The following is a 71,904-nucleotide window of genomic DNA, read 5'->3' as shown; positions in this document are numbered from 1 at the left end:
GCATAGTTTTCCCTGGAGAAGTAGGAACTGGAATGGAAGCCAAAAACGGGGCTTTCCCTCTCACCAAAAAGGAAAATTGGAATGCTGCCGCTACTTCCTCTGCCATAATAATATGCAAGAATTGTTTTTATCCAAAGCTGGAAAAGGAGAATGATTCCAAATTGGCCAGCGATGCTGTGATTTCCGCTGTGCTTCAAGAATTTGACAAGAACCTTCTCCCTCGGATAGGTTATCCATCAGGAATTGCAAGAGCACTGCTGAAGCACAAAACACTTGTAAAAGGCACAGTGTCAAACATAGTCACTTTCAACATCACGTGGCTGGCAGCCAAAGTAATAGTGATGCCCAACGCTGTGAATGTGGAAAAAGCTTTGGGAGCAGCCATAACTCAAAACCCTGTGCCCCTTTTAACAGTTGTGCTAATTTTTCTAGCCTACCTTGTTTTGGCCCTCTGGGCCATGACAAAAGACAAGGCTGACAAGGACACAGAGGACAAGAACCCCATTCTGCCAGACAAGGAGCCTTTTGATAAAGTGCACTTTGCGGTCACGTTGTACACAGGCAGTCGCTTAGGAGCCGGAACCACCGCAGATGTTTTTCTTCAACTCGTTGGCCAGGATGGCACAAGTGACGCCTTTTGCTTACGACACCCACATCTTCCGTCATTCCATCAGGGAAGCACCGATACATTTTTGCTAACTGCAGAGAAAGATCTGGGAGACATTTGTGCCTTAAGGGTCTGGCACAACAACAACGGGCCTTCTCCAAGCTGGTTCCTGAGCAGAGCAAAAGTTGAAAACGTGGACACCAACAAGACCTGGTTCTTTATTTGCCGCAAGTGGCTTGCGCTCAACAAGGATGACGGCTTACTCCAAAGGACATTCCTTGCCATGAGCCCCAAAGCACGTCTCGGCAGAATTGACTATTTTTTGATTAATCTTGAAGCAAAGCTGAGAGATGGTCACCTCTGGTTCTCAGTTTTTGCTCATCCTGGCACCGGCACTTTCAGCAGGCTCCAAAGGTTAACGTGCTGTTTGGCAATGTTACTACTGAACCTGCTTGTTAATTTTATGTTCTTTAGGGCTGACAAAAAGGAAGAATCCCCACTACCTGTGAGCGTTATGAGATCAATAGCATTAGCAGCCGAAAGGGCTTTGATTACGATACCTGTGCAGATGCTCCTCATTTCCTCATTTAGGTATTCCCAGAAGGAACGTTTTAATGCATTAGAAGGGGACAACATTCAGAGACAGAAGACACCACAAAGCGCTGTCCCCTTCTTCTTTCGCAAGAGACCAGCATTAGTTTTTTGCCGGGGAAGTGTCTGCCTCTCCTGGACATTAATTACAGTTGTAACGGGGCTGTCTTCATTTTTTATTGTCTTCTATGGCTTGTCTTATGGGCAAGAGACCTCACATCAGTGGCTTTTAGCATCTTCAGTCTCCTTTGCGAAGAACATCTTCTTTTTCCAACCACTAAAAATCCTGTTTTTCTCAGCCCTGAGTACACTCCTTCACAAATATTGTCAAAGTATTCCGTGGCCAACTCAGGAAAATTATTCTGACTTTAAGCCAGATAAAGCAATGGAGACGGAAGAGGAGGTGAGAGAGATGCACCGTAAACTTGTTCAAATCTTTCCCTTCACTTACATTGCACGTGAACGCCACACCAGACGCCGAGAAAGGAAAGATTATATTAAGAATAGTTCCAGTATCATCCACTTAGGGTTGAAGTCAATATTATTACTTTTTGCTTTTTTAAAGGTCATAAGGCTTAAGAAGGGAGCAGCTATTGGGAAATTCAACTTATTTCATCCCATCAATTTCAGCCTCAGAGGAGACATCACTGACATTTGGGGCTCAGGGACAGAAAAATAAATGGGAAAAAGTGGTTTATCTGGTCATATGAGCAACGCGGGATATTGTATTTAGCACTCTGTGCTTTGTACTTTTCAAATAAATGCTCATCATTGTTTAACTTAATTAGTCATTCTTGCCTGAATTGATTAGTAAATTTTAAGGAGTTCTTAACACTCAGCCACTTGCTTTGGACTCTGTTCTGGTTTTCTCCCAAATTTTGGCCTTGTATCTACCTCAGTGGTACTTTCCCGTCATGGCAGCTGATACCTCTTTTACATAGACAATGACTGAAGAACAAGGCTATGAGGGGTAATCTGGCCTCTGGCAAAGAGGCCATGAGCGGATCTATGCTAAGCTAACCTAAGAGAGAGCTAAAAAAGGTGAGTGCTCTGAAAATGCTGATAAAACCTTTGCTCCTCAAAGCATAAGCAATAAAAGACGAGAGGATGATTTATTGTGCTTTGACCCGGCACAGTTAAATTAGGAGTTCTTAACACTAACAGCACATTTACATTTGTATGTGTGTTTTTACTTTTGCAAGGCATCCATGTCAGCCTCTCCAATAGTATCAAGAGTGTAAAATGGCCTTTCCATAGAATGCTGCTTGCCCAAGAAAGCTCTAAGGGCACGTTAATGGAGGGATTTCTTTTACCCTCCAAGGCACAAAAGGCCATTACTGGAGTATCCCCGAACGCAAACAAACGTTTGATTCCGGTAACACTCTAACATCCTCTCTTACCTGGCAGTTCACAAAACCAAGCGCAAGTCAGTCAAGCCCAATGGCTTAACTGCTGCCATTCGGAGCAGCCACGGCTGCAGTGCAACTGCTCATCTTCCCCAGCACTATCCTTGTCTTAAACTTGCTTCTGCACCACACTCTTAGTCCAAAATAAAGCTGCCCAGCCTCCTTCTCCAAGGAAGCCCCTGCTCTGAGAGGGGAAATACAGAGACTCGCAGAAAAAAAGAAAAAAGCATAAAAGGAGAGCACACAGCAACATACCCTTACCTAGTGAAGGAGTGAACTCTCCAACGAGGATCAACCAGCACAGGAGAAAGAAGTGCAAAACCTGATTTCTTGTCCCGCTGCTCTTTTCCTGGGAAAAACAAAGTGCAAAGCCATTGATAAGTGGGACACCAGCACAATATCTTTTTAAAGATATCTCTTATCTATTTATTAAAAATTTGGAAAAAAAAAAAAAAAGGACACATATATAGTCACAAGCCTTTTTGCAAGGCTTACTGGCCTTGAGTCCTCGGTTCTGGGCTTAAGTGGCATTGCTGTTGCTTTTCTTTGTGGCTCCTTCCAGAGAGGCAGTGACAGGATGCAGGCAGCAGCTCACGGAGGGAGTCTCTTCCCCAGTTGCTTTGTGGCGCAGGGAGGATATTTTGGTTTCTTCGGGGAGCGGGGGAAGCATTTCTGGGCAGAGGTGGTAGGAGCTCATCAAAGGGCATGCTGCCAGTTTGAAAGCTCAGAGCTGGACTACAATTAGTATCTGTAACCCATCTCTGTCTCTTCTTTTTGGAAAGAGACAATAGGATTCTTATATTGCAGATCCAACCAGCCCTGCCCACGGGGATCAATCTGCAGTACCTGAGTTGGGATAGAAGGCATCGTTTTCCCTTCTTTTGTGATTCCAATGAAAAGGTACCCTAGGAGGGGGGACACTGTTTAAGTGAAAACTTCACTGGGGTTAGATGGTAAAATGTGACAAGAATTCCCTTGGTTTTTGTTTGTTTGTTTGTTTGTTTGTTTTGGGTGCACGTGCTAGAGATCTAGCATGACTTCCAAAGAGCTTCTGAAAAAATGTGCCAAACTCTTGTGGACTACACCTGCCTCTTTATAGCATCGCTCACCATGCCAAGACGCAAATTCAGGACTCCAAAGTCCACTGTTAGAATTGCCATAATGATCAAGTACTCGGGCTGAGAAGATGCCCTGGCTGCATGAACTGTAAGAAAGCCATACAAGACCAGTCCTGTCATGGCTGTCAAGGGATAAGCTTTGGCCTGGAAAGCTGGAGAAAAGGGAATCTCTCCATTCTCTAGAGTTCCATTGGGGCAGTGACTAATACGATGCAGTTCCAAAAGCCCTTTGTTAAAAGGGATGCAGGCGCCTTCCTATCCCTCTGTCATCAGGAGGTTTCTCATGCGCTTGCCAGGCTACTTCCCAAGAACTGACGGGCTAAATTGCCCAGCGGATGCCAAATTGCATGTTTCTCTAGCAAACCGAAAGCATTTCCTCTCTTTGCTGCTCTTTCTTGCATTACTCTCTTTCTCAAAACATGAGAGTGGCCCAAATTGTGGAGGCGACAGATTGTCCACTCTCAGCTCTGAAGGAGCTGACTTTGTATACAGACCCGCTATGCTTCAGCTAGCTGCACAGGCATGAAAACGTCAGCTCTCTTCACCCTTGAGCGGCAATCAAGCCAACAGGAACAAGGGCTCCAAACATTTCCCTCATATTTTACCTTTGTTCATAAATCTGTGCTCATCCCTTTGCTTGACAGACAAGAAAAGTGAAATGTGTGCCTTGCTGTCCACCAAGACCTACCTTCATGATACTGAATAAGAGAGTGATGCCCACTGTGCTTCTGACACTCTGCTAGCTCTCCATTTTACAGAGGAAACCAAGCTTTTGCCACAGGGAGACAACAGAGCTAAATAGAAAAGTCTGGGGCTCTGCTTCTGTGGCCTCTAGTCTGCGTGGTATTATACTGGTCCTTGGGAGCAGCTAAACAGTTTCTCAGTTGTAAATAACTTATTCTATTCAAGGAGCTATGAAAAATGTTAAGAAAGGAATGTCTGATCCTATGATGTAGCAGGAACACACCATTTGCTTGCCCAGGGCTGCTGCTGGCACCAGCCATGGTGCATACAGTTGAGCGGAATTCAGGAGCAACTGTCTAGAGGTCATCTTGACCCTTTGCTACATCCCAATAATCTCAGGTCGTACCACGACCGCCCAGCGCTGCCACCCGTGCTTCCTACAATCTCCACACTTTCCAACAGCACAAAAGGTGCCAGCACAACAGCACATGCCATACATGCCCGCTTTGTACGCAGCGACAGCAAAAAGATTCACACTGATCAAACCAACTCCCGCCCCTTTCCCCAAATGGCCTGTCACTCACCCATTGGCAAACACATCCAGTGCACATACATGGAGCTTCTCCAGCTCACTCAGTGCCTGTGATTTTGCCAGCATCATCATTCTTCTCACTGCACTGTCCAGCTCTCTTTTGAGCCACACTGAACTTCCAGCGCCAAGCAGCTCCAATCCATTAGTGATGGCAAGCGCCATTGCTGCAGAAACCAGCGCATTAGAGCTTGCCAAGTAGAGCATTTACCTCTACATAAATTCCTGAAAGGGGCTTGTTTTGCCTGCTTCTTTGTTTGCTTGTTTGTTTGTTTCAAATGGGAACTGTCTTGTAGGTGAAAGCAGTCCCAGGCTTTAAGACATCATCCAGCAGTATCCAGGTGAAGAGGTAAAGGTAACACTTGGTAAAACTTGCATCTGCTGCTTTTAACTTGGAGAGACAGCCCTCACCATCTCCTAGGGTCTCCTTATTGCTCCAGGTTGCACCCTGTAACAGAGAAAGACAACTGCTAGAAAACAGACGATACTGAACTTCTTTGCATTCACACAAGCAAGGCAAATTCAAAAGTAAGCAAGCCAAAGGAGGAAAAGAGAAACTTGATTTTCAGGGAAGAGTTAACTTAGTAGGATGATGGAGATCCTGGCTTCCTTAAGGCATGAGTTTATGTAGTTTATGTCTAGTGGGGGATTTTCCAGTGTCGAGTAGCAAGAGCTGACTGGCTGGAGCTTTGCCCTGCAGATGGAGTATTTAGCATAGCTCTCTGAAAGAAGGCTATTTATTTATTTATTTATTGCTCTCTACTCACACCTTGCCTTAGTGGCCATGTGGCAGCTGGCTTCTGAGGTTTCCCCTTCTCGTCTCAGCCAGCCACTTCTTCTCGCAAGCCTTGCATGAAGGTCACATGTGTGAGGCCACAAGCTTCTGGTTCCATTTGGCTGAAACATGCACGCACACATGCACGGGCCTTGCTGAAGCCTTCTTTCCTGAACAACCTGAAGTAAAAAAGCCCTGTCTCAAGCACTCACAAGCTGTATTTCTTGAGAGACGCTTGCAGAAGACAGAGACACTGCCCAGACACTTTAGCCAGCTCTGGCCAAGGCCAAAGACTGGCCCTTTGCCCCTGTTTTAAGACAAGAGTTTACCAACAGGATCTGGTGCTTCTTTACCCAGAGCCGTGTCCCTTGTGGAGCCTCTGCTGGCTCTCAGGACCCTCTGCTTCTTCCAGGTCACTCTTTGCACACCTGCTATTGCTCAAGGGACTTTTCCAGAGCTCTGGAGCTCACCAACCTCTCATACTCCCCAAAGATTCCCCAGAACGTTGTTAAGCCTCCTGACCTACCTAACCTTTTCTTGTGGATGAGCGCGTGTCATGCTGACACCTCCTTGCACCTCTTGGTATTTCCTGAAGAAGCCCCTCATTAATAGAACTTTTTCCCAAATACAAATATTCTCTGGGTTGATTCCTAGCTTTTTTTGCTTGCTCGTTTTCGGCTTTGGTTTTTGTGTCTGTTTAACTGGTAACATGACAGCAAACTCTGAGTCACCGCAGAGGACGCTCCCGCTCAAAGTCGCAGCTCTCGCCGACTAATTCTCACTAACACGGACTCTCTCTGGCAGTGTTAAATGTGGAAAATGCCACAGGCTTGCGGTAGGAACTGCCAAGAAGGAAAGAAGGAGATACGTGTACAGGTACCTAAGAACATAAGCAGCAGAGTGGGAAGGGGAGAAGATGCTGCAGCAGGCACCATGGCTGCAAAGTGAGCGCTGACAAGGAGCAGAGCACCAGGGCCCAGGAGCCTCTGCGGAGCAAGCAGCAAGCGCGGGCAGAGCTGGACCCAGAGCAGGAGGCAGCGCAGAGCTCGCCCCAAAGGCACCCGGCCTGGGAGAGGCCTGTGAGGGGCTGGCAGGGGCCACCCGCGTGAGGGCCGCTCGCAGCCGCCACACAACACGGGCCGCCCTCGCGCCAGCGCCCGTTCTGCGGAGGGCAGCGGGCAGGGGCTCCGCGGCACTCGCAGCACATGGCCACAGCAGCCTCGGCTCGCATCGGCCTCCCTGTGAGGACCCGCTTAGCGGGAGGAGGACAAGCAGGGAGGAAGCACAAACCGCACAGGGTGCTAAAGGCCCCTGCCCGCCGTGCAGCGGCCCTCAGCCTGCAGTCCCTCAGGGGCACCATGACCCTGCTTTGCCAACTCCATCCGCCCAAGAGCGGCCCCACAGCACCTCCGCAGCATCCCCAACACCTCCCACCCCATGAAGGGAGAGCCCCTGGAGGTCGCCGGTGGCCAGCCAGGGTCAGGGCCACCTGGGACGTGGGCAGAGCTGCAGCTTCGGGCAAGCAGGTTTCAGGGGGTGGTTTGTTCCAGAGCGGGGGGCAATAGAAGGAGCCGGGCGGCCCCCCCCACGCCTCAGAGGGGATGGGAAGCCCCATTGTTGGGTGTCGTCGCCAGGGGCCACCTGCTTCCTTGATGCCCTCGGGACCCAAGGTGCCCAGCGCAGGGCAAGCGGCCCTGAGGGCACCTCTGGAGCCCAGCGCGCCTGCTTCGTGCAGCAGCAGCACCAATGGCTCTCGGGCCACGGCTCTCCCTCGGCCAAGCGGTGGCGGCGCCAGCGCTGGCCCTTCTGCTCCTCTGGCTTCCCGGCGGCTGCCCTCCAGCCTTGCGGGATGCTGCTCCCCTTCTGCAACCCTCGTCCCTCCTCGTCGTCTCCCTGAGCCCTCACAGACACGTCTCACAGAGACCGGGCATGGAGCACGGCATCTCCTGCTTATGGAGTAAGCCCATGAATCAGGGTTACCAGCCAGCCCCTGGAGCACAACTGCAGCCACAGCCCCCACTGCATTGCTCCTGCTACATCAACCCTGCCTGGGGGAAGAATACACCTTGCTGGTCTGGGCAGTTTGTGCTGCAGGCAACCCTCCTGCCTGGAAGAACGCCACCAGCCACAGCCTCCAGCTTCATTACAATGCAGTGCTCATCAGCTTCATGCTCTGCTCCTGGAGGCCTTCATCACAACTTGAGCATTGAGATGTGCGGGCAGGATATACGACTGCCAGGATTTGGGCCACACATTCACCCGACCCACGGCGGGGAGGCAGTAGAGCTGGGCTGGTGTGCACGCCTCCAGAGTGCAAAGTGGCAATACCCTTTTAGCAGCCACGGAAGCAACTCATCTGCCCTTCTTCCCAGCAACGATCATGAAGAGGCACTACCACCGTCTGCTTACCCAGGAGTCGAGGTGCAACCCACATGTGCAACCCACTCCAACTACGGTTCGACTGTACGCTACAGGCACCATGTGCTCCGTTTAGCTTCAGTCAGCATTGAGCAGATGCCGCACATCAGCTACAAGTGTTCTCTCAAAGTCAAGCTTAACTTACAGCGTGGTCTCAGGATCAGCTCCAAGCTCCTTAGTGTTCCTCACCAGCCCCTTCGCCTCTCCTCGAGTCTTCAGCCTCTTGCACTTAGGGCACTGGCCTACAGGCTGCAGGACACACAGGGTAGAGGAGGTTGCTTCAGTTCCTACAATTTTTTGACTTTCCAGAGCAACTTCTGTGCTGTACCTGCTCTTCCACAGCTTGGTGAGATGCTAGTGGCGAGCATAGTTTTCCCTGGAGAAGTAGGAACTGGAATGGAAGCCAAAAACAGGGCTTTCCCTCTCACCAAAAAGGAAAATTGGAATGCTGCCGCTACTTCCTCTGCCATAATAATATGCAAGAATTGTTTTTATCCAAAGCTGGAAAAGGAGAATGATTCCAAATTGGCCAGCGATGCTGTGATTTCCGCTGTGCTTCAAGAATTTGACAAGAACCTTCTCCCTCGGATAGGTTATCCATCAGGAATTGCAAGAGCACTGCTGGAGCACAAAACACTTGTAAAAGGCACAGTGTCAAACATAGTCACTTTCAACATCACGTGGCTGGCAGCCAAAGTAATAGTGATGCCCAACGCTGTGAATGTGGAAAAAGCTTTGGGAGCAGCCATAACTCAAAACCCTGTGCCCCTTTTAACAGTTGTGCTAATTTTTCTAGCCTACCTTGTTTTGGCCCTCTGGGCCATGACAAAAGACAAGGCTGACAAGGACACCGAGGACAAGAACCCCATTCTGCCAGACAAGGAGCCTTTTGATAAAGTGCACTTTGCGGTCACGTTGTACACAGGCAGTCGCTTAGGAGCTGGAACCACCGCAGATGTTTTTCTTCAACTCGTTGGCCAGGATGGCACAAGTGACGCCTTTTGCTTACGACACCCACATCTTCCGTCATTCCATCAGGGAAGCACCGATACATTTTTGCTAACTGCGGAGAAAGATTTGGGAGATATTTGTGCCTTAAGGGTCTGGCACAACAACAACGGGCCTTCTCCAAGCTGGTTCCTGAGCAGAGCAAAAGTTGAAAACGTGGACACCAACAAGACCTGGTTCTTTATTTGCCGCAAGTGGCTTGCGCTCAACAAGGATGACGGCTTACTCCAAAGGACATTCCTTGCCATGAGCCCCAAAGCACGTCTCGGCAGAATTGACTATTTTTTGATTAATCTTGAAGCAAAGCTGAGAGATGGTCACCTCTGGTTCTCAGTTTTTGCTCATCCTGGCACCGGCACTTTCAGCAGGCTCCAAAGGTTAACGTGCTGTTTGGCAATGTTACTACTGAACCTGCTTGTTAATTTTATGTTCTTTAGGGCTGACAAAAAGGAAGAATCCCCACTACCTGTGAGCGTTATGAGATCAATAGCATTAGCAGCCGAAAGGGCTTTGATTACGATACCTGTGCAGATGCTCCTCATTTCCTCATTTAGGTATTCCCAGAAGGAACGTTTTAATGCATTAGAAGGGGACAACATTCAGAGACAGAAGACACCACAAAGCGCTGTCCCCTTCTTCTTTCGCAAGAGACCAGCATTAGTTTTTTGCCGGGGATGTGTCTGCCTCTCCTGGACATTAATTACAGTTGTAACGGGGCTGTCTTCACTTTTTATTGTCTTCTATGGCTTGTCTTATGGGCAAGAGACCTCACATCAGTGGCTTTTAGCATCTTCAGTCTCCTTTGCGAAGAACATCTTCTTTTTCCAACCGCTAAAAATCCTATTTTTCTCAGCCCTGAGTACACTCCTTCACAAATATTGTCAAAGTATTCCGTGGCCAACTCAGGAAAATTATTCTGACTTTAAGCCAGATAAAGCAATGGGGACGGAAGAGGAGGTGAGAGAGATGCACCGTAAACTTGTTCAAATTTTTCCCTTCACTTACATTGCACGTGACCGCCACACCAGATGCCGAGAAAGGAAAGATTATATTAAGAATAGTTCCAGTATCATCCACTTAGGGTTGAAGTCAATATTATTACTTTTTGCTTTTTTAAAGGTCATAAGGTTTAAGAAGGGAGCAGCTATTGGGAAATTCAACTTATTTCATCCCATCAATTTCAGCCTCAGAGGAGACATCACTGACATTTGGGGATCAGGGACAGAAAAATAAATGGGAAAAAGTGGTTTATCTGGTCATATGAGCAACGCGGGATATTGTATTTAGCACTCTGTGCTTTGTACTTTTCAAATAAATGCTCATCATTGTTTAACTTAATTAGTCATTCTTGCCTGAATTGATTAGTAAATTTTAAGGAGTTCTTAACACTCAGCCACTTGCTTTGGACTCTGTTCTGGTTTTCTCCCAAATTTTGGCCTTGTATCTACCTCAGTGGTACTTTCCCGTCATGGCAGCTGATACCTCTTTTACATAGACAATGACTGGAGAACAAGGCTATGAGGGGTAATCTGGCCTCTGGCAAAGAGGCCATGAGCGGATCTATGCTAAGCTAAACTAAGAGAGAGCTAAAAAAGGTGAGTGCTCTGAAAATGCTGATAAAACCTTTGCTCCTCAAAGCATAAGCAATAAAAGACGAGAGGATGATTTATTGTGCTTTGACCCGGCACAGTTAAATTAGGAGTTCTTAACACTAACAGCACATTTACATTTGTATGTGTGTGAAACTCATACAGTTTTTACTTTTGCAAGGCATCCATGTCAGCCTCTCCAATAGAATAAAGAGTGTAAAATGGCCTTTCCATAGAATGCTGCTTGCCCAAGAAAGCTCTAAGGGCACGTTAATGGAGGGATTTCTTTTACCCTCCAAGGCACAAAAGGCCATTACTGGAGTATCCCCAAACGCAAACAAACGTTTGATTCCGGTAATACTCTAACATCCTCTCTTACCTGGCAGCTCACGAAACCAAGCACAAGACAGTCAAGCCCAATGGCTTAACTGCTGCCATTCGGAGCAGCCACAGCTGCAGTGCAACTGCTCATCTTCCCCAGCACTATCCTTGTCTTAAACTTGCTTCTGCGCCACACTCTTAGTCCAAAATAAAGCTGCACAGCCTCCTTCTCCAAGGAAGCCCCTGCTCCCAGAGGGGAAATACAGAGACTCGCAAAAAAAAAGAAAAAAGCATAAAAGGAGAGCACACAGCAACACACCCTTACCTAGTGAAGGAGTGAACTCTCCAATGAGGATCAACCAGCACAGGAGAAAAGTGCAAAACCTGATTTCTTGTCCTGCTGCTCTTTTCCTGGGAAAAACAAAGTGCAAAGCCATTGATAAGTGGGACACCAGCACAATATCTTTTTAAAGATATCTCTTATCTATTTATTAAAAATTTGGAAAAAAAAAAAAAAGGACACATATAGTCACAAGCCTTTTTGCAAGGCTTACTGGCCTTGAGTCCTCGGTTCTGGGCTTAAGTGGCATTGCTGTTGCTTTTCTTTCTGGCTCCTTCCAGAGAGGCAGTGACAGGATGCAGGCAGCAGCTCACGGAGGGAGTCTCTTCCCCAGTTGCTTTGTGGCGCAGGGAGGATATTTTGGTTTCTTCGGGGACCGGGGGAAGCATTTCTGGGCAGAGGTCGTAGGAGCTCATCAAAGGGCATGCTGCCAGTTTGAAAGCTCAGGGCTGGACTACAATTAGTATCTGTAACCCCATCTCTGACTCTTCTTTTTGAAAGAGACAGTAGGATTCTTATATTGCAGATCCAACCAGCCCTGCCCACTGGGATCAATCTGCAGTACCTGACTTGGGATAGAAGGCATCCTTTTCCCTTCTTTTGTGATTCCAATGAAAAGGTACCCTAGGAGGGGGGACACTGTTTAAGTGAAAACTTCACTGGGGTTAGATGGTAAAATGTGACAAGAATTCCCTTGGGTTTTTTTTTGTTTGTTTGTTTGTTTTGGGTGCACCTGCTAGAGATCTAGCATGACTTCCAAAGAGCTTCTGAAAAAATGTGCCAAACTCTTGTGGACTTCACCTGCCTCTTCATAGCATCGCTCGCCATGCCAAGACGCAAATGCAGGACTCCAAAGTCCACTGTTAGAATTGCCATAATGATCAAGTACTTGGGCTGAGAAAATGCCCTGGCTGCATGAACTGTAAGAAAGCCATACAAGACCAGTCCTGTCATGGCTGTCAAGGGATAAGCTTTGGCCTGGAAAGCTGGAGAAAAGGGAATCTCTCCATTCTCTAGAGTTCCATTTGGGCAGTGACTAATACGATGCAGTTCCAAAAGCCCTTTGTTAAAAGGGATGCAGGCGCCTTCCTATCCCTCTATCATCAGGAGGTTTCTCATGTGTCGCAGTTGCTGCGCTCCTCCATGCTGGCTGTGCTGCAGGTCTTCTCCTGCGCTTCCTTGCGCTGCAGCTTCTGACCTCGGCCAGAACCCCCAGTGCCACGTCCACCAGCTCTGCCTCGGTCATGCAACAGATGGTTGCTGCCCTGCCGGCCCCTGCCCCTGGCCAGCCCCTGCCTCTGCCGCTGGTACCGCCGGGCTGCCGTGGGGGGAGGCCCGGCCGGTGCTGCAGGCTGTTCTGCCGCTGCCATCCGGGCAGGCCGCAGCTGCCGGCTGCCTGCCGCCATCTTATGTACCCGCCCCGAGAGAGGGGGCGGTCTGCGCAGGGCTCCGGGCATGCGCTCCGCCCCGCAGAGGTCATGGCCGCCTGCGGGGGCGCCAGCCCCCGAGCCCACCGGCAGACCAGCCACAATCCCCGACAATTCCCCCTTTTTTTTTTTTATTTGTGTTGCAATTCTTTCTTCACTTCCACTCGGCCAACTGTTGCGCAGGTGTAGTAAGTGAAGTCTTCCTTGTCAGGTGAAGTCTTCCTTGTCAGGTGTTCCACACCTTCGAGAGGTGTCAATCCCATTCCACACCTTCGAGAGGTGCCAGTCCACACCTTCGAGAGGTGCCAATCCCATACCACACCTTCAAGAGGTGTCAGTCCACACCTTTGAGAGGTGCCAATCCCATACCACACCTTCAAGAGGTGCCAGTCCACACCTTCGAGAGGTGCCAATCCCATTCTACCACACCTTCGAGAGGTGTCAATCCCATACCACACCTTCAAATGGTGCCAGTCCCATATCACACCTTCAAGAGGTGCCAGTCCCACACCTTAACAAGGAGTCGAATCACAAGTCCGGATAGCTGCTTCCCTGCTGCTCTCAGGTTCCACCAGGCTCCGCTACCACTACCAGTCGTCAGGTGGTCCGCTTCTTGTTATCACGTCGGGTTCTTGTTATCACGTCGGGGTCACCATTTGTCGCAGTTGCTGCGCTCCTCCATGCTGGCTGTGCTGCAGGTCTTCTCCTGCGCTTCCTTGCGCTGCAGCTTCTGACCTCGGCCAGAACCCCCAGTGCCACGTCCACCAGCTCTGCCTCGGTCATGCAACAGATGGTTGCTGCCCTGCCGGCCCCTGCCCCTGGCCAGCCCCTGCCTCTGCCGCTGGTACCGCCGGGCTGCCGTGGGGGGAGGCCCGGCCGGTGCTGCAGGCTGTTCTGCTGCTGCCATCCGGGCAGGCCGCAGCCGCCGGCTGCCTGCCGCCATCTTATGTACCCGCCCCGAGAGAGGGGGCGGTCTGCGCAGGGCTCCGGGCATGCGCTCCGCCCCGCAGAGGTCATGGCCGCCTGCGGGGGCGCCAGCCCCCGAGCCCACCGGCAGACCAGCCACAATCCCCGACACTCATGCGCTTGCCAGGCTACTTCCCAAGAACTGACGGGCTAAATTGCCCAGCGGATGACAAATTGCATGTTTCTCTAACAAACCGAAAGCATTTCCTCTCTTGGCTGCTCTTTCTTGCATTACTCTCTTTCTCAAAACATGAGAGTGGCCCAAATTGTGGAGGCGACAGATTGTCCACTCTCAGCTCTGAAGGAGCTGACTTTGTATACAGACCCGCTATGCTTCATCTAGCTGCACAGGCATGAAAATGTCAGCTCTCTTCACCCTCGAGCAGCAATCAAGCCAACAGGAACAAGGGCTCCAAACATTTCCCTCATATTTTACCTTTGTTCATAAATCTGTGCTCATCCGTTTGCTTGACAGACAAGAAAAGTGAAATGTGTGCCTTGCTGTCCACCAAGACCTACCTTCATGATACTGAACAAGAGAGTGATGCCCATTGTGCTTCTGACACTCTGCTAGCTCTCCATTTTACAGAGGAAACCAAGCTTTTGCCACAGGGAGGCAACAGAGCTAAATAGAAAAGTCTGGGGCTCTGCTTCTGTGGCCTCTAGTCTGTGTGGTATTATACTGGTCCTTGGGAGCAGCTAAACACTTTCTCAGTTGTAAATAACTTACTCTGTTCAAGGAGCTATGAAAAATGTTAAGAAAGGAATGTCTGATCCTATGATGTAGCAGGAACACACCATTTGCTTGCCCAGGGCTGCTGCTGGCACCAGCCATGGTGCATACAGTTGAGCGGAATTCAGGAGCAACTGTCTAGAGGTCATCTTGACCCTTTGCTACATCCCAATAATCTCAGGTCGTAACACAACCGCCCTGCGCTGCCACCCGTGCTTCCTACAATCTCCACACTTTCCAACAGCACAAAAGGTGCCAGCACAACAGCACATGCCATACATGCCCACTTTGTACGCAGCGACAGCAAAAAGATTCGTGCTGATCAAACCAACTGCCGTCCCTTTCCCCAAATGGCCTGTCACTCACCCATTGGCAAACACATCCAGTGCACATACATGGAGCTTATCCCGCTCACTCAGTGCCTGTGATTTTGCCAGCATCATTATTCTTCTCACTGCACTGTCCAGCTCTCTGTTGAGCCACACTGAACTTCCAGCGCCAAGCAGCTCCAATCCATTAGCGATGGCAAGTGCCATTGCTGCAGAAACCAGTGCATTAGAGCTTGCCAAGTAGAGCATTTACCTCTACATAAATTCCTGAAAGGGGCTTGTTTTGCCTGCTTCTTCGTTTGCTTTTTTGTTTGTTTCAAATGGGAACTGTCTTGTAGGTGAAAGCAGTCCCAGGCTTTAAGACATCATCCAGCAGTATCCAGCTGAAGAAGTAAAGGTTACACTTGGCAAAACTTGCATCTGCTGCTTTTAACTTGGAGAGACAGCCCTCACCATCTCCTAGGGTCTCCTTGTTGCTCCAGGTTGCACCCTGTAACAGAGAAAGACAACTGCTAGAAAACAGATGATACTGAACTTCTTTGCATTCACACAAGCAAGGCAAATTCAAAAGTAAGCAAGCCAAAGGAGGAAAAGAGAAACTTTATTTTCAGGGAAGAGTTAACTTAGTAGGATGATGGAGATCCTGGCTTCTTTAAGGCATGAGTTTATGTAATTTATGTCTAGTGGGGGATTTTCCAGTGTCGAGTAGGAAGAGCTGACTGGCTGGAGCTTTGCCCTGCAGATGGAGTATTTAGCATAGCTCTCTGAAAGAAGGCTATTTATTTATTTATTTATTGCTCTCTACTCACGCCTTGCCTTAGTGGCCATGTGGCAGCTGGCTTCTGAGGTATCCCCTTCTCGTCTCAGCCAGCCACTTTTTCTCACAAGCCTTGCATGAAGGTCACAAGTGTGAGGCCACAAGCTTCTGGTTCCATTTGGCTGAAACATGCACGCACACATGCACGGGCCTTGCTGAAGCCTTCTTTCCTGAACAACCTGAAGTAAAAAAGCCCTGTCTCAAGCACTCACAAGCTGTATTTCTTGAGAGACGCTTGCAGAAGACAGAGACCCTGCCCAGACACTTTAGCCAGCTCTGGCCAAGGCCAAAGACTGGCCCTTTGCCCCTGCTTTAAGACAAGAGTTTACTAACAGGATCTGGTGCTTCTTTACCCAGAGCCGTGTCCCTTGTGGAGCCTCTGCTGGCTCTCAGGACCCTCTGCTTCTTCCAGGTCACTCTTTGCACACCTGCTATTGCTCAAGGGACTTTTCCAGAGCTCTGGAGCTCACCAACCTCTCATACTCCCCAAAGATTCCCCAGAACGTTGTTAAGCCTCCTGACCTACCTAACCTTTTCTTGTGGATGAGCGCGTGTCATGCTGACACCTCCTTGCACCTCTTGGTATTTCCTGAAGAAGGCCCTCATTAATAGAACTTTTTCCCAAATACAAATATTCTCTGCGTTGATTCCTAGCTTTTTTTGCTTGCTCGTTTTCGGCTTTGGTTTTTGTGTCTGTTTAACTGGTAACATGACAGCAAACACTGAGTCACCGCAGAGGACGCTCCCGCTCCAAGTCGCGGCTCTCGCCGACTAATTCTCACTAACACGGACTCTCTCTGGCAGTGTTAAATGTGGAAAATGCCACGGGCTTGCGGTAGGAACTGCCAAGAAGGAAAGAAGGAGATACGTGTACAGGTACCTAAGAACATAAGCAGCAGAGTGGGAAGGGGAGAAGATGCTGCAGCAGGCACCATGGCTGCAAAGTGAGCGCTGACAAGGAGCAGAGCACCTGGGCCCAGGAGCCTCTGCGGAGCAAGTAGCGAGCGCGGGCAGAGCTGGACCCAGAGCAGGAGGCAGCGCAGAGCTCGCCCCAAAGGCACCCGGCCTGGGAGAGGCCTGTGAGGGGCTGGCAGGGGCCACCCGCGTGAGGGCCGCTCGCAGCCGCCACACAACACGGGCCGCCCTCGCGCCAGCGCCCGTTCTGCGGAGGGCAGCGGGCAGGGGCTCCGCGGCACTCGCAGCACATGGCCACAGCAGCCTCGGCTCGCATCGGCCTCCCTGTGAGGACCCGCTTACCGGGAGGAGGACAGGCAGGGAGGAAGCACAAACCGCACAGGGTGCTAAAGGCCCCTGCCCGCCGTGCAGCGGCCCTCAGCCTGCAGTCCCTCAGGGGCACCATGACCCTGCTTTGCCAACTCCATCCGCCCAAGAGCGGCCCCACAGCACCTCCGCAGCATCCCCAACGCCTCCCGCCCCATGAAGGGGGAGCCCCTGGGGGCAGCCAGTGGCCAGCCAGGGTCAGGGCCACCTGGGACGTGGGCAGAGCTGCAGCTTTGGGTAAGCAGGTTTCAGGGGGTGGTTTATTCCAGAGCAGGGGGCAATAGAGCAGCCGGGCGGCCCCCCCCACGCCTCAGAGGGGATGGGAAGCCCCATTGTTGGGTGTCGTCGCCAGGGGCCACCTGCTTCCTTGATGCCCTCGGGACCCAAGGTGCCCAGCGCAGGACAAGCGGCCCTGAGGGCACCTCTGGAGCCCAGCGCGCCTGCTTCGTGCAGCAGCAGCACCAATGGCTCTCGGGCCACGGCTCTCCCTCGGCCAAGCGGTGGCGGCGCCAGCGCTGGCCCTTCTGCTCCTCTGGCTTCCCGGCGGCTGCCCTCCAGCCTTGCGGGATGCTGCTCCCCTTCTGCAACCCTCGTCCCTCCTCGTCGTCTCCCTGAGCCCTCACAGACACGTCTCACAGAGACCGGGCATGGAGCACGGCATCTCCTGCTTATGGAGTAAGCCCATGAATCAGGGTTACCAGCCAGCCCCTGGAGCACAACTGCAGCCACAGCCCCCACTGCATTGCTCCTGCTACATCAACCCTGCCTGGGTGAAGAATACACCTTGCTGGTCTGGGCAGCTTGTGCTGCAGGCAACCCTCCTGCCTGGAAGAACGCCACCAGCCACAGCCTCCAGTTTCATTACAATGCAGTGCTCATCAGCTTCATGCTCTGCTCCTGGAGGCCTTCATCACAACTTGAGCATTGAGATGTGCGGGCAGGATATACGACTGCCAGGATTTGGCCCACACATTCACCCGACCCACGGCGGGGAGGCAGTAGAGCTTGGCTGGTGTGCACGCCTCCAGAGTGCAAAGTGGCAATACCCTTTTAGCAGCCACGGAAGCAACTCATCTGCCCTTCTTCCCAGCAACGATCATGAAGAGGCACTACCACCGTCTGCTTACCCAGGAGTCGAGATGCAACCCACATGTGCAACCCACTCCAACTACGGTTCGACTGTACGCTACAGGCACCATGTGCTCCGTTTAGCTTCAGTCAGCATTGAGCAGATGCGGCACATCAGCTACAAGTGTTCTCTCAAAGTCAAGCTTAACTTACAGCGTGGTCTCAGGATCAGCTCCAAGCTCCTTAGTGTTCCTCACCAGCCCCTTCGCCTCTCCTCGAGTCTTCAGCCTCTTGCACTTAGGGCACTGGCCTACAGGCTGCAGGACACACAGGGTAGAGGAGGTTGCTTCAGTTCCTACAATTTTTTGACTTTCCAGAGCAACTTCTGTGCTGTACCTGCTCTTCCACAGCTTGGTGAGATGCTAGTGGCGAGCATAGTTTTCCCTGGAGAAGTAGGAACTGGAACGGAAGCCAAAAACAGGGCTTTCCCTCTCACCAAAAAGGAAAATTGGAATGCTGCCGCTACTTCCTCTGCCATAATAATATGCAAGAATTGTTTTTATCCAAAGCTGGAAAAGGAGAATGATTCCAAATTGGCCAGCGATGCTGTGATTTCCACTGTGCTTCAAGAATTTGACAAGAACCTTCTCCCTCGGATAGGTTATCCATCAGGAATTGCAAGAGCACTGCTGGAGCACAAAACACTTGTAAAAGGCACAGTGTCAAACATAGTCACTTTCAACATCACGTGGCTGGCAGCCAAAGTAATAGTGATGCCCAACGCTGTGAATGTGGAAAAAGCTTTGGGAGCAGCCATAACTCAAAACCCTGTGCCCCTTTTAACAGTTGTGCTAATTTTTCTAGCCTACCTTGTTTTGGCCCTCTGGGCCATGACAAAAGACAAGGCTGACAAGGACACCGAGGACAAGAACCCCATTCTGCCAGACAAGGAGCCTTTTGATAAAGTGCACTTTGCGGTCACGTTGTACACAGGCAGTCGCTTAGGAGCTGGAACCACCGCAGATGTTTTTCTTCAACTCGTTGGCCAGGATGGCACAAGTGACGCCTTTTGCTTACGACACCCACATCTTCTGTCATTCCATCAGGGAAGCACCGATACATTTTTGCTAACTGCAGAGAAAGATTTGGGAGATATTTGTGCCTTAAGGGTCTGGCACAACAACAACGGGCCTTCTCCAAGCTGGTTCCTGAGCAGAGCAAAAGTTGAAAACGTGGACACCAACAAGACCTGGTTCTTTATTTGCCGCAAGTGGCTTGCGCTCAACAAGGATGACGGCTTACTCCAAAGGACATTCCTTGCCATGAGCCCAAAAGCACGTCTCGGCAGAATTGACTATTTTTTGATTAATCTTGAAGCAAAGCTGAGAGATGGTCACCTCTGGTTCTCAGTTTTTGCTCATCCTGGCACCGGCACTTTCAGCAGGCTCCAAAGGTTAACGTGCTGTTTGGCAATGTTACTACTGAACCTGCTTGTTAATTTTATGTTCTTTAGGGCTGACAAAAAGGAAGAATCCCCACTACCTGTGAGCGTTATGAGATCAATAGCATTAGCAGCCGAAAGGGCTTTGATTACGATACCTGTGCAGATGCCCATCGTTTCCTCATTTAGGTATTCCCAGAAGGAACGTTTTAATGCATTAGAAGGGGACAACATTCAGAGACAGAAGACTCCACAAAGCGCTGTCCCCTTGTTCTTTCGCAAGAGACCAGCATTAGTTTTTTGCCAGGGATGTGTCTGCCTCTCCTGGACATTAATTACAGTTGTAACGGGGCTGTCTTCATTTTTTATTGTCTTCTATGGCTTGTCTTATGGGCAAGAGACCTCACATCAGTGGCTTTTAGCATCTTCAGTCTCCTTTGCAAAGAACATCTTCTTTTTCCAACCACTAAAAATCCTGTTTTTCTCTGCCCTGAGTACACTCCTTCACAAATATTGTCAAAGTATTCCGTGGCCAACTCAGGAAAATTATTCTGACTTTAAGCCAGATAAAGCAATGGGGACGGAAGACGAGGTGAGAGAGATGCACCGTAAACTTGTTCAAATCTTTCCCTTCACTTACATTGCACGTGAACGCCACACCAGACGCCGAGAAAGGAAAGATTATCTTAAGAATAGTTCCAGTATCATCCACTTAGGGTTGAAGTCAATATTATTACTTTTTGCTTTTTTAAAGGTCATAAGGTTTAAGAAGGGAGCAGCTATTGGGAAATTCAACTTATTTCATCCCATCAATTTCAGCCTCAGAGGAGACATCACTGACATTTGGGGATCAGGGACAGAAAAATAAATGGGAAAAAGTGGTTTATCTGGTCATATGAGCAACGTGGGATATTGTATTTAGCACTCTGTGCTTTGTACTTTTCAAATAAATGCTCATCATTGTTTAACTTAATTAGTCATTCTTGCCTGAATTGATTAGTAAATTTTAAGGAGTTCTTAACACTCAGCCACTTGCTTTGGACTCTGTTCTGGTTTTCTCCCAAATTTTGGCCTTGTATCTACCTCAGTGGTACTTTCCCGTCATGGCAGCTGATACCTCTTTTACATAGACAATGACTGGAGAACAAGGCTATGAGGGGTAATCTGGCCTCTGGCAAAGAGGCCATGAGCGGATCTATGCTAAGCTAAACTAAGAGAGAGCTAAAAAAGGTGAGTGCTCTGAAAATGCTGATAAAACCTTTGCTCCTCAAAGCATAAGCAATAAAAGACGAGAGGATGATTTATTGTGCTTTGACCCGGCACAGTTAAATTAGGAGTTCTTAACACTAACAGCACATTTACATTTGTATGTGTGTGAAACTCATACACTTTTTACTTTTGCAAGGCATCCATGTCAGCCTCCCCAATAGTATAAAGAGTGTAAAATGGCCTTTCCATAGAATGCTGCTTGCCCAAGAAAGCTCTAAGGGCACGTTAATGGAGGGATTTCTTTTACCCTCCAAGGCACAAAAGGCCATTACTGGAGTATCCCCGAACACAAACGAACGTTTGATTCCGGTAACACTCTAACATCCTCTCTTACCTGGCAGCTCACGAAACCAAGCGCAAGCCAGTCAAGCCCAATGGCTTAACTGCTGCCATTCGGAGCAGCCACGGCTGCAGTGCAACTGCTCATCTTCCCCAGCACTATCCTTGTCTTAAACTTGCTTCTGCACCACACTCTTAGTCCAAAATAAAGCTGCCCAGCCTCCTTCTCCAAGGAAGCCCCTGCTCCCAGAGGGGAAATACAGAGACTCGCAGAAAAAAAGAAAAAAGCATAAAAGCAGAGCACACAGCAACATACCCTTACCTAGTGAAGGAGTGAACTCTCCAACGAGGATCAACCAGCACAGGAGAAAGAAGTGCAAAACCTGATTTCTTGTCCCGCTGCTCTTTTCCTGGGAAAAACAAAGCGCAAAGCCATTGATAAGTGGGACACCAGCACAATATCTTTTTAAAGATATCTCTTATCTATTTATTAAAAATTTGGAAAAAAAAAAAAAAAAAAAAAAAAAAGGACACATATATAGTCACAAGCCTTTTTGCAAGGCTTACTGGCCTTGAGTCCTCGGTTCTGGGCTTAAGTGGCATTGCTGTTGCTTTTCTTTCTGGCTCCTTCCAGAGAGGCAGTGACAGGATGCAGGCAGCAGCTCACGGAGGGAGTCTCTTCCCCAGTTGCTTTGTGGCGCAGGGAGGATATTTTGGTTTCTTCGGGGAGCGGGGGAAGCATTTCTGGGCAGAGGTGGTAGGAGCTCATCAAAGGGCATGCTGCCAGTTTGAAAGCTCAGAGTTGGACTACAATTAGTATCTGTAACCCATCTCTGTCTCTTCTTTTTGGAAAGAGACAATAGGATTCTTATATTGCAGATCCAACCAGCCCTGCCCACGGGGATCAATCTGCAGTACCTGAGTTGGGATAGAAGGCATCGTTTTCCCTTCTTTTGTGATTCCAATGAAAAGGTACCCTAGGAGGGGGGACACTGTTTAAGTGAAAACTTCACTGGGGTTAGATGGTAAAATGTGACAAGAATTCCCTTGGTTTTTGTTTGTTTGTTTGTTTGTTTGTTTTGGGTGCACGTGCTAGAGATCTAGCATGACTTCCAAAGAGCTTCTGAAAAAATGTGCCAAACTCTTGTGGACTTCACCTGCCTCTTTATAGCATCGCTCGCCATGCCAAGACGCAAATTCAGGACTCCAAAGTCCACTGTTAGAATTGCCATAATGATCAAGTACTTGGGCTGAGAAGATGCCCTGGCTGCATGAATTGTAAGAAAGCCATACAAGACCAGTCCTGTCATGGCTGTCAAGGGATAAGCTTTGGCCTGGAAAGCTGGAGAAAAGGGAATCTCTCCATTCTCTAGAGTTCCATTTGGGCAGTGACTAATACGATGCAGTTCCAAAAGCCCTTTGTTAAAAGGGATGCAGGCGCCTTCCTATCCCTCTGTCATCAGGAGGTTTCTCATGCGCTTGCCAGGCTACTTCCCAAGAACTGACGGGCTAAATTGCCCAGCGGATGCCAAATTGCATGTTTCTCTAGCAAACCGAAAGCATTTCCTCTCTTGGCTGCTCTTTCTTGCATTACTCTCTTTCTCAAAACATGAGAGTGGCCCAAATTGTGGAGGCGACAGATTGTCCACTCTCAGCTCTGAAGGAGCTGACTTTGTATACAGACCCGCTATGCTTCAGCTAGCTGCACAGGCATGAAAACGTCAGCTCTCTTCACCCTTGAGCGGCAATCAAGCCAACAGGAACAAGGGCTCCAAACATTTCCCTCATATTTTACCTTTGTTCATAAATCTGTGCTCATCCCTTTGCTTGACAGACAAGAAAAGTGAAATGTGTGCCTTGCTGTCCACCAAGACCTACCTTCCTGATACTGAACAAGAGAGTGATGCCCACTGTGCTTCTGACACTCTGCTAGCTCTCCATTTTACAGAGGAAACCAACCTTTTGCCACAGGGAGACAACAGAGCTAAATAGAAAAGTCTGGGGCTCTGCTTCTGTGGCCTCTAGTCTGCGTGGTATTATACTGGTCCTTGGGAGCAGCTAAACAGTTTCTCAGTTGTAAATAACTTATTCTGTTCAAGGAGCTATGAAAAATGTTAAGAAAGGAATGTCTGATCCTATGATGTAGCAGGAACACACCATTTGCTTGCCCAGGGCTGCTGCTGGCACCAGCCATGGTGCATACACTTGAGCGGAATTCAGGAGCAACTGTCTAGAGGTCATCTTGACCCTTTGCTACATCCCAATAATCTCAGGTCGTAACACAACCGCCCTGCGCTTCCATCTGTGCGTCCTACAATCTCCACACTTTCCAACAGCACAAAAGGTGCCAGCACAATAGCACATGCCATACATGCCCACTTTGTACGCAGCGACAGCAAAAAGATTCGTGCTGATCAAACCAACTCCCGCCCCTTTCCCCAAATGGCCTGTCACTCACCCATTGGCAAACACATCCAGTGCACATACATGGAGCTTCTCCAGCTCACTCAGTGCCTGTGATTTTGCCAGCATCATCATTCTTCTCACTGCACTGTCCAGCTCTCTGTTGAGCCACACTGAACTTCCAGCGCCAAGCAGCTCCAATCCATTAGCGATGGCAAGTGCCATTGCTGCAGAAACCAGCGCATTAGAGCTTGCCAAGTAGAGCATTTACCTCTACATAAATTCCTGAAAGGGGCTTGTTTTGCCTGCTTCTTCGTTTGCTTTTTTGTTTGTTTCAAATGGGAACTGTCTTGTAGGTGAAAGCAGTCCCAGGCTTTAAGACATCATCCAGCAGTATCCAGCTGAAGAAGTAAAGGTTACACTTGGTAAAACTTGCATCTGCTGCTTTTAACTTGGAGAGACAGCCCTCACCATCTCCTAGGGTCTCCTTATTGCTCCAGGTTGCACCCTGTAACAGAGAAAGACAACTGCTAGAAAACAGACGATATTGAACTTCTTTGCATTCACACAAGCAAGGCAAATTCAAAAGTAAGCAAGTCAAAGGAGGAAAAGAGAAACTTTATTTTCAGGGAAGAGTTAACTTAGTAGGATGATGGAGATCCTGGCTTCTTTAAGGCATGAGTTTATGTAGTTTATGTCTAGTGGGGGATTTTCCAGTGTCGAGTAGGAAGAGCTGACTGGCTGGAGCTTTGCCCTGCAGATGGAGTATTTAGCATAGCTCTCTGAAAGAAGGCTATTTATTTATTTATTGCTCTCTACTCACGCCTTGCCTTAGTGGCCATGTGGCAGCTGGCTTCTGAGGTATCCCCTTCTCGTCTCAGCCAGCCACTTTTTCTCACAAGCCTTGCATGAAGGTCACATGTGTGAGGCCACAAGCTTCTGGTTCCATTTGGCTGAAACATGCACGCACACATGCACGGGCCTTGCTGAAGCCTTCTTTCCTGAACAACCTGAAGTAAAAAAGGCCTGTCTCAAGCACTCACAAGCTGTATTTCTTGAGAGACGCTTGCAGAAGACAGAGACCCTGCCCAGACAGTTTAGCCAGCTCTGGCCAAGGCCAAAGACTGGCCCTTTGCCCCTGCTTTAAGACAAGAGTTTACTAACAGGATCTGGTGCTTCTTTACCCAGAGCCGTGTCCCTTGTGGAGCCTCTGCTGGCTCTCAGGACCCTCTGCTTCTTCCAGGTCACTCTTTGCACACCTGCTATTGCTCAAGGGACTTTTCCAGAGCTCTGGAGCTCACCAACCTCTCATACTCCCCAAAGATTCCCCAGAACGTTGTTAAGCCTCCTGACCTACCTAACCTTTTCTTGTGGATGAGCGCGTGTCATGCTGACACCTCCTTGCACCTCTTGGTATTTCCTGAAGAAGGCCCTCATCAATAGAACTTTTTCCCAAATACAAATATTCTCTGGGTTGATTCCTAGCTTTTTTTGCTTGCTCGTTTTCGGCTTTGGTTTTTGTGTCTGTTTAACTGGTAACATGACAGCAAACTCTGAGTCACCGCAGAGGAGGCTCCCGCTCCAAGTCGCGGCTCTCGCCGACTAATTCTCACTAACACGGACTCTCTCTGGCAGTGTTAAATGTGGAAAATGCCACAGGCTTGCGGTAGGAACTGCCAAGAAGGAAAGAAGGAGATACGTGTACAGGTACCTAAGAACATAAGCAGCAGAGTGGGAAGGGGAGAAGATGCTGCAGCAGGCACCATGGCTGCAAAGTGAGCGCTGACAAGGAGCAGAGCACCTGGGCCCAGGAGCCTCTGCGGAGCAAGCAGCGAGCGCGGGCAGAGCTGGACCCAGAGCAGCAGGCAGCGCAGAGCTCGCCCCAAAGGCACCTGGCCTGGGAGAGGCCTGTGAGGGGCTGGCAGGGGCCGCCCGCGTGAGGGCCGCTCGCAGCCGCCACACAACACGGGCCGCCCTCGCGCCAGCGCCCGTTCTGCGGAGGGCAGCGGGCAGGGGCTCCGCGGCACTCGCAGCACATGGCCACAGCAGCCTCGGCTCGCATCAGCCTCCCTGTGAGGACCCGCTTACCGGGAGGAGGACAGGCAGGGAGGAAGCACAAACCGCACAGGGTGCTAAAGGCCCCTGCCCGCCGTGCAGCGGCCCTCAGCCTGCAGTCCCTCAGGGGCACCATGACCCTGCTTTGCCAACTCCATCCGCCCAAGAGCGGCCCCACAGCACCTCCGCAGCATCCACAACGCCTCCTGCCCCATGAAGTAGGAGCCCCTGGGGGTCGCCGGTGGCCAGCCAGGGTCAGGGCCACCTGGGATGTGGGCAGAGCTGCAGCTTTGGGCAAGCAGCTTTCAGGGGGTGGTTTGTTCCAGAGCAGGGGGCAATAGAAGGAGCCGGGCGGCCCCCCCCACGCCTCAGAGGGGATGGGAAGCCCCATTGTTGGGTGTCGTCGCCAGGGGCCACCTGCTTCCTTGATGCCCTCGGGACCCAAGGTGCCCAGCGCAGGGCAAGCGGCCCTGAGGGCACCTCTGGAGCCCAGCGCGCCTGCTTCGTGCAGCAGCAGCACCAATGGCTCTCGGGCCACGGCTCTCCCTCGGTCAAGCGGTGGCGGCGCCAGCGCTGGCCTTTCTGCTCCTCTGGCTTCCCGGCGGCTGCCCTCCAGCCTTGCGGGATGCTGCTCCCCTTCTGCAACCCTCGTCCCTCCTCGTCGTCTCCCTGAGCCCTCACAGACACGTCTCACAGAGACCGGGCATGGAGCACGGCATCTCCTGCTTATGGAGTAAGCCCATGAATCAGGGTTACCAGCCAGCCCCTGGAGCACAACTGCAGCCACAGCCCCCACTGCATTGCTCCTGCTACATCAACCCTGCCTGGGGGAAGAATACACCTTGCTGGTCTGGGCAGCTTGTGCTGCAGGCAACCCTCCTGCCTGGAAGAACGCCACCAGCCACAGCCTCCAGCTTCATTACAATGCAGTGCTCATCAGCTTCAGGCTCTGCTCCTGGAGGCCTTCATCACAACTTGAGCATTGAGATGTGCGGGCAGGATATACGACTGCCAGGATTTGGCCCACACATTCACCCGACCCACGGCGGGGAGGCAGTAGAGCTGGGCTGGTGTGCACGCCTCCAGAGTGCAAAGTGGCAATACCCTTTTAGCAGCCACGGAAGCAACTCATCTGCCCTTCTTCCCAGCAACGATCATGAAGAGGCACTACCACCGTCTGCTTACCCAGGAGTCGAGGTGCAACCCACATGTGCAACCCACTCCAACTACGGTTCAACTGTACGCTACAGGCACCATGTGCTCCGTTTAGCTTCAGTCAGCATTGAGCAGATGCCGCACATCAGCTACAAGTGTTCTCTCAAAGTCAAGCTTAACTTACAGCGTGGTCTCAGGATCAGCTCCAAGCTCCTTAGTGTTCCTCACCAGCCCCTTCGCCTCTCCTCGAGTCTTCAGCCTCTTGCACTTAGGGCACTGGCCTACAGGCTGCAGGACACACAGGGTAGAGGAGGTTGCTTCAGTTCCTACAATTTTTTGACTTTCCAGAGCAACTTCTGTGCTGTACCTGCTCTTCCACAGCTTGGTGAGATGCTAGTGGCGAGCATAGTTTTCCCTGGAGAAGTAGGAACTGGAATGGAAGCCAAAAACAGGGCTTTCCCTCTCACCAAAAAGGAAAATTGGAATGCTGCCGCTACTTCCTCTGCCATAATAATATGCAAGAATTGTTTTTATCCAAAGCTGGAAAAGGAGAATGATTCCAAATTGGCCAGCGATGCTGTGATTTCCGCTGTACTTCAAGAATTTGACAAGAACCTTCTCCCTCGGATAGGTTATCCATCAGGAATTGCAAGAGCACTGCTGGAGCACAAAACACTTGTAAAAGGCACAGAGGGAGTCTCTTCCCCAGTTGCTTTGTCGTGCAGGGAGGATATTTTGGTTTCTTTGGGGAGCGGAGGAAGCATTTCTGGGCAGAGGTGGTAGGAGCTGATCAAAGGGCATGCTGCCACTTTGAAAGCCCAGAGCTGGACTACAATTAGTATCTGTAACCCATCTCTGTCTCTTCTTTTTGGAAAGAGACAATAGGATTCTTATATTGCAGATCCAACCAGCCCTGCCCACTGGGATCAATCTGCAGTACCTGAGTTGGGATAGAGGGCATCGTTTTCCCTTCCGTTTTGATTCCAATGAAAAGGCACCCTAGGAAGGGGGACACTGTTCAAGTGAAAACGTCACTGGGGTTAGATGGTAAAATGTGACAAGAATTCCTTTTTTGTTTGTTTGTTTGTTTGTTTTGGGTGCATGTGCTAGAGATCTAGCATGACTTCCAAAGAGCTTCTGAAAAAATGTGCCAAACTCTTGTGGACTTCACCTGCCTCTTTATAGCATCGCTCGCCATGCCAAGACGCAAATTCAGGACTCCAAAGTCCACTGTTAGAATTGCCATAATGATCAAGTACTTGGGCTGAGAAGATGCCCTGGCTGCATGAACCGTAAGAAAGCCATACAAGACCAGTCCTGTCATGGCTGTCAAGGGATAAGCTTTGGCCTGGAAAGCTGGAGAAAAGTGAATCTCTCCATGCTCTAGAGTTGACTGCCTCCACTATCACACACATCACAGACCTGAGCACAGGCTGTAGCCTCAAAGAATGGCAGAGAGAAAGTATTATTAAAATTATTTGCAGCGACTTGCAAGTAGAGTTACACTGGGAGTAGTGTGAGCAATAGGAGTACCACTTCCTAAGGGTGTAAACTCCATAGGCTGGTCCTGGTCTCCTGCTTTGTGCAGGACAGCGTGAAGACGATGCTGCTGGCTGTGCTTTTTACTCTGGACAGCGTGAAGACGATGCTGCTGGCTGAGCTTTTGAGGTCAATATGGTCTTTGTGTCTGACTGGGCAGCGTGAAGCCAATGCTACCATCTGTGTTTGTGATATCACTATGTCCTCTGTGCTTCACTGGACAGCGTTAGGCACATGATGCTGGCTGATTTTGTGAGGTTACTATGGCCTTTGTCACTGACTGGGAAGCGTGAGGCCAATGCTTCCATCTATACTCCTGACATCACTATGGCCTCTATGTCCTTTTGGGAAGATTGAAGTCGATGATGCTACTGTCACTTGTGACATCACTACTGCCACTGTGCCTCATTGGCAGAGTCAGGCCAATGCTGGCAGCTGTGCTCATGACGTCCCTATGGCCTCTGTGTCTCATTGGGCGGCTGGAAGCCAGTGCTGCTATCTGTGCTTGTGACTTTGCTGTAGCCTCTATGCCTCATTGGGCAGCACTAGGCTCTTGCTCCCAGCTGTTCCTTTGATGTAACGATGGCCTCTTTGCCACATTTGGCAGCCTGAAACCAGTGGTGCTGGCTGTGCTTGTGGTGTCACTGTGGCCTCTGTGCCTTATTGATCAGTTTGAGGCCAATGCTTCCAGCTGTGCTTGTAATGTCACTGTGGCCTCTGTGCCTCACTGATCAGTTTGAGGCCAATGCTGCCAGATGTGCTTCTCAACTCACTGTGGCCTCTGTGCCTCACTGGGCAGCGTGAGGCGGGTATTACTGGCTGTGCTTGTGATGTCATTGGGGCCTCGGTGCCTCATTGGGCATTTTGAAGTCAGTGCTACTGACAGTGCTTTAGACGTCACTATTTCCTCTGTGCTTCATTGGAAAGATTGAAGCCAAGGCTGCTGGTGGTGCTTCCTGTGTCACTATTGCCTCTGTGCTTCATTGGGCAGCCTCAGGCCAAGCTGCTGGCTCTGTTTGTGATGTCACTATGGCCTTTTTGCCTCATTGGGCAGCCTGAGAGCGATGGCGTCGTCTGGGCTTGTGACATGACTAAGGGCTCTGTGCCTCATTTGTCACCGTGAGGCCAGTGCTGTGCCCTGTGCTGGTAACGCAACTATGGCCTCTGTGCCTCACTGGACAGCGCGAGGCGAATGGATGACAACTGTGATTCTGATGTCACCGTGACCTCTGTGACTGCTTGAGCAGTGTGACTGCAAGGATGCCAGTTGTGCTTGTGATATCACTCTGACCTCTGTGCCACATTGACCCATGTCTAGCCAATGCTGCCGACTGTGTTTCTAAAGTCACTATGGCCTCTGTGCCTCATTGGGCAGCGTGAGGCAGATATTACCAGCTGTGCTTGTGACGTCACTGTGGCGCCTGTTCCTCACTGGGCAGTCTGAAGTCGATGCTGCTGACAGTGCTTGGGACATTGCTATTTCCTCTATGCCTCATTGGGCAGAGTCAGGCCAATGCTCCTGGCTCTGCTTGTGACGTCGCTATGGCCTCTGTGCCTCCTTGGGCTGCATGAGGCCAATGCTGCTGGCTGTTATTGTGGCCTCACTGTACCCTCTGTGCCTCATTGGGTAGCGTTTCTGTGATTTCATTATAGCCTCTTTGCCTCACTGGGCAGCCTGAGACCAATGGTGCCGGCTGTGCTTGTGACCTCAATAAGGCCTCTGTGCCTCATTAGGCACCGTAAAGGCCGTCTGTGCGCTGTGCTAGCAACCTAACTGTGGCCCCTGTGCCTGACTTGACAGTGTGAGGTGAATGGATGACAACTGTGATGCTGATGTCACTGTGGCCTCTGTGCTTCCTTGAGCAGGGCAACTGCAAGGATGCCGGTTGTGCCTGTGACATCACTCTGGCCTCTGTGCCACATTGACTCGTGTCCGGCCAATGCTACCGGCTGTGGATGTGATGTCACCGTACCGGCCTCTGTTACGCATTGGTAAGTTTGAGGGCAATGCTGTGCTTCTCAAGTTACTATGGCCTTGTGCCTCATTGGGCAGCGTGAGGTGGATATTACCGACTGTGCCCTTGACATCAGTGTGGCCTCTGTGCTTCATTGGGAAAATTGTGAACGTTGCTGGTGGTGCTTGTGAAATCACTATTGCCACTGTGCCTCATTGGACAGTGTCAAGCCAGTGCTGCTGGCTCTGCTTGCGACGTCACCCAAGGCCTGTGTGCCTCTCTGACCAATGTGAGGCCAAGGTACTGGCTCTGCTTTTAACATTGCTGTATCCTCTTTGCCTTATTTGGCAGTTTTAAATAAATGGACCTAACAGCGCTTGGGACATCACTATTTATTTCCTCTGTGCCTCATTGGGAAGGCTGAAGTCAATGCTACTAGTGGTACTCGTGACATCACAGTTACATCACATATAGGTATATGCCTCACTGGGCAGTGTGTGGCTGTGCTTGTGACATCACCATGGCCTCTGTGCCTGATTAGAAAGTGTGAGACTGATGCTGCCAGCTATCACTGAGATGTCACTGTGTCCTCTGTGCCTGAGGCCGACACTGTGCGCTGTGCTGGTGACATAGCTCTGGAATCTCTGCCTAACTGGTTGACAACAAGTTAACTCTGAGGCTGCAATGTGCCCTCATGGCCAAAAAGGCCAATGGGATCCTGGCCTGTAACTGGACAGTGTGAGCCAAAGGCTTACGGCTGTGATGTCACTGTGGCCTGTGAGCCTCCTTGAGCAGTGTGAGGTCAAGGCGCTTGGCTGTGCTTGTGACATCGCTCAGGCCTCTGTGCCACATTAACCCATGTCCAGGCAATGCTGCCTGGAGGCCACACGATAGCCCATAGGTCCACGCTTGCAGAGTGTGTATCAAGGCTCCGGAGGCCACACGAAAGCCCATAGGGTACCGCCGGCCCAGTGCGCATGGAGGCACTAGGAGGCCACACGAAAGCCTGTAGGGCCTCCCTTGCCCTGTGCACGTGGAGTTCCTGGGAGGCCACACGAATGCCCCTAGCGCCCCCCAGGCCTACTGCGCACGGTGTCCCTGGCAGATCACACGAAAGGCCTTTGGGCCCCCCCGGCCCACTACGCACAGGGGATCCACAAGGCTGCATGAAAGCCTGTAATGCCCCGCGAGCCCAGTGCACATGAAGGCCCCAGTAAGCCTCATGAAAGCCCATAGGGCCCCCCTGGAGCACTATGAATGGAGGCATTGGGAGGCAACAAGAAAGCCCATGCGGCACCCCCCAGCCCAGCGCGCACAGAGGCCGCAGGAGACTGCACCAAAGCCTGTCAGGCCCCCAGCCGAGTGCGCACAGAGGCCCCGGAAAGCCACATGGGTCCCTCCCGACCCAGTGCACACGGTGGCCCTGGGAGACTGCACAAAAGCCCGTAGGGTCCCACGGCCTTGTGCGCACAGAGGCCCCGGGAGGCCGCTATAAATCCCTAAGGTTCCCAGTGCCCAGTGCACACAGAGGCCGCATGAAATTCCTAAGGGCCCTCCTGGCACAATGCAAATGGAGGCCCCAGGAGGCCACATGAAAGTCATAGGGATCCCCCGGCCCAGTGCGCACGGAGGCCCTTGGAGGCCGCACAAAAGCCTGTAGGGCCCTACTGGCCCAGTGCACACACATGCCCCGGGACGCTGCACGAAAGCCTGTAGGGCCCCCAGCCCAGTGTGCACAGCGGCCTTGGGGGAGCTGAACAAAAGCCCATAGTGCCCCCCCCAACCTCGTGCACACAAAGGCCCCCAAAGGCTGTAAAACGGCCCCCAAGTCTCCAATGTCCCCATGTGCACTGACACCCCAGCAGGCCACAGAAACACTCGCTGGTGACATCTTCCCTGGTGCCATGGACATGGAGGAGCTGAGGGCCACACAAATGCCCATAGCACTCCCTCAGCCCCATGCGAACGGAGTCCCTGAGGGCCGCATGACAACCATAGGGACCCCCCGGTCCCTGCGCACCCAAGTAGTGGGGTTCTGCACCAAGGTCTTTAAGACAGCCCTGGCCTCCATGTCATGGTGGCCACGGCGCACCGCATGAAAGTCCATAGGGCACCCTGGGTCTTGTGCGTATGGATGCTGAGGTGGGCCACATCAAGGTGTGTAGGCCTTGAGTAGATGCACAAAGCCTGTAGGGCCCACCCGGCCCTGTGCACATAGAGGCACCATAGAACCACACGAAGGCCTGTAGGGCACACCTGGGCCCATGCGCACTGAGGTCCAGGGATGCCGCACCAAGGCCTATAGGGCCCCCATGGCCCCATTTGTATGGAAGCCCCAGGGGGCTGCATGAAGACCATAGGATTGCCTTGGTGCCGTGTGCATGGAGGCCCCAGGAGGGTCACATGAAATCTGTAGAGCCTCCTGATCCTATGCGCACAGAGGCCCCGGGGAGCTGCACGAAAGCCCACCAGCTCCCAGGGTCCCGCATGCACAGAGGCCCCCAGGAATATGCACCAAGGCCTGTAATCTCCCCTGTCCCCTTGTGGACGGTTGCCCTAGAGGTCTGCATGAAGCCTTGTAGGGACACCTGGACTCATGTGCATGGAGGCCCCGAGGGGCCACATGAAGGCCCAGAAGGCCTACTTGTCCCCATATGCATGGAGGCCCCGGGAGACTGCACAAAAGCCTATAGCTCCCCCCCAGCCCCGTACACACTGAGGTCCCGGGGAGCCACACGAAGGGCCATAGAGAGTTCCCAGACCCTTGCGCATGGAGGGCCTCAGGTACCACACAAATGCCCATAGGACCCCCCGGGGCTCGTGCACAGAGGACCTCACCAAGGCCCATAGAGCCCCCCCGGCACTGTGCTTATGGAGGCTCCATGGGTCCGCATAAAGGCCCATAAGGATCCCCCAGTCCCATGTGCACAGAGGTCCCAGGGGGCCACACCAAGGCCCGGCGTGCTCCCATGCACTTGTTCGCACAGAGGCCCTGGGACACCGCACCAAGCCTTGTAGGGACTCCCAGCGCATTCACCATGCGCATCACCACCCAGGTTGGCTGCACCAATGCCCATGGGGCTCCCTTAGCCCCATGGACATGGGGCTGGAGGGGCGCTATGGCTTTCTTAGCATGGGTAACCCACACAGGGTGGTTAAGGACTTGAGCTAGAAACCTACTGTGTATCTTGATCTCCAGTTTCAAGTCCTACTAGCAATGGAGTACATGGGCTGTTAATCCCAGGAATGAGGGTCTCGTGCAGCATTTCCACAATTTACTGTGCCAAGAGAACATCTATTTTGGGGGGGTTTTGCGGCACCAGGAACCATCAGGGTGCAAAGTTAAGTAAGCATTACATGAGTAACCTGGAAAGGGAGGAAATCTGCCGTGGGACAAGTGCAGGCTCTGAGCATGGCATCCACCTCATCATCATCTTTCTACCTGCAGTAGCTTTCTGCATATTTACTAGGCACCAGCCGTGTGTTTGCGTGATGCGTAGGCAAAAATGTAACTTTGTCTTCCCTGTGGAGCTTGAAATCTGAACTTTTTGCTCAGTTATTTTATTCTAATTGGCTGGCTCACACTGAGATCTTGGTTCTCACATATTTTACAGGTGATTCTTTTCCAAAGCTATAAGAGCAAATGTAAGACCTGTGAGGCTGAAGTCTTCGCACACTGTTGTACCAGCTGTGTTACTGTTATCTTCATGTGAGGATTAAATTGTCATCTTATGTTCAGTGCTGGAAAAAGCAAAGTGTGTGTCAGCGATGGTCACAGTGGATTTAATGCCTGGGTTGCAGTTACTTTGAGTATCACTCATGTGACACCCATAGAAGACAAGTCGGCGCATTGGTTGTGGTGGGGTTTGGAACTGGCCAAATCAGATGAGACAGTTATTTTTACTAAAGTATGACACAGGTCTAAACCCCACGGTGCTGAAAGCTCTGTATTTTAAATTAATAAAATGAATGTTTGTTTTTGCAGATCCCTCTCCAGTGTCAGAGTAAAGCAGGATTGTTGTTGCAATTCTCCCTGCCTCATGTGTGCCTTCCGCACTATGACGGGTAAGAGGAATAGTCACCTGCCTACATTTTATGATTTGAACACTAGAGGACACCAGTCGGCAGATCCTGTGCTGAAGAAATTGAATGGATTATTTAATGATCAGACCCGTCGTTGAGATTATTGCACCCACAGTGCGATGATTTATAGTCATTTTCATTGCTTGTCCTCTTCCGTGGTCATTTAGTTTCTAATTTGTTTTGATATGACGTGATTCAGCAGAGTCTCTGCTTAGCATTCTTCCTCTGATGGGAAGGACAAAGGCTGTTACTTAGTCCTCCCTCTTAAATCTTTGCTATAAATAACTTGAAGTTATTTATAACCCAGGCAAGACTGAATGGTTTATGGTGATGGTGACTCAGGCCTTTAAATCTTTTTAATTATAGTCAGAGCTATTGCTGCCATGTCATATTTTTATGCTTACACAAAAGGGCCGAAAATCTTTAATGATTACTCATTAAAGATGCCTTTCCTCTCCACTGCTGAACTTAAATGTAGTGGACGCTTAAACCTTTCACATAAAAGACAGCATAAAAATCTCTTATCTAAATTAATTTCCGCTTAGTGTTCTCATGTTAACGCTTGGGAGGGCACAGGCTGAGGCAGCGGGAGCTGTTGGTGTCTCAAGCAGCCCTTTGTTTGGACTTCAAAGTGCACATAGCCCAAGCATGGGCCTTGGCCAGGCCACAGCAGGACTCATCCCAGCCCTGGGGCTTTCGCGCTCCAAGCCCTAGCACTGATTGGGAAGAGCCTCAGGATGACTCTGTTCCCCAGCTCCCAGGGATGATGGGCAATAGGACCCAGGTCTGGAACCTGCTTCTGCACCTTAATGTGACTTCTCTCTCCTTAAAATTGACAGCTTGAGAACTACGGTCAAGGCCTTTTGAGTGACGCGTAATGTGCAGCTGCTGAGTAATGGATCAGTCCTGCGAGGTTGTGTTGAGTATGTGGCAGTTCGAACTAATGCTGAGGATATACATAGTAAGTGAGGTGCCCGTTGGTTCAGAATGCCACTGCACTAGAGCCGTGCAAAACCTTCTCCTGCATCTTGCAGATCCGTACCATTTAGTGGTATCTGAGTTTGAATACAATGGCTCTCACCAGAACTGACTTCCACTTGCTGTTCTAATTTTTTAGCAGTTACCTCAACGGAAGAAACTTATCTAATTTGAATGCTAAGATTAAATAAAATAAAATAAAATAAAAACTTCATTTTTTCTTTTTTTCTTTTGCTGCGTATCCGTATCAATGAGGCATTCCCTCCATGGACGCCTTAGAGACTACGTCAAGGTGTATGCACAGCGGTGGGTGTGTTTATATAGCTTACAATAGCTCTTCCCCTTCTGTCTTGGTGGCTGCTGGCCCCCTGCACTCGCTAAATCTGGTATTGACGTGCATGTACACCTGGCTGTTAAAAACAGGGCTTTATTTTAGCTGCCACTGGCTTGGGGGACAAGGGGTTGTTCTCTCTTGCAATGCATGAGATCAGCTGTGCCTGGTAAGGGCAGTAGTGTTCACAGGTGTGTTTGGGAACACAAGAAGCCTTTTAGGTGGCTGGGCAGGATTGCTAACATCCTCAAGATTTAGTGTGACAACAGAGTCTTGAGGATGATGAATTTCCCTCTAATGAGTAAGACCTGTTAGGAGACTTTGCCTTCTTCTGTAGCAAGACACTGGAAACATCCCTTCTCTTTTCTCTTTTCATTGCTCATTCTACTTCTCATATATGATACAGACAAGAATTCCTCAACATGAAGTGGCCTAGGAGGTATAAGATATTATTCTGTAAGGTCTTGAATGGACCGAATAGGGCCTGTGCATCACCACTATAAGGTGGTGTGCAGAGGACAAGGACAAAAACGTGTGCAGAGGAGAGGCTTAGTGGTTGCAGGAAGCCTATGCAGCTTGTGCAAGAGATCTACAAAAAGAGCAAACCACAGTGCATGGAGCACATCTTTTATTCAATAAGCAAGCAAGCACAGAAGTATAATGTGTAGTGCTTAATATTCATACAGTACTAAAAATATAAAAATAGAAATAAAATTTCACCGAAAGCATTTTCACTCACAAATATACAAGGAAAAGTGCTGTCAAGCCACATCATGCTACACTACTTGCCAGCTGCTGAACTGATAGCTTGTTTCCCAGCATAACTGAAACAGTAAGTATCTGCTAGTCCTTCCTCACAGCCTATATTGTGACCGAATAGTGGACTAGCAAAAATGGGCCTTCTGCAGCTGAGAACCTAAAAAACATTGATGTCATTAAGGAACAATGATAAAATAATTCTGGAGAATTTTATTGTGAAACTAGCCTGTTGCAAGCTGCTTGTGCAACTGTCTTAGCAAAAAAAAAAAAAAAAGGCGCTACAGAAATAATAAACTTAGTTTTGACAATAATGCAGATGGTTCATTGCTAATAATTCTCAAGACTGTATTCTGCATGAATATTTGTGTAATACTCCCATCTGGTGGCATATTTTTAAACTTATTTTCCTCAGTGCTGCTGACTCCTGCACCTGCTTACAGTGGAACATCCATCCATCTTCCACTTAGGAGTGATGGGATCCAGTAGTACAGACCGTGAGCCAGGCCCTGAACTTCGAGGATCTGGGCTGAACTAGGGCAGACCCAGCACCTGCTCTTACTGTATCCACTGGTCTGTACAGGAAACTGGCAGGGCTCAGAGACACTGTTCTGTGAAGAGAGATACCTGCACTGGATGCCTCATGTTTAAGTTGCATTTTAAGGGCATGGGGCAGCCTTGGGAGCTCGAGACGCTCCTGTTTGCTGACCTTTTGCACGGAGCTGAACTTCAACCACCACAAAACCAGCTGCAAGCTGTTAGCCACGACAGCGTGGGTGGCTTGTGCACCGCAGGGGCAATCACAGCGGTATTTCCTAAGAAGGCCTGGCTTACAGAGTAAGGCAGCACACAGAGCCCACTCGTAAGTCATACAGGTGAAGGAGAACTTAATGGGAGCCCCACTTTAATCAGGTACTATTTTGGAATGGGATTGATTTGTACTCGATATACCAGCTATAAAAATAAATGTGGCGATTAACCCCTGAGATCATTCTAGCGTACAGTTTTGGCCTGTTAACTTGTTTCCCTCTGAAATAATTTGTATTTGGTTACGGACATTTATTTAGGTTTTAGTGAAAAGCTTCTATAAAACACATTAAATAATGTGGGACTGAAAAGGCGTGTACATTCTAGTTGCATATATGATACATACCTTATACGCATTTAATACATTCCATAACAGCTGATTATTCTAGTATTGTCTAGGAAGTTCTTTTGTGTGGACAAAGGATTAAAATACTAAAAGATAAACAGCTGTGTAGGATCAAGGATAATCGTATTTGCTATGGTTTACTTAGATTGTTCTCTTTTCTTTAAATCTCGTTACACATAATAGCTACAGTAGTTTGTCCAGCAAGTAATAAATGAATGCATAAAGCACTTCTAGCTATATTTGGATATCATAGGCATGCATTTTTTATAAATAAAAATCAAATGTGAGGTCGCATTTTCCCATCTTCTGTTTGTAAACTAAATCAAATTTCTCATTCATTGAAACAGTGAAGATGTCTTTCCATAGCCCAACTCGTCCTGAAACACAGAGAGGGAACACAAGTCAGACAGCTAACATGACAGGACACTAAATTTCAAAATATGCTCTGCGAGATGCTAGTAAGCTTGAACCTTCATTGAAATTTAATGATACCTAAGGCTGGTTCAACATCTTGCCCAGTTCACCCTGCTACAACACCCATAAGGCCTTAAAATAGGTGCCATTCACCTTGCTGCCTGCATAGGTGAGTATTACACAGGAAAAACTTACAATTTTGGAAGATTGTGTTCTATAACTTTAACTTTAATGCAGATTTTGTTTTGATTATTAATTTAATTGGGGGGTTCTGATTTCCATGCAAATGATGGTTGTTTAATATTGCTACCTAATAATAACTAATAGGTAAATATTTCAAGATTTATGTACCTTCAATATAAACTGGTTGGAGAACCATCCAGAAGGAATATCAAATATTATTTAAACTGATTTTGATTATTGATATAAAATAACACTAATTCCGATTGTACTTATATTTAAAGGTGAATAAAAGTTCAACAGAGGAATTTAAGGTTCTCAAAATGGAGAAAAGCAATATGTCAAGTATGACGGACTGCCTAGATTACATGTAGGGAAAAAACATCCGTGACATTTTTTACTTTGTGCACAGGTGCAGGAAGGTTTTGGAGGCTGAACACGTTTTCGTGTACAGAATATTTTTCTGTTCTATTGAACCCAACTAATAATATTGCCTGACAGCACCATTGAAGTTATTAGACAAATGTTGCAACCTTCTTCACCACTGTTTCATTACAGTTTAAATTTATTTAACCTAAACGAAGTCAGCCAGGTTTACTTGCTGGTGAATCAGCCCCATGGAGTAACTGTCTTATTTATACTGAGACATAGTAACGACAAAATCCAGGTTTGTGCAACTGGAATAAATGGAAGGAGAACTGGGACCATGCTCCTACGGAGTTTATTCATAACAAGAACAAAAACATGTGCTGGGGGCTTAATTATGCTTTTGATGCATATGAAGAATACCCATTTAATTTAATTACCATTGCCTTTGTGCAGCAAGTCTCTGTTTGAGTTCAAGAACAAAACTGTCTGGAATTTCCACAAATTACCTATTAACATGATGAAATTAGTATGTGTGGCAAGGGTCATTCCATGAAATCGGGACTCTCCTAGAACTACTGAAGACAGGACAGTGTTCCAGCACACAGTCAAGATCCAAAGATCGAAAGAACTTGACACAGACAGAAAAGGTGTCGTTCAAGGTTTGGGCCAAATTTCTCCTGTATCCAACAGGCCTTTAAGAAAATTCTTGCAATTGTAAACATCTGATACTCGTTTCAGTTTTGCTTTGGAAACTGGCATAAAGTATAGCATGAAACATAGAAACATACATTTCTCTTTCAATAATGATAAAACATTTTCTTCCATTGCTCAGAATTTTTTTTTCTGAATCTCCCTACCAATACCAAAGGACATATGACAAGTTTTATAAAGGACATAAGAAGTGGAGTATTTGTAAGATTTTTTTACCATATGGATTGATAACTTGTCAAAAAAGTCACCCACCTGGTTTATGATTTGAATCATGCAACTGTGTAAATTATGAGGTGATATGAGTCAAATATAAGTAACATATCTAATCATTGTTCTGCTTTCACAGCAGCTCAGGATTATCTTCAGAGTAAATGTGCTAAAAGAAAAAAAATGAAAAAACTAAAATAAAGCAAAATAATAAAATAGATGTAACAAATCACAAATTAAAATATTTGAAACAAATTAAAATAAGACATTATGTTATTGCCACACTTTTTTGTTGTATAAATGAACAGAAGAGGAAAAAAGCATCTGTTAATGAAGCTGCATTCTATAGTAACAAAACATTGTAAAAGCCAGAGACAGTGAACAAAAGAAATTCAAAATAAGGATATTTTTGATAAAAAGCACACGGTGAACAAATGACAAAATGTTAAATTAACTGCTGTAGCTCCCTTCCTTCTCTAATACAAAGTGGATCCTTCTTTTTGGGAAGATTTCTAGGGGGTAGTAAAAAGAGGCTCTGGATCCTTGACTGGGGGTCTGGTCCAGAATGGAGCACGTGGCAAATGTGGGAGTCGCCCTGTTTATCCACATGGACGTGAACTGGCCGGCGCAGATGGGAGTAGCCCCGTCTGCTTGTGGAAGGTCGCGGGGTTTCTCCAGTTTCTGTTAGGACAATCTCACCTTTCTTTTGCAACCACCTTCTTGGTTTTCAACACCTTTCACAAGAAGGCAGGATGGCTGCTGTGCTATCGCTTCGCAGGATTCAGAATCATAAAATTTAGGAACGAACCTTGATTTCGGTTCAACTTCATACAAGTGAACTGAGGAGAGAGCAACTCTATTGTTGATAGAATCTTGCCCTTACTTTAGCAAATGCAAAATCTAGCCTGCTTCACCATTGCCCTCAGGGTACCTTAGCCGCTCTGAACAAGGGCTCTTGGCAAACACTGACCTTCTGAACAGTTTGTGCCAAAGCACAAACAATTACCCAGGTCAGCTACTCTGACCAGAGTCTCAGCAGAGGAATAAAAATCGGCATAAGGCTCTGCCAAAAAAAGACATAATGGCAGTAGTTAATACCAGTGAACCTGCTTTCATGGGGGAAAGATCTTCTCAAACAAATCTGATTAAATGTTGATAAGATTACAGCCTGACTGATTAAAGGTGAATGCAAACTCTCAATAGACTTCTGTAAGGTACTTGATTTTAGTGTCTTTTTAATAGAATTATGTTTTATTTCAATAAAATGGAAAATAGTGAATAGACAGCTGGCTATCAAGAAGGACTGATGATATTTGATATACTAATCGGGGATCTGTAAATAATTATAAATTTATAGCTGATAAAATTTGCAGATAACAATAAGCGTGCCCACAAGTTGGTATGGAAAGGGCTCCCGCACAGATACCTAAGAGCCAAGTATTCAGACCATGCTCCCATAATAGTAAGGGATAATAACCTGTAAGTCATTTTCTTTGAAAAGCTTTTGTGGTCATGACGAGCTGCACGTTCGATACTGCAGCAAAAATTGCTGATGTGGAAGGACAAAAAGAGCAGGGGAGGGTGTAGAAAATTCCTGTCTTAAAGTCATTTTATGTCTGGATAAGGTATTCGTGAGGCTGACACAGGAACTCTCCATCTAGCTTTTATGCCTTCATTTTTAAAAAGAGCTGTTAAGTGCTATAAAGCAGCAGACAGAAAATAATTTGAGGGAAACTTACTGAGTTCACTGTTACGCTTATCAGAAAGAAGACTGAGAATGGATCAGTTTTCTTGCTGTTTTCAAAGGACAGATGTTTCAGCCCATCAAAAGGCCCTCCAGTTTCCTAGAGAAAGGCCTCACAAAAATAAAGAGCTAGAAGCTAAACCCCAACAAATCCAAGTTAGAAATACGGTATATATTTTAAATAACTGATGTAGGCGAAGAAAAGAAAAAGCTCATACAAAAAAAAAAAAAAAGACAACTGCAGTCCTTGTCATCTGATGCCTTCAAATTAGTATTACCTGCTCTTCTAGAAAACCTGATATGATGAAACACACAGGCCAGGATGGACTGTGTGCAATTCTGAGGGCTTTAATACAACAAAGGTCCAAAGGAGCCGAGCCATCTGCTTGGCCTGCAGAGCTGCAGGAGGGCAACGCGCTGTTCCACGCGCGGACCCTAGCCAGGGACAGCTCCTCTCATAGGGCAGGTGGGGCTGGCGCTGAATACGCACCACTGATCTTAACATTTCCATTCCTTTCTAGTCACTTAACCTTATATCAGACCAAACAAGCCACTAACATCCTACTGCACCAGCAGTTTCCTTCCATCCTTTACACAGCAGTGTTTTGCCAGCATCTTAACACACCCTGGAGGTTACTGATCTGTCAGCTGCCTCCTGCAGGGAGAGTTTTACCGTGGGTTTGGGACGTACCCCTGCCGACAGGAAGTGCTTCTGCGTTGCAGCACTGATCGATGAGCTGGTGGCAGTGCTCCACCATGGACTCCAGCTGTGCTTTGTCATAGGAAACCCCCAGGAACCTCACCAGCTGCTCAACCATTGTGGCTAGGTCCTGCAAGAGAACGTTTGAGTTGATTTTGCAGTATTTTTTATTTTTAAATGAGATTTAAATGAGTTCTGAAGAAGTGTTGAAGATGAAAAATACAAGTGCCTATGTTGCAAAAGCATCAGTATCTGAAATTTTTACCAGTTTTCAGATTTGCTGAAAATAAACCTGCACCTTCCAGCATATTTGGGGAAGGCAGACATACAGATAGAGAACCTAATCATGCAAGGTAGCATATTCAGATACTAGAGAACAGGAAACTGCAACGTAATTGTGGTTTCTCTCTTAAGAGATCACTTTGGAATACCAGCATATATGAGAGAGTGGAGGGGCGAGGGGCAGGAATTATTTTCATTATGGTCTGGATAAAGTACATGACTACAAATGTTAGAATAGCTCCTCCTTCACTGTCAGCCTCTGGAAATGTGCTCATATAGATTGAAAGGAAAAGACAAGGTGAGGTGGTCTCTGAGAACAAGCAGTCATTAAGTTATGCATGCAGAACCCTAAAGAGGACCCTCAGAAATATCACTTTTCTGAGATGGCTAGAAAAAAACTGCAATGTTTAACAGGAAGAAGGAAGGTGCTGTGATGCTCCCAACTTTCAGCAGCATCATTAAGGGGCAGTTAATATTTTGTTATAGAAAATGATGACTTTGAAATCATTGCTTCAGAACTTTAAAAACCATTCCTGATACGCCCTCCTTCAGAATCCCACTCTGTCAGAAATACAGTAAATTACATTTATAATTTGCCTTGCCCAGCTTTATTGAGTTTAAATTCAAATTACAATTTACCCAGCTTTATTGAACTCTATCCTGGTTTTACCCTTCTGCAGGTTTAGACATATGAGCTGGGTTCTCCCTACATTTGCATTAATTCTGTGTTAGTTAAATCTGTGTTTTGAAACATTTACATTCATTCTCAAAAGTATATCATTGCACTGAAAAATGGAAATCTACATAGTTTACATAGTATTTTCAATAAACCTCTGACATGCAAAAGCGGATTTATTAACCAATACATTATAAGGATCCAAAAATTATATTCACCTCATGCCAAATTCTCACCCCTAATTGCTTTCAAGATTGGTTCACACTCAAATAATCAGAATAAATGCCACATACGCATGACAAAACAGGAGTTTTTTTTTTCCATTGGCATAGCACACAGAGTAAGAGATTGCTTTAAAATGAATGGCCAAGGCTGAGCATAGCAAGAGCTCTGTAGTTTCACACCTCCTCTTCTGTGCTGGTACTTAAGTAAGTGCTTCCGGAAGGCAGGCAGATTCCTGAGTGCATTACTGGGTTTCCAAAAGTGCTGGGAGTCTGTGGAAGCTACTGGATGACTGTGTTTTACAAATGGGATCAAACATCGTACACAAGAACCAAATTTCTGACTTCATGTGTTTTAAATGTGATCACACTTAAGTAATCAAAGTATCTCTTTGCTAGAACTAACCTACCTTGTGCATATCTTCATACTTGAGGAAAAGTACGTTGGCATCCATATGATGTTCCCAGAATTCTTGGACGTGTTCAAACCATGAACCATATCCTACTACAGATACAGAAGACACTATGATTTACATGAGGAATATGAACATATGTTGTTAACCCCTCTTTAGAAACGCACAGAGGAGAAAAAGAATAACTGGAGTGGTTTACGGTCAGAGGTTTACAGTTCTGCAATTAACGTATATACTGCAGCTTTTCTCAGCTAGAAGCTGGATCAGCATTGTGCACAGCTGGATAGCACATCTTCTGTGAAGGGCAACAAATTGCTGACAACCGTTATCCTTTCTCATTTAGAGAAAGATTAAGGAAACAGACCTATAAATATGCTCTGCTGTTGTTTCCAGAGAACTAAAAATCTGCTGTCAGAATATGCTACTTAGTGTTCTATATTTTGCCCCCTTTTACCTCAACCACAGTACAGACACAGTACTGTAAGTACAGGAGTATCTGCAGGATAGTACAGTAAATCTGGGCTCCCACGTGTCCAAGGCGGGTGTTGGGTGCCCCTGCAAGCACAGGGTGATGGGGCAGTCCTCATGCATCGCAAGCTGTGAGTAGGTCCAAGGTGCAGGGGTGCCAGGGATGAAAAGCTGATGCCTCCTCCCTGCTGTGTGCCACCAGCAGCTTTGACCTCAGAACTTATTTTGTTAAATGACACATCCTCATTACACAAAGAGATCAGTTTTCATAAGAAAAGACTTATACTGTAGGTCATTTGTAAGCTCATTTTCCATTTTTATGAAGGTACATGAACATTCCATTTCTGTTTTGTTCCACATACTTCTATGGAAAATCATAGAAGAAGTTTCACACTGGTCAAGAAAAAAAAAGAAAAAAATAATCCCAGCTACTCTTAATAGCAGAGGGCAAGAGTCTACGCAAGGCTGCACTAGCAGAATTTACCTACATTTTCCTTGAGAAATTCCCTTAAGCTTTAGAGGGAAATACCAAAGAATTAACATATTCAAGACTAATCCCCTGCCCATCCAACTGCAAACAACAGAGCTAACATGCAATGAATTTGTTTCAAGACGGCCAGGTTTGAGGAGGGCTAAAGAGAGTAGGATTGTGCCATGTGGGCTCAGTGCTTCTCCCTCCAGTACCACTTGGACTTTTAGGCAAAAAAAGAGCTCCTTTTCTGCTCCTTGCATTGCTTCCATGAGGTTAAAATGTTTAGCTAAATTATAAACTTATTGCATTCTAGAACATTCAGTTTGAACAATTATGGCACACAGAAGATTTTTATTGACTCTGGGAGGTTTGTGATAAATCAGCTACCTGCTACAAGATGACTCACGGTACACTTATATAAGAGAATAAAGAACCTCCCTCCCAAATTAGAAGGCCTTCAGCTTATCACTACTCTTGAAGTCACTGCCTGTGGGCTTTGGGTAAACTTCCTATTTTCAGGGAATGCAATGGAAAAAGCTGTAGGTGGGTTGGACCGGAGGGAAAGCATTTACCCTTTCTGCACACACTTGGAGAAGAAGAGTTTATAAAGTATTTTAATTAACCACCACTGTCTGGCTGTTATTTTTTTCCCCACCCTTCAGTATTACACAGTTCCTTTAGCATCAATTTCTCCAAATTCCCTATTGAAGGAAAGTTGCTGCACAGGATCTACAGGAGATCCTGGCCTCAGAGCATAGAACAGGCTTCTAGCAACTTCTTAGTGTCACTGTAAGGTACCACAGAGAAGACTTTCTACAGAAACAGAAGGCAGTCGAAAATTTGCTAATAAACTTTTTCTATTGCTGGCTAAAAAGCATGTCAATCCACTGGCAAAAGCCTGGGTGAGCAGGTGAGAAGTTGCTGTAATGCAGGTTTTTGTGCTCTTGCTATAGTGGTATATTTTCAGAAAGCAACAGCCTACAAGCTTGCCCAGCTATCTACTCATGGGGGCTGACAGCAACTTACTGATGTGGTCCAGATCTATCTCCCGTGAGCAAGAGGTTTTTGTGCATTAACTTGTATCTTGCAAGAGACAAGCCCTGAGTTTTATGATGAAACAAAAACATTAAAAAACTTGCCACTACACCCTGGGTAATGGAATGACTCTGGGAAAGAGCATAAGTCCAATGAGCTCCCACGAAAATCGACAGGTTCTGGGAACACTCAATACTTTCCACGCAATAACCTGGTATCTTGCAAACCAAACTTTTAAAAGTAGACCAGAGTTCTTCTTGAGTGAAGTGGAACTGAGCCCATGGGGTCAAATACTGTAAGGCAATTATTTGCAAGGTATGGTCACAGTTTGCATGGACAAATCTAAATCCTTGCAGCCCTGCATTTGTAGCAATCTCCTTGTTGTAAATGGAAAACAGAATGCACTTTTATCCAATTCATTTCTGCAGCTACAGAGGGAATATAGAGATGAAAATAAATGTGTAACAAAAAATCTGAAAATATAGTAAAAATATAATAAAAATGCGAAAATAAAGAAAAATTTTAAAATGTGAAAATAAATGTGCAGAGAGAACAGCTCCTTACACTTGTCATTCATAAACCTTCTGCAGAACTCCTGAAAAGTCCCTCTGTAGCTCATGGTCCTTAGGGAGCGGTGAAACTGGTAATAAGACACAACCAGGTCTTTGGGGTTGCGAGCCATGTATATTACCTACGAAAGGAGGGAAAATCATCTTACTGAAAGAGCTTTTTTCCCTGTTTCCCAAAGCATTTAAACACCTGCTGCTGCTACAGCTAATTAAACATGAAGACATTTTTACCTTAGAATTACCATTATGGAGGTCTGAAGGCAAAAACCGATATGGTAGATGGCTTTTTATGAGGCGGGGAGATGTCAGTTCCTAAAATAGAACAAAAGGAGAAACACTTCTTATTGAGCATTAGCTGTTTGCCACATCCTGAGTTCTCCTGAATTATCACACTTAAAGTCCTTTACTGTACTGCGCCACATTCACAAGTTCACTTCCTAAACTAATAGGGGTCTGGGACTAGGAATTCTGTCAGGGACTTGCATCTGTTTCTTAAATATCAAAAGGATGGATAATCTGAATGTGCAAAAATTGCTCTTTTTCAAACTGCTTCCATTTGTAGGACCCTTTCAGGAAGACAAGGTATCATCAAAAATTCTTAGCATCAGATTAACTTTGTTCCCAGTGATGCTTCTAGCAAAATTTTCTGAAAAACCTCAGAAGTTCTGGATGTATAGAGATTCAGAAAACCCTCTACTACATTTCTTCATTTTAAAATGTTAATTTTGCAATTTATTTTATCCTCTTATTTAGGCCGAACAATACACAGGTTCAACCAAGCGAGTATGCAAATGCTTTTCCCACAAAATATTTTCCACGGTAATCTTTGGGACAATGATCGTCCTATGACACAAATCATCTCCCAGTAGTTAAAACCTCATAAACTGATACTGGATCAGGTTGCTAGCACGTTGTACAGATAACAATGTGCAATCTCAAACTAAGCCCTCTCGCTGTTCATCATTTATTCGCATTAAGGTAACACTGAGAGTCTCCTTGTACTAGGCCTCATGCAGATGAATCATAGAATCATAGAATGCTTAGGGTTGGAAGGGACCTCTAGAGATCATCTAGTCCAACCCCCCTGCATACGCAGGGACACCTAGAGCACGTGGCACAGGACTGCATCCAAGCGGGTTTTGAAGATCTCCAGAGAAGGAGACTCCACAACCTCTCTGGGCAGCCTGTTCCAGTGCTCTGTCACCCTCACTGTTAAGAAATTTTTCCTTAAGTTCCTATGGAATTTTTGATGTTTCAGTTTCCGGCCATTTCCTCTAGTCCTATCAGTGGCCACCACTGAAAAGATACCATGACCGTCCTCTGCACTCCCTCCCTTGAGGTATTTATATACAGTGATTAGATCCCCTCTCAGCCTTCTCTTCTCCAGGCTGAACAGGCCCAGCTCCCTCAGCCTCTCCTCATAGGGCAGATGTTCCAGGCCCCTGATCATCCTTGTGGCCCTGCGCTGGACTCTCTCCAGCAGCTCCACATCCCTCTTGTACTGTGGAGCCCAGAACTGGACACAGTACTCCAGATGCGGCCTCACCAGGGCTGAGTAGAGGGGCAGGATCACCTCCCTCGACCTGCTGGAGACGCTCTTCTTAATGCACCCCAGGATCCCATTGGCCTTCTTGGCCACGAGGGCACACTGCTGCCTCATGGTCAACTTGTCGTCCACCATGACACCCAGGTCTTTCTCCGCAGAGCTGCTCTCCACAAGCTCAGTCCCCAGCCTGTACTGGTGTCTGGGGTTATTCCTCCCCAGGTGCAGGACCTTGCACTTGGCCTTGTTGAACTGCATGAGGTTTTTCACCGCCCAGTTGTCCAGTCTGTCCAGGTCCCTCTGGATGGCAGCACAGCCCTCTGGGGTATCGGCTACTCCTCCCAGTTTGGTATCATCAGCAAACTTGCTGAGGGAGCACTCTGTGCCTTCATCCAGGTCATTGATGAATAAATTGAACAGGACTGGACCAAGGACTGACCCCTGGGGGACCCCACTAGCCACAGGAAAAAGAGAAGCAATCTTTGACTCCCCAAAACTCTCACCCAAAAGCAGGCTGCTGCTATTCTTGGTGGTGACTAGAATCTACCCCTGCCAGGCTTTGCTAGCTCAGTTCTTTAAGCAGTGCAGATATTTTAGGATGGAGCCCAGTATTTTGCCTCATCATTCCAGGATAGGTTTGTATCAAAAGTAGCACAGCAAAGACAGGATCACAGTCACGTGCCATGTCACTAGTCTTGTTGTGAGCAGTGTGGATGTCATTTCATGTAGAATATTCCAAACTCCTCTGACTGAGCTAGAGGCTGTAGACCCACAGGTCCTGAGTCTACAAGGACTTGAATCTGTAAGACCAGACAGTGGTGAGTCTATAGATTTATGATACTGAATTTCCTCTTTTGCAAATTGAGGGAAGGGATCAAAGCAAATCTGTCTCATTTTGGTAGCTTCTACTTACAAAAGCAAGGGAGGTTCAGGACTCTTTTGCTATGGAAATGCATTGCCAAGACATTTAGGACATCAGGAAACATGTTTTAAAACATAACAGAGTACAATAAAACTTACTAAAGCAATTTTAAAGTAACCTAATAATACCCTGAATCATTCCAACAAACTGAGCAAGTCCAGTGATGAAAAGGACAAGGACACAGGATGAGATGGAGCGGTAAATATGGAGCCTAGGAAAAAGATACTCAAATGCTGAAAGTCTTCATTGAAATAAACTGTACCTTGATGATGTCCAGACCAGGCTGAGGGTACTCTAGGACTGGCAGTTGTTCATCTATATTCATTAGACCAATCTCATCGGGATCAGCTCCCTGACTCACTAGATAAACCACTTCCTGCAACAAGCCTGTGCCTGCATAAACCAAACAACAAGAGAGAACAGATTGTATTACAGTCCTTATCTAAACAGAAGCATATGAAGGGAGACCCAGGCGCAGAAATAATGACAACTGTCAGACTTGAGAGTCTGCCATGAACTAAGTCCATCACTATTGTGCTCACTCTACTTATGTCAGTTCCTTTTGTTTTATTTTAAACATGTTAAAATCTCCTTTAATTCAAAACATTAGAGACTTTTCTTTAGTAAAGCTTTAACTATAAATATCTTTTGTTTCCCAAATCTTTCATCTATGATTTGGAAAGCACTCTGCATGCACTGAACCTCTCACTGTGAACGCTAGTTAGGTAAATGTTGCTATTTCCATTTTAGAAATAAAAAAAAAAAGAAAATCAGAGATCATCCCAGCTCAAAAACTACATTAGTGGCAGTACTGTGAAACTGGCACCACCTCCTCTATTTTCAACTCCAGGCAACTCTGTGCTGTGGAATGATTTCAGAATCTAGTTATATTTTTCTTCTATGGTTTGAATAAAGTGCTGAATACATCAGTGTGTTGCAAGTCAGTCATAAGCCTGTTCGCTCTGCATTTTAAAGCCCAAGCAAAGATTTTATACATCTAAATTAACATCCATATAGTAGCAGTCAGGATCTGTCCTCGTGACTCTACTGAGCACAACCCTTTTTCTCATTAAAAATTTATTCCAACAGGAGACACTGTGGTTCTCTGTAATTTACTTCTGCATTTCTAATTCTGCTTGCAAGGAAAAGTACTACTACAGCGAACTTTTTTTCCGTGAAAGGAAAAGGAACAACTGTATGAAGATATACATAATCACAGTCTTTTCTTGCTCAGTCTTTAAGCAATTACTTTTCTTTCCTCTCCACACTCATAAAAGACTTATTTAAAGAGTTATCAACCTGGTTTTCTCTATACTTTGAAGCATTTGAAGAACCTCCTCCCCCAATTTTGGTTTAAAAAGAACACAAACAAACAAAGCCTTTATGTAGTTAAATTACAGAAATAAACAAAGCCAAACATGCTTTTGGTTTGGAAATGATGGTTTAACAGAGCAATCCACATATGAGACTTAGGAGCCAGGGCTGTCCCTGAGAACATCAGCTGGCAGGAAAGACAGACCAACTGGGCCTACTGTCTACACGCATGTGACTGGAGGCCCAAGTACAGGGCCTCACTGGGGGTGATACAGAAACAGTGATCAGTCTACCCAAAAAATGAAAAACAAGATTAAGCCTCTTTAGGCACGAGGATCAGCATCCAGAAATGCAGCCTTCCTTCTTCTGGCTGCTGCTGACTGCAGATCCACATTTCATCCTGGAAGAAAACATCTGGTCCTGCTAGATACAAAGTCAGATGCCAAAACAGATGTAGAATTTGTTTACGTTTATCCAAATCCAGTAAAAAATGAGCCAGTCAGCATCTGGGAAACTTCAGTGCACTTTATCTAAGAAACGCCTGTCCCTGACAAGCTCATTTGTTATGTTGATATAACGTTTCAGGAGAAAATAAAGTGTTCCAATTTATCACAGAACATCTGGGAAGAGATGGGATGGGAAACAGTAGTGATAAACGACTGCCAGAACTGGTTAAGTTTTTAGGAGAGCCTTAAATCAACTGTGAACCTGCAATTCCACACTGTACAGAAATCAGGACTCACCAAGAACCCACACAGCCCTACACAAGCCCCCATGATGAACAGAGACTCTTCACTTGTGCCCCTTTCTTATAGCCAAGATCTCAGCAGCACTAGCAAAGCTGGTTCATGGCCACACTGCCTCTGCTTATCAGTAGTAACTGCTTCGAGGGCAACCAGACAGCTTAGCTAGACAGCCAGCAATGCTTCAAAATGCCTTGCAGTTATTCCTTTTCATTTTTATTTATTACTTTTAACATCAGATTTAGTCTTTGTAGCAGAACTATTCTTTCGTGCAGCTGATCTCTGGCTCCTCTTACCACTTGCTGACCATTGGCATGCTTTCCCATGTGACCCTTGAGCATCACAGATTTTTTCAGGGCGAAGTGGCAGCTATAAAGTAGGTTGTTTCCTGCAAAACTTTCCTTCTCTCCACTGCTTTTAGTGCAGTTTATCTCCAGAGTTTTCTCCCCTCCATATCAGGCATGGGACAAACCACCAGCTTAAGGCTGCAAAGGTCCTTGATACGTTCCTTGTGCTCACACCCTTGTTTGGAAAAATCACCGGGAAAAATTCAATGAACTAATGTTAGCATTAATTTTTTTTTAGCACTCTCAGTTAGTTGTGCCTTATTTGATCTTTTTGATCAAGTTTCAGCTAATACAATGCAATGCACCCATTATGACTTTTTAATAACATTTGCAGACGTAAGTGCTCATTAAAAATAAGGGCTGCTAGAGATGTCACAGACTGCCTTAGCAAGTGCAGTAAAGCAAGCGCAGTAAAGCAATTCCCCATATAGATCTCCTAATTGCCTACAAACGTCTTCCACTTTCACCAATTTCAATGTGTATTTGCAGGTCAGTATGACAGCTTCATCTTCAGCCTACAACAGTGGAGGAAAAATTAAATTTTGCCACTGAGGAAAAAAAAACCCCACACCCTAAAAATATTTCTTCTTTAGCTCCATGGGTTCTGTTCCTCCTACATCTTGGAATTCCAAAAGGCTTCATGATAAAGATCTTTATTGTTATGAATGAGGGTTTTAATAACAAAGATAAGGCATACACCTTGACAACTTATTTTCCCATTCTTCTATTACAATGTTCCTAGGTAAAGCTTAGGATTCAGAATAATGGCTAAATGTGTTATTTTTTCAATACTGAGTGACCTCTGAAGTATATGATGGAGGGCCTGATTTTCAGAAAGGGCTGAGTACTCATCCCCTGAAATTGAGGTCCTTTTTAAGTGGCCCAAATGTCCCTTAAAATCAAGTCTCTTGTCAAGGAAGTCTATGGGACATGAAGAAATTGAACCCAGATCTGAAACTTATGGAAACAGCGTAGATAAGACGAGATTTAAAAGGAGAGTTAACCACAGGATTTCTGGCAGCATCCAGTAAACAGTGTCTCAGCTTTTGGGACTTACTAATCAGTTTATTTTTCATTTTCATAGAATTATTGTTACTCTAGAGCAGAGGATGCAGCGTGTCTCATGGAGACGGCCAGCACGAGCAGCTCACACAGAAAGGATTACTCAGACTTTTGTGCCAGCTGGCTCCCGAAGCTATAGCAATGGGAAAAGTATCTCACTCATGGGTGTTTCTCCTGGAACTTTAGCTGGGATGCTCATCACAGATGTGTTCACTAGTGAAGCAGTTTGTGTGAAGTTACCCCAATTCATTTGAGACCAAATCAGCCAAATTAGCTTAAGGAGTTTATGTTTTCGACATAAGCTCACCTGGCAAATATTGCCCAAGGCAAATTAAAAAGTCTTCACACAAACGCTCTGTGGACAGTTCTGTAGGAATAGTGACCAATAGCAGGCAAAGGGCACTAACAACTTGTACAGATATCACAGAATCCTTAAGGTTGGAAGGGACCTTCAGAGATATGCAAAAACAGGACATCTACTAGTGCTCTTGAATTATTTCCTTCAATTTCTACCCTCCAAATGAAATGTTCTCCCACTGCAGAAGAGAGCACAACCCTGTTAAAAGAAACAAAAAATGTATTGTATAAAGAATACCCTATGTCAGGAATATGAAAATAGTAGACAAATGAATTAAAGCTTCAAGCTTGTTTGCTACCTTACCAGCTATCTGATGGACAGAATTACAGAATTCCCTTTTATTTTTCCCACACTTGTTCAAAGTCATCCCAGTACATTCAGCTGTTATCTTCCCTTCCTGAGCTTTTCTCTTTCATGGACACTTGCATGACTCAAGTCAGGGATGCTACTCCTATGGTAACAATAACGTGAGCATGAAGATCATGCACTTGTGCAGAAGGGCAGGCAAGCTGAACAGTAATTTATAGACAAAAAAATAAGTGCTTTTATTAGCCAATATACGCTAAGGGGCAGAATATGTCTCAAACCTCTGAAAATTATCTAACAAATTCAGTCTGTAAGCATAAAATCATAATGGTAATTCGTCACAGTGGATATGTCAAAGGTGATAACACCACATTTTCAAGTCTCACTCACCTCCTCACTGGATTGTAGATAGTAAAGTACCTGCCCTGACTGCAGCTAACAAACATCATCTGTACCTTGCCCCTCAGCTTCCTCTGGCAGCCCCATCCCTGCAGTCTTTTAGAGCCTATACCAAAAATATGCCCAAATTGTATCATACATTATCCCAGCAGGAGTCATCTCCGACACTACATAAGCCCTCCCACTGTGCCTAATTCCCTTCCATTTTCATACAGGGAACACATAGTGGTACCAAGGATAACAATGCAGAGATGAACTTTGCTGTAATGACAAGTCATTGTTTTTTTAAAATCACCCTCAAGGACTTCCCTGTGTTAAAGAGAAGGGCACAGTTATCTATTCAGCATCACTGATTTCTAGGACAACTGTGTCCCATTCTGCATTTTATTGCACGGAGTTGTAATATGGTCTGTGGCTAACTGCAGAACCTTTCCATGAGCTCTAGTCATTGAAATAGCATCAAAAGAGTCACAGTAGAGCATCCATAACAGGAATCTGTTGAGGCAGTTTTCCTGGCCTTTGCTGTGGACCTGCTCCTCTCCCTCTATGCTGGGTATATTTGGGAGGATACCTGCTACTTCTGAAAGTGCCTTGCTTGACATTCGGGCTTACCTAGTGATCCAAAGTGGAATTCTATGCCCCTCTTTCAATCCCTGGCAAGAAAATTCTTAGGCAAAACTTTTGTTTTTGCATATACCTGATGGCTAAATTGCAAAAAGGCAGCCCACTGATACTATCGTGTGAGAGCAAGGCAGGTAAAAGCCACATAGGAAAGGGAGCATAATTGTACCTCAAAAATTCAAGAAACATTGTTCACCTTCTATGCATGCAAGTATAGAGCCCCTTTAGTCAGCTACCAGTTGTCTAAAATTAGGGATTAAACTGTTTATCTCACACAGAATCCCCCTCAAGTTATGGCTATCCATCACAGGACCTGCTCTCTGCAGTATCAGCCTTTGCAAGGAACCTCTGCCCTCAGCCACGTTTAGCACTGTCACTCCATCTCTGCCTGCTGAATTGCAAGTTTAGGCAAACTACAGACATTTCTATTGCTGTTTTTCAAAATTAGAAATGGAAATAGATCCTGTTGGCAGTATGAAAGAGGATCTGCAAATCTATATCACCATGGGTTTTCAGAATGGCAGCAAAATCCTTGCTGTACACTGTTTCTAACTGAGAGCACTGGTGATTCAATAGCAGCACGACACTGATCATTATTAACGTGCACCTCAGCTATGTACGCTGAGCAATCCAATTTTAGCAATGCCTGCAGCTGTTTTGTGCTACTCTGGGAGCCATGATCAACAGTGAAGAGGCTTTACCTGGACGGTTAGCCTAGGTTTATGGTCAACATAAACAGGATGGCTGCATGAACAGGACACTGCAAAGGAGCCCATGCAGTGACAAAGCTGCACTGCTGCACACATTGCTGCTGTGCACCCAGCGTGATTTTCATCTCAGGAGCTTCACTCTTTTCTCATTTCCTTGGCTTAGACAAATCTGTTAGTCATGTACTTGGATGCAGTGAAGAGCTAATTCAAAAGCACTGTCTACATCCCATATGGTGATCCGATTTCATTATATGCTGTCCAGAACTTCAGCCTTATAAAGGATGATGGCCATCGCATCTTCCACTAAAAACGATGGATGTTTAGGAGAATATGACATTAAAATTTTAGACGGATTTTGGCATTAGCAAGAAAAATATCTCCTTGGCTGTTTCTCCTTGGCTAGTTTCAGCCCCCCTGGAAAGCCTCTTTTCTGCTGTTCCTCTATCACTCCTTTCACAGAGGCTTCCCCAGCCTGCAGGCCTATTTGGCCAAAAAGTTTAATAACTGAACATTTCCTCTGCTGGGCTGTCTTGCCTGCGCACATACAGTAAAATGCTTCAGCGGTACTGCATCTGCAGGTCACAAGATTAATACGCGACATAAATTGATGAAATTTGTTTTGTGGGAGTTCATAAAGGACTTTAGTATACAGGACCATAAGTATTTCAGCTCTCATGCCATAGCACTCCGGATTCTCCTAAGTCTTACATAAAATTTTAACAGGGTCAAAGTGAAGAGATCTCAGGGGCTTTCTTTCATATTTGTATTACTACTTGCTCTGCTTTAATGTCTAGATGCTTAATTCAAATTCAGAGCCACAGTTTGCTAAGTTTCTCTGTAAAAACATAAACAGCAGACAACACCTGCTAGCCCAGAGAATTTCTTGTCTTCATATGTAAAACAAAAAAAAAAATAGTGGAGATGAAACACATCCACAGGACTAAAACAGAAAATGGAGACAAAGAGATTAAATGTCTCATCCAAGGTCACAGACTCTCTAGCCAAGAAGTCAAATCATACATCCAATGCCTCCAGGCTAGCATCCCTTCCAAAGAAATATATATGGGAAATCAAAGAGGGTAGAGATCTTTCTCCTCTGTAGAGGTGGTATGAATCCCCGCTGCAGTAAAAATAAGAAAAGTCTTCTTTTAATAAAAGATTACATAATGAGAATGAAGAATGTCATGTGCTTCATCTAATTTAAGTTCCATGTTCAAGTATTTTGCTTCCTTTCATTAATATCTTCTGCATGAAAGATGAACACTAACATGAAACAAGAGTGACTGGCTATTGGCTTAGGGATGATTCATGGCATTTTCTAATTCTTTAGTCTTTGAGAACATTATTGTCTAATCCAGTCAATACTGATTTTCCCTATCTCCAGGAAATATTCTTTAATCAGGGCAATTTTTTTTTCTTTTCTTTTTCTTTTCTTTTTTCTTTGAGCCTTCTTTCAAAAGCAACTTACTCGAGTTTACTGCTACTTCGGAATAGAAAAGCAATTATGATATATTTGCAAGAGACTCAACAAAACCTACCAGGTAACTTCTTCCTCTTGGCTGCCACTTGTTCTGTCTCTAGTAACGTCTCTTTGCTGGTTTGATAAAAGGTTCCAGAAAGACCCTGCTAGCTAGGTAACAAAAGCAGGTATTCCTTACCTACAGATTTTCCCTTCTCTAACACTCTTTCCTGCTTGAGGCACGTATTAAGTTCTACTCTCTCCAAAATCAGTGAAACACACGAGTGGCAGGCTTCCCACGGTTTTCAATTACTTATTATTCAATGCTTTAATTTATCATTTCTTTGCCTTGCAATAATATTTCAGACTCCAAGTCAATACCAGACTGCTTTTTGAGCAATACATAAATAAAACAAAAGATAGTCCCATTTCAAAAGGGCTTTAACATCAGAAGATCCCGAAGGCCCTGACCCACAAACGTTCCTGTGCAAGCATTGCTTTCTGTAGTAGATTGGTCCTGTGAACTCAACAGAGTGACTTAAGAGAGCAGGAATATTTATTCTTCTGACTGGAAGGAATATGACACTGGTCATCAAAAAACAAGAGCATGAAATTGGATTCGAATGTGAACTCTGCAAATCAATATGACAGCTCACAACACATCTCCATCACTCACTTTTCTGTTCCATTTTCTTTGCCTAAGGTGGCCATTCTTTTAGGCTAGTTGGTATGAGACCTGATATACATTCATATTGCATTAAAGCCGTGTGGTACCAGGGCTTTATAAAGTCAAGTGGAGAAACTGAATAAAAAGGCAAATGCTTCCATTCTGATTTCTAAGCCATTAACTAACACATTCCTCCACATTCACAAAACTAATGGAGGCTGAATATCTTTCCAGATAGATTTCCATGAGGTGAGACAGCTTCACTGAAGAAAATAATATCAAATGGGTAATCGCTTGGGTAAAAAGTGTGTGGATTTTCCTGCTATTCTCACAATTTCTTGGGATGTGCCTCTAGGGCAGTAACACCTAAGTTCACTTTTCAAATGAAAACTGGTTAAACTCAATGCAACAACATGCTGCAAAGCAGACAGGCTTTTATAAATCCCAGGTGACAGCAGAATCTGGTTATTTGGCAAGAGGAGAAACTGTTAGCACAAAATAATACCAATAATACCTCCTGGGTCAGAGTGAGGGGGTTCCGAATGGGAATTCTGGCAATTATGGCCAATCAGCCAACTTAGCACACTCCTGTCCATGTAGATACTCTCAGTGCCTGCGCTGCAATGCGAGGTCACCTCAGTCTAGCCATTTCCAGGCTAAACCACTGCAGCCAACTCACGGCACTGTGTCTGCCTGACAGCTCCCAGGCTAGAAACTTCCCTCGCGTGGGCACATCCCTGGGCAAACTTTCAGCCCGATTCTCCTCTCAGCTATGTGTACACAGATCAGGACTGACTGCCAGCAGTACTAGAGCTTCTAAGCCTGGGTTAAGTGGGAAGAGAATCAGATTCCCTGTGCCTCGGCTTATCAGACTCTCGCAACCGCCGTGTTTGGCAGCTGGGAAGCGAGCCAGGGCACAGAGCAGGTTCAACTCACCAAGCAGCAGCTGGGAGCACTGATGGGCAGGTAGGAGAGGAAAGGATGTTGTGACTCCCCAGCATAATCACTGTGGCTCTGTACAGACTCGTCACCCACTCACCGATTGCTCTGGTGGATAACTGCAGATGATGTATTAGTTGGCAAGTTAGACGTCTACCAACTGCAGGACACCCCTGCAAGCACAGTTCCTGTGTAGCCATGTAGGGTGAAGCCAAGCAGTAATACCCTCCATGTTAAATAATAAGAATATTATTGTTCAGTACAATAACCTTCTGAGACCTAAACCAGAAACCAACCTTGCTGACTAAGTGTAACATCCCTGCAAAAAGATTTTACAAACTGAGAAAACAAAATGTGAAGGGTGGGATTGTACAAGACAGACAAAGCAAGATTTCCACAAAAGGCATAAGCATTTGGTATCTTTTCTTTAAAGTGCCTTTCTTAAAGCAAGGCTATTTATTTCACTGATATGTTTTTATATAATGATCCCACAAAACTGAGACTGATAAGATGTTGAAAGGAAGAAACGAGAGACCAGAACTAAGAAATTCTTAAACCAATCTCACAGCCAAAGTCCAAGTACCTACATCCTCAACAGTTCAAGCATCCTTTTGCCTGAAATACAATAGTTTCTGATAGTAAGGTCTGACTAAGAGAATATTCTAGATGATAACCTGGAACTTGTTGATTTTTAATGGCAAATGGCAAATGAGAGAACATGTTAAAAAAAGGAAAGGAAAGGAAAAGGAAAAGGAAAAGGGAAAGGGAAAGGGAAAGGGAAAGGGAAAGGGAAAAGGAAAGGGAAAGGAAAAGGGAAAGGGAAAGGGAAAGGGAAAGGGAAAGGGAAAGGGAAAGGGAAAGGGAAAGGGAAAGGGAAAGGGAAAGGGCATACACAGCTCTTGAATCAGACAACAGGTCAGAGCCACAAGTGTTCTCATTAACTGACTGGACATAAAGTTTCCCTAACACTACTTTTCCCACACAGAACTCACCAAAAAAGCCTATTTTCTGAAACCACCAATTTTGCAAAATGCATTAATCTGTGGGCTTTGACCCAAGAATGCAAAGTGCACATTCTGCAAAGGACAAGGGCAACCATTAAGAAAACTACTGTACATCGGTTATGAGTAAAACAAATGTATAGATCATGTACAGTCAGCAGACAACATCCAAAGACACAGCAAAATACCTAAGTGGAGTCAATACTATACTTCATTGGTTTTATTCCCCTAAAATCATTAACATTAGCAGAAGAATAACCTATCTCTTGACACAGTGACTGGGGAAATACCATGAAAGAATCTGCTTATTCGTTAATTCAGAAGTCTTCAGAGAAGAATTTGAATTTCCAAGTAGGGTACAGAAAAGCCCACATTAACTACAGCGTTCCAGGAAAGTTTTGACAGACTGTACAATGGGTTTCCTGTGGAACCAGTGTTCCTAATCTCATCTGTGAAGCAATCTGTTGCAGGAGAGCTATTAATTTAATGCTATATAGAAAGGTATCCCACGTTACATTTGCAACTACTTGTAAATCTCAATGAATCTTGTTCATCTTGTCCCTTCTATGCTACAAATGGTGCTACATGAAACAGGAAACTTGTGACTTGTTTTTTTCAGAAGAGCAGAAGCAGACTTGATTTTATAGTTATGTTGCAAAACAAAAAGGTTTTCTGTAATTACGAGTCTAACATATACTTACACATAAATGTATATGCACTCCCACATATTTACATAAGCTTGTTTAAATGAGCCTGTTGTAGGCCCAAGCTTCTCCTAGTGCAGTAGTTCCCAAAAGTTGTTATCATTGATTGGACACAGGTGTTACGATTAATTAAAAATATAAAGAGTATCATTATTTAGGCATCCATCAGCGGAAATCACATTAAGGCAGAGCCATTTTCCATTAGGCTTATTACATTACTCCCAGTAAAGCCACTGGTGCATTCAATTTTCTACCATGATTGGACCCATTTTTTTCCTTGGGTCACTCCCAATTCACCAATATCTATAACTATTTCCAAGCATTATCTCCATCTCACGTGTTTCCAACTGTATCATCCAGTTTTGCAGAACATAATGTCTTCAAAATGGTGCAGGGAGCAGGGACTTCTTCAGCCCTTGAGAATAGTGATGCAGCCCTGACTCCCAGGAAACACATGCCGAGAAAACATTTTTGTATTTTCTTTGCCAGATAAACCAACATATGGTCAACAGCTAGGGGAGGTGCCTTCTGTTATTAGATTATAGCATAGGGCTCAGCGAGAGCTAGCTCTGGCCTCTCACATCTAGCTGAGGGGTTTGTTTGTATATTTTTGCATGATTTGAGCAGATGGAGAGCTGGTAAAACACTGAACAAAGCTGAATTTTGTGAAAGTAGGAAAAATAGTTTTCCCTTGAAACTACTTGAAAATCAGTGTTTCTCTTGTTTCCTAATCTCCACTGTCAAAAACATTATTGAAAAACCTCCTGTAATTTCATCCTAATGATTTTTGTTTAAAGATTAAAAAAAAGGAGAGAAAATTTTCAAAGGTCCTTTACTCTCCCCAAAATACCATTTCGTGTGCAAAATGCCTTTTATGAACCTGCTTTATGATCACAGCAATTTTATGAAAATTCCAAATAGCTCCAGTTAACAGGAAAATTATTGTCAGTGCTACTGAGAAACAGGAGGTTATAGCTGTGGCTAAGGTAATGGAGGGGAGCTTGGAGGTATGGATTCATTTTCCAGCTTTCCTGTGGACCTCCTGTATGAGCTTGGCTAAATTACTGGAAACCGTGTTTGGGCATCCTGATTTCCACTGGCATTGCTGTCCCAAATCAACAGAGCCCTTGAAAAGGAGTCAGAAGCCCTAAGGCACTAAACTGTAACCCATGTAGGAGCAGCCAACAAAACAAGTTGCAAGGGCCCCTAGCACTTAGGCCACCTAAATGTGGCCTTACTATTCTTGGGGGTTGCAGAGGTTGTTCTAGAACACGCTTGCATGTTCTAGAGATGTTCCTCAGCCCTGTCTAAACACCCTCTTTCTTGGGAAACAAAACATATTGGTGTTTTACCAATCTACTTTGGTGTCGAGGCTGCCCCTCCCAGATGGTCTACACAGCTCTGTCTCTTCAGTTCTGGTGTTTCCATTCTCATTTCCTTCTTTTTCTTCACTTTCACAGTGCCCAACAGCACGCCCTGTTGAAGCAAGCTGTGCTACTAATTCTGCAAACAGACAGTGCCCTCCCACTGATCTCAGATGGGCTTCTGAGAAACCTAGCAGAGTGCTGCTGTATTCACAAGGTAATAGCAAATTAAATATGACTGCAAGATGGCTTTCTGTGCCGACCGTATAGCCACCGAAACTAAGCTACTGGCACCTGACATACTGCATGGTTATCATGCCCGGGCAACTGAGATTAGCTGAGGGTATTTAATGCTCTGCCAATATGGAATTGGTGTGCTGTACTAACACATGAACATTGCAAACATAGAAATCTTAGTGTTCTTTGCAGGCTATAAATCTTAAAGATGCAGCTGGCTGGTCTGAATCTTGGCATTTTGAGGGTCATCCATCTGTCTACACACTATCCCAGTTCTCTAATGCGTGCATCTATCAAGCACCAGCCAGTCCAACTGCACCATTAGCCATGAAATATTAAAAATCACTGTGGAAATATTTTAAACTCCTTGAGAAATAAGCAAGCAGGCTCTGCATCACAGGAGCAGTACACAATTTTGTATTACCACACCAAGAAAAACTGGGGAGGCAGTACCCATGTAATAAGTACAATAAACCGCAAGAGGGTAAGAGCTGGTCGGTAACCTGCTAGACTGAGAAATCATTTTACAAGGGTACCAGGAGAGCACAGATGTCATCTGTGTATGACGGACTTTGAATTTTCTGGAAAAGAGAGATCATCTTATAGACAGGAAAAAAAAAAGTCACTCAGGAATGTGCTTAAAGAAAAATAATAATTAAAAATGAATAAAAAGAAAAAAAAAAGAGAGGGCCTGCCTGTCGGTCCCTGTTTGCTTCTGCTTTTGGCAGGTGGGCTGCAACGCTACCATATTGTGCATCTCTGCAGACAGCACTGTACCCGTGCTCATGTCCCCAAGCACCTCGGTTGGAAACAAGGTGAGCAAAAAAGCAAAGAAAACAGGAGTCCCCCCATCCCGAGTCCGGGGGTGGGTCGGAGACCCCGGCGGCGCCTCCGATCGGCCCGCGGGGCAACGGAGCGGTGAAGGGGGGCGGGCAAGGAGGGGACCCCCGCCCCGCCGCCCACCTACCTGACTTGGGGTAGGTGACGATCCAGACGTCGCTGTCCCTCACGGGGAAGTTGGCGATCTCCTCCATCTTGCCCCTGCAGAAGGGCGGCAGCCGCACCCCATTGTACTCGAAGTACTTGCTCTCGAACTCGCCCGGCGTGCTGGGCGTCTCCGCCTCGCTCTCCGCCATCCTCCGCTCCGCTCCGCTCGGCCCTGCTCGGGGGCTCGGGGAGGCGCTGCCCCCGGCACGCCCCACGCACGCACGGCGGGCGCGCGGCGCGGCGCGGCGCGGCGGAGCGGGGCCGAGCGGAGCGCGGCGGAGGCGGCGGCGGGGCCGGGCCGCCCGGCGGCGCATGGGCCCCGCGCGCGGTGATGTCATGCGCGGCCCCCGCCGCAGCGCGCGCCGCGCCAAGGGCCCCAACGGCCCCAACGGCCCCAAAGGCCACCCGCGTGGGGCGTCCCCTCTGTCCTCTGCCCCCCCGAGCAGCGCATCATGCACCTGCCTGTCTGTCTGTCATTTGCTCCCCCTCTCTCTATATAGATACAGATATATCTTTATATCTACAGATATATAGAGAGAGAAACTTGCGCACTCCACATTTGCCTCACAGCTCGGCATTCCTGTGCCTGTTGCCAACCTGTCCATGGGTGCTGTTTGGTCAGGGTAGACCTCGCATGAAAGGTGCCTGACCTCCCTTAAAACCTGCCCACAGGGAGGGGATCACACCCAGAATCACAGGATGGTTGAGGTTGGAAATGACCTCTAGAGATCATCTAGACCAACCCCCCTGCTCAAGCAGGATCACCTAGAGCACTTGGCACAGTTAGGCGCCCCGTCCCAATCCCATCCTTACCTGAGCTGTTCCTTACAAGCCTAAGACTCAATGAAATCCCTTCCCATGAAGGCTGAGCATCAGTAATTTCCTCATCTGTGCTCCTTCCAAAGTCTTCTCTGACTACCTACTGCTATCACTACTGCTCAGCCTGGCACCTACACTGGTACCTGGGATGGGTCATTTAGAAAAGCCTTATGTAGAGCCTGGCAGGTAGAAAGTTGAGGAGAAAACAGAGCAGATGACGGGTATCGGAGTAAATTGGTCTAACATTGGTCTAACATGAATGGAAAGCCATCAATAATTCACAAAATTAAATTTATGTTGATTTCTAGAAGAAGAGATCTTTTCGATAGCTTTTATTAGCTTGTAATGATGTTTTTACCTTGTGTTTAGCTGCATGTACTTCTGGAGTGATATTGAAGTGCAATAGAAATGCTTTGAAAACATCACATACGAAATACGTATGTAGCAGGCAAATACTCAAAAAAGAACCGAGAAACGGTAAGTAGAAACTATCAGCAAAGTGTGTGTGTGTGGACCAGGGAGGAGGGGTCACTTTGACAGGGAAATAGATGCCCCCAAGTATCAGTAAATGGTAGCTAATTTCAATTTAATATACTGAACTGTCAACCAGCTGGGAGCTGTATGTCCTGTCCGCTTGTCAGTTCTACGGGAGCAGTCTCTGGGAAAGCAGCAATGAGGACAGTTGAGGTCAGTAGCTACTTTCAGCCTTTACACTTTAATCTACCAGCATGCATAAATCAAAGCCTTTACTGTTATTTATTTATATTTTTCCTGTACAGGAAATAACTCCAGGCATTCAAGCTATGGTAAGAAGAGTTCACCAAAAACTTCTATCAAAAATGCTGTTGTTTCATGGAATGATGGAATGAAAGTGGCTCACAGGGATGTGTCAGTCTCCAAAAAAAAAAAAAAAAAAAAAAAAAGCACTTAAAGTGGACACAATTCGTCCCTGAGTATGTGACTGATTACTGAGATTCACCCAAGAAACTGGTAAGCCATGTTCAAGTCCATATGGTACTAGTTTTAGATTTGAGCCAGCTTTTCCAGATTTTGAAATTAGAATTGGCTTTTAAAGTCTTAAGCAATTTTTCCAACTTTAAATATACATATATGTATCTCTAGTTATGCCAAGTGGACTAACAAGAATAACAAAGTTGTGCCTGTATCAGGCACAGTAAGACCTACTATAGGCATATTACTCCTAGAATACATAAACTGCATAGCCAGTATATGCAGGTGGATATTAAATATACTGGTTTTACTGCACATTTACAGATCGCTGGCTCAGTGCCTACTCAGACTTGCCATATCTAAGATGCATCAGATTCACTGGGAATTTGAATATAGCGGAACTGCAAAATGTATAAAGGCCATTTGTTTAGGACTTACCTGACAAAAGACTGCAATTAGTAGCTCACAAAATGAGACAAAATATTACCTGTAAGTAGGATAATCTAAAACCAAACTGGTGGGGTCGGTAGACCTACATTCAATTACTCAAGAGTATACATATGCGACCTGAGTATTAAGGCTAAATAAAAAATCAAAGATGGTATAATAGGATGAATGATGGAGTGTTTCACTTGGCCTCAAACTGGTGAGAATTGCAAAGGGAGACAGAATATGTAAGCCACAAAGTTCCTCTTGATAGATGGCTTTTTTGTTTGGTTTGGTTTGGGGTTTTTTTGCTTAAAGAGAAAAAATCTTAATGATATCTCATACTATTTGAAGATGTTCTTATTATTTCCTCTATCACTTAAATCCTCCCATAATGTAACTGATCCCAGAATTTTTGTGTATACGGTGTTCCCATGAAGTAGTAGGAAGAAATATAGGTGAAAATGTTTGGCTTCTCTCACAGTGATGTAAATTAGGACTAGCTTCACACAAGTCACCAGAGCTTTCAGTCACTTGGCTGTCTGTATAAAACGAGTAATACTTGGGAAAAGAAGAATTTTAAAAATGGAATGAGATGTGGACCTTAAGAAACTACTAATTCAGATCAGTAAAAGCAGGATTCAACCTTGGAAGCCGCCTGGAATTTCTTGGGCTGTTTAGGTATGCCTATTTTTGTGATTTTTCGCTACAAAAAGGAGTCCTAATCCTTTGCATTCCTGCAGAGTTAGAAGGTGTTCCCTTGTGTTTGCTTCAGATTTGCCTGATTTGCCATACTTACTGTATGAAGCTCCTGTGAAGTGTGTCTCTGACTTGAAATGTATCCTCTGTTGCAAGCAAAAATGGAGTTTGGCTTTCAAAAAAATCTGAAGAAGAGACAAATTTGGCAATGTTTTGTCTTACCTATTTAGAAAAGCATTGTTATAGCACCCTGCATCAAGGGCGGAGGAAGGAGGACATTATTCAGGAGGGAAGGGTTCAAAGGAAGCCAGACTATTTGTGCCTGCCAGGATGCCAACCTGAGTTTGGTTTTAGATTTGAGATCTGTTAATGCCACCATAAATGTTATATGAAGCTCCTGTTGTGATTATCTCATTGTATTAATGCAGTAAGAAGCATTCATTACAAAATACATTCTGCTAGGGAGTTCCATTTGTTCAGGGAATACCAATGAACTTCCAGGAATGTTTTTTACTGACTTTGCCCAATTATCTTTTGACCCTCCAAAAGCTCCCCCAGAGTGGGAGCTATAGCTTTGTGAAATCTGAGCACAGCATCTTAATTCTTCTGGAGAATGTGGCTGAGGATCAAGCCGCTGATCTGCACTCACCATTGCTTTTCTGTGCTCAGTACCAGTGTCAGGAGGAATGAGTATATCTGGAGTGTATCTGGACTTATATGGTATGGAATCAGATCCCTTTTCTGCTATAGATTTTCTGTGTAGTCTTAGTTAATTCAATCTCTCTGTGCTTCCATTCTCCCCTCTAAAACAGAGGGGGGAAAGTGTGCATTATAGTGTGTATGGTAAGAACTATAATGCACACTATAATGCACCTCACAAGGCTACCTGAAGATGCATCAGATGCTTTTTATTATCCAAGCACAAGATTCAAGGTCCTTCTAAGAGGCAAGATTGATACAAATCATGTATTCTCTGATCTAATCCTGATCAATATGGTCAGAGTGCAAGGGCTTTTATTTCCCTCTCAAGCACTCATAACTGATACTTGAAAGAGCCAGTTGCTCAGTTCCCAGACCTCAGAAGAGCAGTCAGCAGGAAATTCAGTAGCAAAGTAAAGATCCGTGTTCCAACTTTCCGAGGCAGGACATCATCATGTAATGTGTCTCACAAAACTACAGTGCTTCTGAAATTGCAACACAGAAGGTTTCAAACTAATACACTTGGGTCATGAGTGCAGGGAGACTTCATGCATCACCTTTCTTCTTCACACTACACTTCCCAGCAGGCTGTGTGGGGAGAAACTTAGACAAGGTGAACTTGCCTTAGCTCCAGACTGAGTAGTGTAAGGATACACTTCGCTGATACATCATATGGATTAAGCATGAAATGAGGGCAAGGACACAAAAGGCAAGTGGCTAAAAATAAACAACAGGCAGTAGTCACCTTCAAAAGTAAAAATGCAAGAGAGATGCCAGTATTTCAGGTGAGTCAAAGAAAGATCACATGAGAAGGAGATGAGCAGCAAACAAGTCAGTGCTGCAAATTAATGACTTTGCTTTCCTGAAAGGTTAGAATTGCAGTTGTGTAATCCTCCACCCGAATTATGCAATGATAATTCCACCAGATAAGAGAGCCAGGGGTAGCTTGCCTAGCTCAGCTGCATTGTAAATATCCCCAGTAGGCTCCAGACTAACCACCAGCACATCTTCAGCTCTGCCCCATCTTCTTAGAATTTCAACTTGTGACTGTTTTTAAGAGCAATTTGTATTCAAAAAAGGGTTTCCAGGAATAATTTTGTAGCATGACTGTTTATGGCTGGGACTGAGCCATTAGGAAAAGAAAAATGCACTGGCCCAGTCTGCTCTAGGTTGCACAGGAACTGATCACAGAAGCAATGTGGCCTTACAAATAGGTTGCTGGCCTGGGGCTTAGTGTGCCTGGGCTTCATCAGAGACTCTCTTACTACTTTCATAGGTGAACTTGGGTGAATTACCTTGCCACCATTAGCCTCAGTCACCCTCCATTTTAACTGGGGACAAAGATAGTCCAGATTATTTCCTGTGTTCCCCATGTCTGTTCTTGGAGGAAAAATAAAATTTTGTAGTGATATATAACAATGCTATTAGATGCTTATTAATTATTAGTATTACTACACTAAGTTTGTGTTATTATTAAATTTTAAGCCAAATGGCATTAGGATTAATTTAAATGGTCTCTTAAGTAAGATCAGGCCAATGCGAGACAGCAGTTCAAGCTGACAGTTTATCTTTCACTGTATTCTTACAATTGGTATTTGCTAATTCTGTGTATTAGATGAGGCAGGCAAGTGTGTAACCTTCAGATATACTAGTTTCAAACTAAGGTTTGCACATATTACCTCATTTACAGTTGGCTTGTTTTTGAGGGACCTGTTCTGCCCATTTCAGTGATGTGAGTACTGTGACAGTGGGCGATAGAATGGCACTGAGCCTGCTGTAGTCAGAAGCATTAGAGGTCCAGGAAACCTAAAATAAAGAAATCACGGTGGGGAAATGGAAGGCAGTGAGTTGTTGGCCACGTTAGGGGTCTACAGGATAATGAGAGCAGCTTTAAGTGACAATGTGATATCTAACTGTTGATATCTAATTGTGTGTCAACTAGGGCTTTAGGTGCATGCACTGAAGCAGGGAGCGCTTGAATTACGTGAGCCCCATCAGCACCAGTGTGGTTATTCACATACTTAAAATGACTGTGTACTTAAGTACTTTGTTGCACTGATGTGTGAATAATAAAAGCATTAAAACATGCAAACTGAAGTGGGAATTGGTGGAACTAATGTCATTAGTGACACAACTGACATAATTGTTCTATATGCTCATACATTTATGTATTTACTACTTAGAAGTGCACTTAGCTAGTCACCTACTAATTCAAAACAGATTTGTATTGTGCAAAGTGTGATGATCAAGAAAACAGTCACTGTTGGTATCTGTCCTCACTCTTTCTTACTGTGCTATTGTTCTGCTTCAGGCTTTGTCTGCACGTGAAGACATAATCATGACCCTTGCCAAGGTTAGATTCATTCTCAAAAGGATTCTGTCAGTCTGGTGTGGTGAGTTGTATCACCTGAGCCTCAAAGCATGCACCTCAGGAAGGATGAGAAAACCTTTATGTATGTGTGGCATTTGCATGGTTCCCACAAATGTTTCTGCTCCTTATTTTTTACCTTCTGGACCAGCCCTGGGGTAAGGGCTATCTTGATTTTATCTGAAACACTTAACAGCTATAAAATGCATGTAACATAAGTAAAGTCTGTTTGCGCTACAGTAGGAAGCTGAATATAATGCTTTGAAATCTTGGGCTACTATCAGTGCAACTTTTCTTCCTTATGCTTGGCCAGCATCCTGGGGAGAGATAGGGCCTGATACATGTTCCTGGGAATACTAAATAAAACTGCACTGCCATCCAACACACTCTTCAACTGAACATGCCACACTTGAATTCTCAGGATGATGATATATATGGTTCATCATATAACTGGAATGCTTCTTTCGCGTCCTAAGAGGAAATCTGGGATGTTTTTTGTTGTTTGAGTCTAAATTTCCTATCCTGCTCCCCCTTTTTTTTTTTTTTTTTTTTTTGTAGTTGCATGTTGGATTCCTGGCTGTGTAGTAGAGAAAGAAGGGTTTTAGGAAAATTTTTCCTACCTATTTCTGCTACTGCTGACACTGAGGAGAAAGGGCCGCTAGGTTCTGGCACTAAACACAGAAGCAGAAAAACAGCAGCTGAAAAGACAGAGAAAGTTGGATGGCAGATGACTTGGCGAGGAAAGTTACTCTAAGCACAGAAATGTCTTCCCTACAGCAATGTCTTCCCTGCAGCACAGACTGTAGAGGTTACAAGTCTCATATTCCTGCTTGGTAGACCCAGGAAAAAGTATATACACCTCACAATTATTCTGGGCATCCTAGCAGACATACACTGCTGAAAGGATGGAGTTACGAATTTCTTATGAGCTGCATTTCTTATTTATGCAAAGGGAGTGCAGATGGTGTGGCTGGTAACACTTGAAAATGTAGGCTGGTTCCCCCATGCTACTCACCTAGGCGGTCCTGGCAAGCTACAAGCACTCTAACCTTCTTCATGACATATCTCCTTTCCAATTCCTGTGCAGAGAGCCCTGGAGCTCAGTGAGGAGCAGGGGGAGACGCCAGGCCCTTCCTCTTTCCCACCACAAAGAATCTGCTCCTCACGGAACAGGATGACACAAGCAGCGCCTGCGTCACTGTCTGCAGGGATTGTGCAAGGCACCGGGAAGAAAACACATGGGTACCCACAAAAGTTGACTGTGAGAGAACTGAATGAACCTTGATGGACACCAGGACTGTTCAGTGGAAATAGGGGGGTCAAGGCACAGTCGCCTCATGTGCGGATGTGTGTGACACAGACCAAGAAATCACATTATTATAGTGCACTGCTACATACTAGGCTTCAAGACCAGTCTGCCCTGCAGGTTCTGAAGTACCTGCAGATGGAAGAGTAGACAGAATATCTCTTACTGGTGCTGTTTAGATTGCCTGCAGTATTTGGGAATGAAATAGTTCATCTTTCAGATGCCAATTCCACTTGTAGACTATTGGCAAAGATTGGGGATTTTAGTTCCAGACCATCTTCAGCTCCATCCTAATACTTAGAGCTGGCCATGCTTTTCTGCTGATAACCTGTCACAAGGACTATGGCACAATATCAGCTGGCACATGGAGGCATCGTCATATTACTGTGTGTATCATCAGCTGCATCATGAGAGCATCTGTGAATAATTCAGATATAATGTGTCTTGTGTAAATGGCTGCAAGCATGTTCCATGGGTGGACCTATAATGAGGTTATAATGTTTCAAAGGTATGTCATATTTTCAGGTGCAATCGTGACTCACCTTAACCAGACTCATTAATGAGACTGGCAAATAAGTCTGTATGTTTTCTTACACTGTACATGATATCTTCAGTGGTTAGGCCTACCTGTTTGCTAAATATAATATAGTGCTTTGGGAATATAGCAACCTGGTTTTATTAATAGTAAACTTTATTATTGTTGTTTAGAAACTGAGTGTTAAGGAAGTATAAGTGCTGTGTAAAAGACAATAAGAGCACAATTTAAATGCTTGATTCTGACTCTTAGTCACTAGCTTCTATGGGGCTACATACAGAAAGTAAGGATATAGGCTTAGTTGCTTTTAAAAAGAGATATAATACAAACCAGATGGTTCTCCCCAGATGAGAACAAACAACTAAGTCTGAGTTAGTGTTGCCCTGCAGTTGTCCTGCAAGTGACTGAAAATGTTGGTTTCTAATCACAGTTTTACTCTAACCTCTCTGCTAACGTCCTTAAACCTCCTTCCCTACTTATGGGAAGTACAAAATGTATGAAAAGTACAGTCTTGTAGCATTTCAGGAGTCTTGAAGATGAATTTACCACGACCTCCTCATTTAGAGCAGCCTCCTTGTTGCTGAGGGGGAACATATGTTTACCACATAGTCAGGGCTGTGTTCCATGCACCACACACTCTTAACTGTACTTTCTAGGTGTTCGGCCTTCAGCTACACAGAGCAACAAGTGACTTCAAGAATATTACAACAACATTTTTTCCCTCTTCTTATTTGCCTTTTGTTGCAAGCTTAGTTTTAACCCTCCCTCAAAAATTTGTACAAGTATCTCTGTCACCAGGACCTGCCTGTGAGATCACCTCATGAGATGAACAGACTTAGGGCCCATCTGATACCTACGTTTAGTTTACATGTAAGATGGGAAGGGTGCATCAATTTAACAGAAGGACTTAAGGCACCGGGAAGCTAACTCCAGCTTAGGAAAGTTTGGGCAAAACCTTCCTTTTAATACAGAGGCAGATGCCAAGAGCTCTTAATTAAAACCTTCTGTGGAAGTGATTTTGAGTAAGTGAAATTTGTATCAAACACTGACAACAGAGGGGACAATTTCTAGGGAAAGAGTATGTTAAAAAGAATCTATTGCCCAAGAAGTTCTGCGCTGACAGCTTGTGGAGTTTCTGACCTAGTACCACAAGCTGTGCTGTTTATGTCCAGAATATTGTGTGGCTTGTGCAGAAAGCCCAGCCTGCTGCTCCTGGAATGCTGTGTGAGTCTGCCTTTGTTCTGATGCCATCTAAACCATATTATGATGCCATATTAAACCTTAGAAGCAGTCTCCTTTTACTGCAGATTAGCCGTTCTTGTATTTATGCTTAAGGAACCAGAATGAGAGCTTGGGCAAACAAGATGCAAAATACATTTGAGAGAAAGGTTCAGATCCACATCATCCATCTCCCTGGACTGTGGCCAAGCAGATTACAGAATAGGCAAGATTTAAGGATCGTCCATGTCCCTTGTGGTTTCTATAGACTTGAAAATTCTTGGGGCTAGGAGAAGGAAAAATGCTTCTGATTTTGAGGAAGAACTTCTTAACTGTGTCCCAGGAGTCTTTGGTTTCTTTCTCTGGTACTGGGCAAACAGAATATATGTGCAGGGAAGCAAGAACTGGCCGATATCTGGTTTTGTGGTGTAATTCTGAGCAGGATGGGATTGAGTACACAGCTCTAGGGCCCTACACACAATGCTTTTTCCTAGTTCACTTATATGTCCTTCAAATTCACAGCTCAGAGTTTCTTGTGCTGGCTCTTTTGTATGGCACTGCATCCTAATGAGCATAGTCCTGTTCATGACCAATAAGGAAGCCTCGCTCTCTGGTCAGGTTAATTTTAGTCGACTTAATGTTTGGCTTTTTGCTCCTATTTCCTTATAGTTTAATGGAGTGAGTGATGCTGGACTCAGACAAAGCTTGCACATGAGCACTACGGGCTTCCTGTTGCTATCAGTATGGATAAAAGCCTCCTGGACAATTTAATGCCAAGCCAAGAGCACCAAAACAGTGATGGATGTTCTGCAAGGCAGGGACAGGAGCACTTTCCATGTGGAGCTTGTGATGGGTGATTTGAAGAGTTATTTTTTCTAACTGCAAAAGCAATTGCAAGGGTCTTGCTGTGCCTGTAGGGATCTGTCAGAGCCAGGGAAACGAGAATGTGCAATGAGCTTCTCAATCCAAGTTATTCAAGCTAGCTTGCTACAGGGAAATTTGTTGCATAAACTTCTAAGTACCAAGCACTTTAATTTTTAATACCACAGCTGTGAAGTTCACATCAGTATTAGGTAGTGCAGTGCAACTTTTACTGATGTCCCAAACATCTTGCACTTTATGACCATTCTTAAGTTTGATTTTGAAACCATCACACAGGCCTCTAAGTTTTAATAATAGTCAAATAGCTTAAGTTCTTGCTATGCTCTTGCTCTGCAATAATCCTCTGAAGTACCTCTTGAGTACTCTCCTCCAGATGTTTAAACTAAAGGAGAT

At 46.0% G+C, this 71,904-nt stretch overlaps 1 protein-coding gene across 1 annotated transcript; it reads right to left on the bottom strand.

The window, feature by feature from the left end:
* Positions 1–37,564: 37,564 nt before the first annotated feature.
* SULT4A1 (sulfotransferase family 4A member 1) lies at positions 37,565–61,798 on the bottom strand. Its single transcript, XM_088525623.1, has 7 exons — positions 61,589–61,798; positions 48,653–48,783; positions 46,157–46,237; positions 45,921–46,047; positions 43,379–43,473; positions 41,781–41,919; positions 37,565–37,841 (listed from the first exon to the last, which is right to left on the bottom strand). Exons 1-7 carry the CDS (start codon positions 61,755–61,757, stop codon positions 37,729–37,731), a joined length of 855 nt encoding a protein of 284 aa, XP_088381749.1. The 5' UTR covers positions 61,758–61,798; the 3' UTR covers positions 37,565–37,728.
* Positions 61,799–71,904: the final 10,106 nt, after the last annotated feature.

Source organism: Tinamus guttatus, unplaced genomic scaffold (genome assembly GCF_059628265.1).
Source record: "Tinamus guttatus ecotype Peru unplaced genomic scaffold, ASM5962826v1 Tinamus_guttatus_pri_ptg000229l, whole genome shotgun sequence".
Lineage (NCBI taxonomy): Eukaryota > Metazoa > Chordata > Aves > Tinamiformes > Tinamidae > Tinamus > Tinamus guttatus.
The sequence above is the reverse complement of the archived record's forward strand: the minus strand, read 5'-3'. Positions and strand labels throughout refer to the sequence as shown.

Bases quoted from the DNA above. Each gene is read 5' to 3' on its own strand.
- SULT4A1 (XM_088525623.1), bottom strand. From the start codon at position 61,757: ATGGCGGAGAGCGAGGCGGAGACGCCCAGCACGCCGGGCGAGTTCGAG. The intron at 46,238-48,652 runs GTACAGTTTATT...GTTCTATTTTAG, and splicing joins CTGGTCTGGACATCATCAAG to GAACTGACATCTCCCCGCCT. The intron at 37,842-41,780 runs GTACGTCCCAAA...TCTGTGTTTCAG, and splicing joins AGCACTTCCTGTCGGCAGGG to GACGAGTTGGGCTATGGAAA.